Here is a 63916-nt window from a genome sequence, read left to right on the forward strand (position 1 = left end):
ACATGCACGACATGTTTTTTTTATTTTAAAACAAAATTCGCATGTTTTAACAGTGTCACAAAAAATTACCATAAATAGCAAACTTATAAATGTATTTTCAAAATTGAAGAGTTCAAACTTTCTGATTGGTTGTCTATAATCAATGAATTTGCATAAAAAAACGACAGTATTTCTGCAAGTTTGCCAATGGGTGATAAGTAAAGGACAAGAACATCCCTGGGTATCTGATGACGAACCTCATTATCCTAAAACTCAATTTGGGGATTTGACATACTAAAGTTAAAAATATCTGTCTCATGGTCATAAACATGTATTTAATTTTTAAAATGAGTCTTGTATGCACTACGGTATATCTTGTCTATTTATAGTCCTTATGTAATCTAAACAAGTGCAAAAGGTTCACAAAACTTCAAATTCACCAGGTTTGAAGCCATATAAAAACCATCAGCACAGCAGAATAATGTGAATTTGTGGAATAAAATACATACATGTATGTAAACACGTTAAACTAATGTACACACAAGCCAGAAGATGGAGGGATACAACTGAATAGATTCTGAAAGCATACATGTATTTAAGGTGACATGAGTGGATAGGCAAAAAGGGTACCCAAAAGGTACATTATGTACATACATGTATATATACTTTGTATGGAGCCAAATTGTATATTCAAAATACGATGGTTTTATGTACATATATTTACATTTGCAAATGTTTTCTTTTATATAACACTATTAAAAGCAATGCGTATCTATATCCGTATAAACATGGGTTCCTCGCGTCAGAAACGTTCGATGTAATTTCTCAGTGACATCATAAAGGGTCGACGCACAATCAATAGATCAAACTCGTGCTGTTGAGTTTGAAAAAATAAAACATTTCACGCGTTGAAGGTTATAATCAGGCTACTATATAATATGAATAAGTCACAAATGTAAATATAAGTAATAAGGTATCATTTTAAAACATCTTTCGGGATATAAATACGGGTTGGTACGCGATCAAATTTACCATAAAGCCCTTCGGGCTTTATGGAATTTGATCTCGTGACCAACCCATATTTATATCCCGATAGATGTTTAAAAATGATACCTTATTTCTTAAATATATACTTTGTATAAAATTAATTCTTTGCATTATATTCATAATAGACTGGTTTTAAGTTATAACAATACTATGCCTTATGAAGGCATAAAATTATAGGGGTGAAAAAAATCTAAAATGCATTTAATTGCTTAAACATGATGAAATATCACTTTTTTTGTTAAAATGATTTGGAAGCACTGCTGTATTGTTGGAAATGAGGTGTAAATTACATCTCATACATCAATGCAGAAATATGTACATCTAACGTGTAAAAAAAAAAAATAGAAGCAGTAAGTACATTGTACTTATAAATAAAACCTAACACCAACTGGCTATCTACAACAATTAATAATCAAAACAGAGCACAACATAACTACTCTAGATTCCGATATAAGCTATATATGTAAAACTCTTATATATATGTATTTAAAGAAAAGTACATAAATAAAATGTAAATAAAAAATCATAAAAAATATACACATGCCTTTCTAATAAATCTATCTTATAAATCAGGTACTGGTAACTAATATTACAGAACTTATTTTTGATCTACATCAATAAAGAGTGGTTAGCTATAACAGTATCGCCTTCCTCCTCTAAGTCCACTTCCTTACAAAGTGTCAAAGCCTGCATCTTTTGTTCCAACATTTCTGTTTGTATCTGAAAATAATGATATAAATATTATATATCACTCGATCAACACAACAAAACAATCATTACCAGACAAATATGTGATATAATCGTATATATAGAATACCTGTTGTATACATGTATTAATTTTTTCAATGTAAAATACTTCTTTCATTAAGTTGATAAATAAATTATTAATTTATCTGATCATTAAAAAGTAGAAAAACAACCATAACTTTTCTCTTCTTTTTTTCTTTAAATTTTAGTGTATTTTATTCTTGCTTGGTAGAACTGCAATCTAGAGCATTAAATATCCCTTTCAAAATGTATTTCTACTCACTACAAACAGAGCATGCATGGGATATAGAGAGCAGGTATAGTATCATTATTTTCATGATTTAACTGATGGTGTTACAGTATAGTGTGTTATGGATAGCTATTTTTGCTACAAATTGGGGTAGACTATTCCTGACATTCATTATACATGTAATGTGGAATAATTAATAATACAGTAAAACAAGCTTATAGTAAATTAAGTGCAAGGGATTGGCAATTTCTGATCGTAATAAGTGTTATTTGCTATATCTGATGTGCTTTAAGTACCGCTTCAGAAATTGCAAAAATGAAAATCACTTTGTGAATTCATTATAAGCGTTTTCGCTATAACCATGTTTTACTGTATTGTACTAGTCGTGTAATAATTTCTTTCAATTAAACAAACTGCTACACAAATGTTAGTAATGTCTGCAAATGCAGTGTTACCCATAAAGAATCTGTATTAATCAGCTGAGCTATGCTACTATTAACTACATGTACTACTAAGAGGACAGTCATTTTTTAGTAAATAAAAAGCTGTGTTTCACCAACTGCCACATATAATCAGTGCATATAACTCACCTAACATTTGATATAATGTAGCTGACCTGCAATATACACTCAGAAAGCAAAAATATCCATATACAATTGGTATACTATGTAAAATTGTTACAACCTAGCATATGTACCAGTACTTCAAAATTCTATATCACAACATTTATCACTATTTGTTTATTTTCTTTTTTAAAAACCATATCAGTCCCAATGACATCAGTGACAATCCAAATATCAACCCCTTATTTTTCCAGAATCTCAAGATTCCCCCCTCTGTATTTTCAACTCTTATCTTTTCAACTCTTATGTTTTCAACATTTTCAACACTTGTCTTTTCATCACTCTCACTACAGGGCTTCACCTGATCGTCCAATAGAATTATACGTCCCTCAACCTCAGGGGAAAGATGACATTGTTCCTCTTCCTCGTTATAGACGCTCTTTTGACGACTCAGGCGACGCTCCAGTTTGGATATGGTGGCTGCTTGGTCCAGTTTGCGGGCCATGCTCCGTTTTCTGAGGTTAGAAATAAACTTCTGCACCAGCCCTCTCTTCCTGATGTCCAGTTAGTAGTCCAAACAAAATGCATGCAAAAACACAGAAACACAAAAGTAGGAATACAAACATTTGAACAAAAACAAACAACAAATTCATGCAAAAACAAAAACAAAAGGGCCATGGCAAAAGTCAGGGCAATTTAAGTCAACAATAACATCATAAAACTAGGCTAAATTCTTTCATTATAAATCCTCTTGACTAAACTCAAATATCTTTTTTTTTCATGCTTATATGCATTCCACTGTTTCTCAGTCAATATTATAGAGCTTTGAAACTGCAAGGCTGGTTATGTCTAACAACTTTTAACAAACAGATAATTTGCTCTTCTTCTGTTTGATCCCATGGTTTATTTAACTTAAATTTTTCCTTAAAAAGCTTCAATTCACAATTGGGCTAAAAGAAGTGAGTGTCACTGACTATTTGTTACATTTTATAGATATTTAAATGATAATTTTTTTTCTACCAGTTGATTTGACAATTACTCCTGATCAAAAACAATTTTTTTAACACATTCATAGTGGCGGATGTTGTCAACTAAGCTTAATATTTTGCATCTGTTTTCTATAAGAAAAAAAAAAAAAACAACCAAAACTTGCATTTTTGGGAGGGGGGGGGGGGGGGATAATTTGGCACTGTCTTAAATAAAGTTTGAAAAAATGTGTTTTCCACTAGTCAACACAAAATTCTCCTTAGAATAAATTCAACAAAAACATATAGTTCATCCACAAATCCATTAAGAATTCACTGAATACAAATGATTTTATCCTCATTCCCCCAGTTAGTGAATACATGAACATGTATTTAATACCGAGCATATACCAACCTAACTAGCCCCACTAGACTTTGTCTATGACCAGACTTGCATTCCTTGACACCTTTCATGATCTGAATGGATTCAAAATGGTTTCTCACTCCTGTACTTAGTGAACAACACTGCTCCGAGGTTACCTTGTGTAAGAAAACAATAAAATATAGAGAAACATTGACATATATGTAAATATGGTCAACTTTCATTAACAGTCAAGACTATTTCATTACAAGATGTACTTATCCGAGTACCTGTTAATCTTATTTTGAAACATTTTCATATATTGTAGCTTGTAGTAAATGTGTAACTTTATAACTCAAGATTCAGAAAAAAAAATATCCATTATATAAATGAGTTTTACTGGATATAAAAAGGCTTTTTTAAAAGTATATCAAATACCAAATAAAATTTTAAATGTAAAGTACATGTATCATTTATCTTGGATACCTGTTATTACAGTTTCACTAGCCATGGGTAACAATTTGCTCTCCTTCTCTTTTGAAAAGAGGAGGGTCACCCTTAACCAGTGAAAGAGGAGGCAAGCAGATTACCCTTGGCTGGTGAAAAGGGGACTCTCACACTTGGCTAGTGAAAGAGGAGCTATATCGAGAAACAATAAGTGAAAAGAGGAGAGAAGCGAATTGTCTTCCTTGGTAAGTGAAAGAGGAGAGGAACAAATTGTCATCCTTGACTAGTGGAGGAGGAAAGAAGTGGATTGTCTCCCTTGGTAAGTGAAAAAAAGAAAGGAGCAGGTTGTCATCCTTGGCTAGTGAAAAGAAGAGAGGAGCAGGTTGTCATCCTTTGCTAGTGTAAAAAGGAATGGAGTAGGTTGTCATCCTTGGCTGGTGTAAAGAGGAGAGGAGCAGGTTGTCATCCTTGGCTAGTGAAAGATGAGAAGAATGGATTGTCTCCCTTGAGTAATAAAAAGAGGAGAGAGCAAGCTGTCATCCTTGGCTGGTGTAAAGAAGAGAGGAGCAGGTTGTCATCCTTGTCTGGTGTAAAGAGGAGAGGAGCAGTTGTCATCCTTGGCTGGTGTAAAGAGGAGAGGAGCAGGTTGTCATCCTTGGCTGGTGTAAAGAGGAATGGAGCAGGTTGTCATCCTTGGCTGGTGTAAAGAGGAAAGGAGCAGGTTGTCATCCTTGGCTAGTGAAAGATGAGAAGAATGGATCGTCTCCCTTGAGTAATAAAAAGAGGAGAGAGCAAGTTGTCATCCTTGGCTGATGTAAAGAAGAGAGGAGCAGGTTGTCATCCTTGACTGGTGCAAAGAGGAATGGAGCAGGTTGTCATCCTTGGCTGGTGTAAAGAGGAGAGGAGCAGTTGTCATCCTTGGCTGGTGTAAAGAGGAGAGGAGCAGGTTGTCATCCTTGGCTGGTGTAAAGAGGAGAGGAGCAGGTTGTCATCCTTGGCTGTGTAAAGAGGAGAGGAGCAGGTTGTCATCCTTGGCTGTGTAAAGAGGAGAGGAGCAGGTTGTCATCCTTGGCTGTGTAAAGAGGAGAGAAGCAGGTTGTCATCCTTGGCTGGTGTAAAGAGGAGAGGTACAGCTGTCTTCCTTGGCTGGTGTAAAGAGGAGAGGAGCAGGTTGTCATCCTTGGCTGGTGTAAAGAGGAAAGGAGCAGGTTGTCATCCTTGTCTGGTGTAAAGAGGAGAGGAGCAGCTGTCATCCTTGGCTGGTGTAAAGAGGAGAGGTACAGCTGTCTTCCTTGGCTGGTGTAAAGAGGAGAGGAGCAGGTTGTCATCCTTGTCTGGAGTAAAGAGGAGAAGAGCAGGTTGTCATCCTTGTCTGGTGTAGAGAGGAGGAGAGAATATCATTACCCTTGGCTGTGTAAAGAGGAGAGAAGATCATCATCCTTGGCTAGTGAAAAGAGGATAGAATTGAAAAGAGATCATCACCCTTGGCTAGTGAGAATAGACAAGAGGCCCATGGGCCACATCGCTCACCTGAGCACATTGGCTAGGAAAAAAAGCAAAAATCAGTTACAGTATTGAAAAGTTTACAGGGAGGGGGGGGGGGGGGTGTTGAATTTTAAACTACCTGATGATGCTTTCATATCAATATAACAAATGGCTTTGTTGTTCTTGAGCAGCAGATTTTTTTCCCATATATTCATTTGTAAAAATTTGATCCCCCATTGTGGCCCCACCCTACCCCCGGGGGCCCTCATTTGAACAAATTTCATTCTACACTACCCAAAGATGCCTCCATATCAATTTGACTAATCATGGCTTTTCTGTTCTTGAGACTTTTTCCTATATATTCCTCTGTAAACTTTGATCCCCCATTGTGGCCCCACCCTACCCCCGGGGGTCATGATTTGAACAAACTTGAATCTACACTACCTGAGGATGCTTCCATATAAATATGACCAATCATGCCTTTGCTTTTCTTAAGAAGAAGATTTTTAAAGATTTTTTCCTATATATATCTATGTAAAACTTTGATCCCCCATTGTGGCCCCACCCTACCCCCGGGGGTCATGATTTGAACAAACTTGAATCTACACTACCTGAGGATGCTTCCATATAAATATGACCAATCTTGGCTTTACTGTTCTTAAGAAGAAGATTTTTAGAGATATTTTCCTATATATTTCTATGTAAAACTTTGATCCCCCATTGTGGCCCCACCCTACCCCCGGGGGTCATGATTTGAACAAACTTGAATCTACACTACCTGAGGATGCTTCCATATAAATATGACCAATCTTGGCTTTACTGTTCTTAAGAAGAAGATTTTTAGAGATATTTTCCTATATATTTCTATGTAAAACTTTGATCCCCCATTGTGGCCCCACCCTACCCCCGGGGGTCATGATTTGAACAAACTTGAATCTACACTACCTGAGGATGCTTCCATATAAATATGACCAATCTTGGCTTTACTGTTCTTAAGAAGAAGATTTTTAAAGATATTTTCCTATATATTTCTATGTAAAACTTGGATCCCCCATTGTGGCCCCACTCTATCCCCAGGGGTCATGATTTGAACAAACTTGAATCTACACTACCTGAGGATGCTTCCACATAAGTTTCATCTTTCCTGGCCCAGTGGTTCTTGAGAAGAAGATTTTTAAATGATGCCATTATTTTTTCACTAATTCCTAATTATCTCCCCTTGAAAGAGGGCGTGGCCCTTCATTTGAACAAACTTGAATCCCCTTTACCCAAGGATGCTTTGTGGCAAGTTTGGTTGAATTTGGCCCAGTGGTTCTTGAGAAGAAGATGAAAATGTGAAAAGTTTACGACGATGCCAACGACGACGACAGACAACGGACAAATTTTGATCAGAAAAGCTCATTTGAGCCTTTGGCTCAGGTGAGCTAAAAAGCAGATTGTTACCCTTGGCTAGCAAAAAGAGATGAGCAGACTGTCACCCTTGGACAGTGAAGATGTAGCAATTAAGGAAGACATTTACCAGTATTAATCCAGTATATGCATATTTAAATTTCTTAGAAAATTCGATAAAATGCTTTCCTTACCAACACTGGGCAATTCTTGAAGACATCATATCCATCCTTGCCCTCTGAAAGGTACTCCTTAGTGCAGAGTTTGTATTTCTGTTGAAAAATTCACAAAGTTAATTCAAAAAACTTTCAGTTTTTGCAGTTTTTTACCTCATATGACAAGATATTTTCTGACAAAACACTAGTTAACTTTATATCACTATGCATTTTCAGAGATAAAAAACCTCAAACTTTTCTTCGGCACATGTTCAAGTTCATAGTAGTGCTTGTAATATTTTGCATTTAGAATAACGCCATTACGCATTTAAATTATATAAATAATCTAATGCAGAAGCTATTAATAGTATCTTTTATGTGAATTTAAACCTAGTAAGCTTTTGATTGGTCGGTAAATCCATCGGTTGAAATTTTTTTTTATCTAGATATTAAATTCCTCCAACATTTCAATGCTACTTAATGTATTACCAAAAATTCACACATTTTTAGCATTGCAAACTTTTCAAAACAACCAACAGCTTACTTACAACTTTGCATATATTAAAAATGGTGTCATCATTTCTAAAAGAGAAAGTTCAGCCACTTCAGTGCACACTCAAAGTGTAATGTAAGAAAATAAATGTACTAAATTTCTGATGTTCTGTGTAATTGAATGTGTGATGTAAGATTATAATAAAATTGTGTGGTTATTACACTAGTTTCCTCAAACTCTTACCATAAAATGTTGGAAGACACCCACAAAACTTAATTAGATTAACAAAACAATATCCCAGTGGATTACAATGCTTTTTGTATTCACCTTTTCCATACTGGAATATAATCAATTTGAATATATTCAAAGTTTATGAATATCTGCATATAAAACTGGTAAATTAGCCTTGCAATTCTTGAAAATTCTTGAAAAGTTAAAGTTAAGAATAAATACTTATACATACAGTTGAAGTTCATTATCTCTAACACTGATATCTCGAATACCAGGTATATGTTGAAGTGAGTTGGCAGTCCCAACCATTTATTTTTTTTTATGTTTTAACCATGGTTATTGTATCTCAAATCATCTGATATCTCGAAGTTAAATCTTGAAGTTAAATTTTGGTCCGTCGGATTCGAGATAACAAGATTTGACTGTACAATGTAAGTTTTCTCTTTTTAAGAAATAAGGCTTTCCTCTGGAAGAATGCACAGTATGAGTAGTCTTACTTTTTTTAGATCGATAAATTGCCCTTGTACTTTGACCAGCTCTGGATCTACTCTCTGTCCTTTAGGCTTGCTGGGATTAAATCCAAAGGTAATGCCTGCCACTTGAGGGAACCGACCTTCCAATTTGGGGTATGCTGACACACCATTTTCTAATGCTTCTATTAACTGTTTTCCTGTTTAAATGTAAAATCATGTTGATTTAGGTTAAAACAAGACACAAATTTAGAAACTTAGAAATACACTAGAAATAAGTGCAATAGACATACATGTATATAACCAATTCTTGCATGGTCACATTTCAGAGTTAAATTTATGAAAAAGCCATTCTTTGAAAAATGAGCTATTGCAACAGCACTTTGCAAATTGTGATTGGCTTAAAAACTAGAGAGGAATTTAATAACTAACTCTATGTTCCCAGCAATACAGGTGGCAAATGTCAAAAGATTCATTTTGTATACAATCCAGAATAAATATTACTCCAGTTGAATGAAATGCTGCTCAGCATAAAGTAATAACGATGATATTTCTGTCCCACAATACTTGATCCTAAACCCCGCTTGCTTCTTAATATATCCTCTTACCAGTGACTTCAATGACTACCAGCTCATCCACCAGGGGGAGTATGGTGAGTAAATCGCGGAGTTTGAAGCGGCCTTTAGGGTGGATCCTGTCTGATCGGAATGTCCCAGAATTTAGAATAGCACAGTCAGCTTGAGAAATCTCCAACATAATGTCTGTCACAAAGTTTCCTACAAAGAATAACACAAGCCAAGTCTTTCAAAATGAAAAATGTTAAAATGTTTCAGATACATACCCCATTACTGGTATATGCCTTTTATAGTACCACAATGCATCTGATTTGCTCAATCATGCTAAAGACTCCATTCAAACCGATGCCAGATTTGGGGAGAAACTTACAATTATTAATGGTATGTATCATCTTTAAACATAAGCAAAGATATCAATGTGTTGCTAGAGATATGGTATATGAATAAAACACAGTTAAATTATATAAAAACAAAGACTACCAGAATTTCTGATAAACATACCTAGATTTGTTTCCCTTGATCTTATAGCAGAGAATCTGCCATCAAGTTCCACATTCATATATCCCAATACTTCTTCCATTTTACTGTTAATGTCACCTAAATATAAGTACAATCAATATATTACATATACATTTTGTAATGAAAAACTTGATAAAGTTGATATTTTATATAATTTACAAAAAAAATATTATCCTAAATCACTGATGACTTCTTATTATTAGGTCTGACAAGAGATCAATTCCTTTTTCACTATCAATAAAATGTTATATCAACCTTGCATATGTTTGACAATTTCCAAGGTTTCTGGATCCTCTGTGATATTAGACGTGACGTCCACCTTCTCAATGTCCACATGAAGGCGAAGTCCATTCCTCTTAATGGTGATCTTACTAAGGTTACGGAAATCAGTTCCACTTTTCACAATGTTGATGTCATTAACCTAGGAGATGGAAATATATTTGACTAATTTTTCTTCAAATGAATTTTTTTTTTACATTTGATATTTTGTATTTCTTATAGAAAACGATGCCTTAAAAGGCAATTTATGTACATACACAATTTTCTTTCAAGTTTCAACATGACATGATTTTCACTGCACTTGAAGAAAAAAAGTAACTATTAAAAGGAAATTTGTCATTGTATTTCAAAATAATTTGATAAAAGGGGCTTTTTTAACATGAAATAATCTTTCCAATGATTTATGAAAAGCCAGTGTATGAGAACACTCACTATCTCTAGACCGTAGTCATGATCATGACCTGCAAGTATGATGTCAATATCTGGTACTTGTTCTGCAAGGTGCCGGTCATTTGGCCATCGCATGTGAGTCAAGGCGACAATTAAATCAACTCCCTGAAATTTACCATGCACAATCATAAAAAGTTGTAGTTAACTGAAATCTGTGAGAAGTTAATGCAGAATATTTACACAAAGAGCAACTATATTTAGAGTATTTACCTGTACCTGTATTTAGAGGTTAATTGAACCTTAACATAAAAATGTGTATAATTGAAATCTTAACAATTTCTTTTTTCCAACATTTCTGACACATTAAGTTTTATAAAGTCTACGAACACAAAAATGAATGAACTGTAGGCCTTTTATCTCTGACAATTTTTTTTTACTTGTGTTCCCCCTTTAATCATATATAAAGTGATTTAATTCTGGGTTCATAGCAGGTAACACTACTTAATTGTTTTACAGCTGTTTTTTTTAACTTTACAAACTGAAAAAAGGTGTTCTATAATTATGTTTCACTTAAAATGAAAAAAAAAAGAAATAAACAGTGTAAGAGAATGCTACCTTTTGCTTTAAATCCTTGCAGAGTTCTTTCCCTTTAGAAACAAAATCTATATATGTAACATCTTCTGGGTCCAATGTTGCTAGAGTATCAATCCACTCCTCTTCCACTAAGCCAATCACTCCTACCTAATAAAAATAAAACAAACACCTGAACCAGAATTGTACTTTTAATGCTTATTAATGCTTTTCACTTAAGAGAATCATCTTTGCTAACCAAGGGTTTCTGATCCACTCCACTCCTCACAAACCCTTGGGCTTACAAGGAGTGAATTAGATCAGAAAACCTTGGCTAGCAAAGATGTAATAGTTAATAGTATGTTCTTATTTACAAGTATACCTCTTTATAGCCTTGTACAGGTTAATAATGATAAACACCCTTACCTTATACCCATTCCATTCAATAACACATGACTCCTGTCCATCTGCCAATGATTTTTTGGTCAAGTTGTCTGTAACATTACTGAGTAACCATGGAAACTTGGTCTTCTCTGTCATCTCACACAAATGATCAACTCCAAAATCTAGCAGTTAAGATTACAGGTATACAATATTTGACCTTTGAAACAATTAAATATCAGAACACTCATACTCTTCGTTTCACTTAATTTTTACAGTTAATATAAACAAAAATCTAAGTTTTATCCAAGAAAAACATTTACCAAAGTCATGATTTCCAAACACTGCAGCATGTGTGCCTACTGCATTTAGGATTGGTATCATCTGTTCACCTTTTAAGAATATGCTCACTTAAAAAAAAAAAAAAAAGAGTGAAGTTTTAAAACATTTAGATTTTTAGTTTTGCATAGTGTATACAAATGCTATTTAAATTTGAAATATGAAAACCTTACTTTTTCTCATTCAAAAGTTTTGACCAAGGTTACAAGTTTCTGTGACAGACTTACAGAGATCAACAGACAGACTGAGGTTAAATGTCCCCTCACTTTATCCAAAGTGGGGGACAAAACTATCAACATGATTATGACATGTACATAACTTATGATAACTATTATACATGAAATTTCAAAAATGACTTACACAATGAAGGATTCAGTACATCCCCACTAAACAGGACCAGGGGGTTCAGTGACTGGTAGGATTTGACACAGCCAACAAATCTAGCAGCCCCACCCACAGGCTCATCTTTCTGAGGTTCAAGGTTATATACATCATTGAAGTGAAGGATTACTAGATCATTTTGTGGCATCCTTCTTTCATCTGTTAATTAACATAAAATCATTACATAATCTAGTACCCTACTCCTCTTTCAGTATAAATGTGAAAAGAAAAAAAATAATAATTGGGATACTCTAATAGGTAAAAGAAGAAATTTTTTTTAAAAGATAAAACATAGTACCGGTACATTTCCTGAGTTTCCTGTGTATGTGTGTTTTTTTTTTTATAATGGATAACATTTGCAAACAATCATGCATGCATGTACATATAAAAACCTTATCAAACTACCAAATGCAGTCATTGCAGTGACAGATGAATGCAAGCAACAAAAGAACAATTGATAAAAACTTGTTTACACAGAGTCTTATACATGTACACACAAGGTCTCAAAAGATGCATTTTTTATTACATGTGTACATTTAAACATGTTAAACTTGAGAGATTTACTGGCCTGACACATAATGCAAACAAACCTACTCAACACGGCTCAAGTATGAGTTATACAGTAATGCTACAGGTAAAATACAGGTAACACACACACACAAAAGTCAGAATTAAAAATTATATTTTTATAAATATAGAGCTGCATGAATTGTGCTTCCTTGCACTCTTCTTTATTTTATCATGATCATAATCCATTGTTGACTAGATTTATATTTTTGAAGTATGGGATCTTACAGTTCGTGATCAAAATTTAAATACTTACAAGAATGACTGCAATTAATTTCTATAATATTACTGTGGACTATGTATAAAAACATTACTCTTTTTTCAATTCTTTTGAGAGGAAAATCTCTGTACGTTTTTTAAAGGTGCTTGGACACAGATTTGAAGTTAATATTTTCTCAGATTTTCTGTATAATTTCATGACTTATATGTTGCTATAGCATTTCATACTGAAATATAATAAAAATCTTATTTCATCTCGAAGTTATTGAAACTTCAAATTTCTGGACGCGTTTGATTGACACATCCTTGCACTTTCACAATTTTTAATTTTATTCTTAATGCTTAAGAAAAGTGGCAGTTTTGTTGTGTATAAATGAAAAGTATTAAAACTATAATCCAGAAAATTCAGAGTAGAAATGTTTGAAAGCAAAACCCACTCACAGTATTGTCAGTCCGTGCTCAGTGGTGTGTGCAGACTTTAACAATTGAACTCACCCGGTGAATCGTAAACATTAACAATAACAGAGCTCATGCCCTGTTTACAGAAACAGTTTACGTTTCACGGGTGTATTCAATTTGTTAAACTCTGTACACAACACTGAGCACGGGCTGACGATATTAGTGAGGGGGTTTGCTTTCGCACATTTCTACTCTGAATTTTCTGGATTATAGATGTAATGTTTTTCATTAATACAGAACAAAATCGCTTCTTTTCTTAAATATTAAGAATAAAAATAAAATTTGTGAAAGTGCAAGGATGTGTTAATCAAACGCGTCCAGGAATTCATAGTTCCAAAAATTTCCAGATAAAATAAGTTTTTAATTATATTTTCGTGTGAAATGCTATTGCAATATATAAGTCGTGATATTATACAGAAATTTTGAGAAAATATTAACTTCAAATCTGTGTCTAAGCACCTTTAAAGGAGAAAAAAAAATCACAATCATTTTATCAAGTTACAGTTTTTATCAAATGTGGCTTTGAAACTTTAAATTGACATTTATTTCCATTTAAAAGATGTTAAATCCACCATAAGTGATATTACACATAGAAATAAGTCATTAAACATATTCAGTAAAAAGTTATTTTGAAGCCTTTGGCTGTATGTGTCATGACATAATATATGACATATAATCTTTATATATATATATATAAGTCTGACAAAATATATCAACATACATTGCATAACTTTTAATTAGCTTTTATACTCTATCTTAATTCTTAAACTGACGTAACTAATACAGGGCCTCACTGTATGTATGCAGGAATTATGTTGATTAGCAATATCAGCTAATTAAATTCTTATTAAAAAAAACACATTCACGTAATTTCATGCACACCTTTAAAAAATGTATCACCGTTGCCACACAGCAATGCTTAATCCCCCCCCCCCCCCCCCCGCCCGATTTTTAGTCATTGGAATTTGCAAATACACTCTTACAAAGTCGTGGCATTTAAAGCATTAACTTCTAGAAGTTGTCAAAGCTTCATTCTAATTAATTAATTTTCAAAGCAAATACTTACATAAGGATATGACGAAAAATATGAGCAATCAATATTTTTCATCTGCTTCGAATATTTTGATTCTTCCGGATTGGAACTCTTTTGTACTTCCTTTTCACGTCGGCCATCGGTTTGAGGTATGACAGACCGTTGTATCTCTGATATATCTAGCAATATCCCCAACATCATTTGTTATACAAGATAAATAAAACTATATATACACGAAAGAGATCGATACAAAAGTAAACATCAGAGTTTTTTCTTGAAATGAAGTAGTGAAACGTAATAAGTGACGAAAATATATGACTGTTTACACACAGAGATCTAAGACTATTTAAGTAGGAAATTTGGTTTTATAAAATTTGGATTATTGTTTTACGTCAGTTATGGGGAAAGTCCCATAGAATTCAATTCTAGAAATTATCACTTAAGTGTGGATGGGTATCATCGTGAAAATCGCAACTGTTATTTCCTTGGAACAATCTTGAAAACTTGCTGTTACCGAAGAGTGCTATTTCATTGCATTTATATTTTGAATAAATGTTGTAAACATACATTTAATCAGAGGTCAGAGTTTGCAAAACTTGAATAATTATGTCGGTCAACTTTCAAGGTTTTGCAGGGCATTTGCTAAAAAGAAAAAATGGAGTGTTGGATGTGTTTTTCATTGCTTATACTAGATTTAGCTACGTAGCTTGAATTACTTACATCGCTTTATTTACCTACCTGAAGTAGCTTTGTTTAGCTACTAAATCAGACTTATTTCTTAAATAAGAATTTTTCCCAGAAAGTGCAGAAAATTGCTCTTTGATGCAGTGATAATTTTCAACTTTGAACTCATCTGAAAACAATTCATGAAAAAATCACTCTTGGAGATGCGTCTTTTTTTGCGCAATTGCAATCAAAGTTCTAAAAGTTTTGGGGCTATATACAACAGTTAATTTGTGACCTAACAGTTACTTCTTGAGTGTAATAACAAAGAAAACCAGTTTTGGTTGACATGAGCACAATGTGAAGTAATCATACTTATCCATGCCTCATCGCGCACAAGGTGTGTACAGTTACTCAAACAGTGGGAATACATATTTTCCTTAAAAGTGATCAAACGCAGCAATGGTAAAACTATCTCTGCTTTAGATTGATTTTTAAATGATACCTAGAATAAATATTAGTAGACATTTTCTTGCGACTTTTTGTCTTTTTAAAATAAAAAGCAAAATTGTGAAAAGTTGCCTTGAAATAGCTAAATAAAGCTACCTGAGGTAGGTAAATAAAGCTACGGTAGGTAATTTTAGCTACGTAGCTAAATGTACTGATTGTACTGGACCTGTATATGAAACATGTCAATTGCTTTTGAACTCTAAAGTCCAATCATTTTATCAGAAATAAATCATATTTCATCAATTGTGACACAAATTTGGTATTTTACACTTTAAAAATGCTTCAGCTTGTAAATGTATAATTTATTGTGGACACATTTTATGTAGGCATGGCCCCAAAGAGGAACAACGTTATCCCGAATGGGCATTTTCATAAAGACTGGCAGCGCTATGTGAGGAATTGGTTCAACCAGCCTGCCAGGAAGAAGAGGAGGCATGATAACAGACTTAAAAAGGCACGCCGTATCGCTCCCCGACCTGTAGCAGGTGCTCTTAGACCAATTGTTAAATGCCCAACTTTTAAATACAACACTAAAATCAGGGCAGGCAAGGGATTCACACTGGATGAGTTGAAGGTAAATCTTGTTAACAAAATAAACTTGAATTCAAAAAAATAAGCTCAGTTGCTGATTGACTGTGTCATTTAAATGTACGTGCTAGAATAATGGGGTATGAAATATAATTGTGAAAAAAGATAGTTTTCAGTAGGCCCAAATTATCAAGAGTTATTTCCCGTTGGCCGCCATATTGGAGGTCAACATGCTCATATTCCTTCATTATTCAACCAACTTTAAATTTAGCATTGTTTTTCTGAAAAATATACATTTGTTAAAGCCTCCTTTATTTCATAATTTTTATTCTATAAAGTTTTTTCCCCAAATATTTCTGATACACCCTCTTAGATTTGGTAAGACAAAGAGGAAAAATTACCAGGTTGACCACCATTATGGTGGCCAAGGGAAATAACTCGTAGAGAAAATACGTCATATGAAAACTATCTATAAGGATTTTAGGCATAAAATATTTTATTTAGTAGCGATGATTTTTACATTCAGACATATCTATGAGTCTTCCTGAAACATCAAGACAAATTTAATTAGTCAAGTCAAGTCAAGTTACATCAGAGTTGTCAAAATTTTAAAACACTGTTAGACATTTGGTCTGACAGAGTGAAAGGGTCTGTCTGACAAGATGAAGTTTCGTCTGAAATGTACCTTATTTTTGTACAGAAAGGAACCCCAAATGCCCTTATTGTTGTCATCAGTATTCCTTCTCATGATTTTCTTTTCTTACGGAAAGAGAAGTATTTCATCTGAGACATAATAACATGATTTAATTATCTCATAAATGTGGTGGATAGTACTCAGACAATAAAGCTATGCTTTATTGCTTTATTCATGGATATGTTTTATCAATAACACTTCCAGTTTAGACACAACCCCTAGCTTCAAGATGTAAATTTATTGAAACTTTTTTTTTATTTGTGAACGTTCTTGCATTATCAAATGAATGCTGATGAGCAAAAATGTTTGTTAAAAACAAAAAAAAGACTTGTTTTACTTCAATGATATGTCTTCTTCTTTTTTACTGGATACTGTGATAACGAATGTTTAAACCCTCCCCCCTGCCCCTTTTCAACAGGGTTGGCCAGGAAATACCAGTGGTGGGAATTACCACTGGTTAATACCGGTATTTCCCGTCCCAGGAAATACTACAAATTTCTCTTAAGTGGGAAATACAAAGTTAAAGTTTTTTATTTCATTAATTCATTCAATCTTATGCAAAATTAAAATATGAAATAAACATAAAAACAGAAGATGAATAATATGGAATATGTCTCAAATTGCAATTGAACATATTCAGAATGTATCACTACTCCAGGTCCCATACCCATAAGCATTCTGAAACATTTCCCTGGCTGTATAAAACTGAAGTTTTCCAAATTAAGTTTCTTTTCAGTTTTGTAAAATTATTAAGTTTATTAATTATAAATCCAAGAACAAAAAAAAAAACAACTTGTTTTAATCCTTCTATAAACACTGTAGTCATTACAAAATATCATGTTGTTTTAACAAATTGATCTGGACAGTTTTGTGCTCCTGTTTTAAGAGATAATTACCTTGAGTAGAACTGAAAGGCTTATTCTTAGGTTTGATATTTATACCATACTCTACATTTAAGAATTTTCTTAGATAAAAACCCCAGTTGGGATCTTTGGGTTAATTTCATGGACCTTTATAGACTAGATCTGACTCAAGCATGAAACAAATGACACTCATGACTGGTATATAAATATGCTGTGTTATGATTATATAAAATGAATTACTTGGAAACCAGAATTTTTTAATCATGGAAAGTGATACCAGGTAGATATCTTAGCCAATAAGGTTGTACTTCATGTCAATATGAAAGAAATATGTAGCTATTTCATATTTCTCAGGAAATACCAGTAATTCCCGGTAAATACCAGTATTTCCCACCGTCCTGGGAAATACGACTATTTCCCAGTTTTTTGCCAACCCTGCCTTTCAATCATTCTCATTGGAAACGTTAGGCCTAGCAGTGAAGTTGGTGGTGCAAGATTCATTTGACCATACTGGCAAGTCTAGTCACTTTCAACAATGCTTTCCTACAATATACTATATAACTTACCATGGATCTACAAGTAGCCTAGCACTGTCAGTCGCTGTACGGAAAAAAATTTAAAACAGGATTTATAATCCCTCAGTCCTTACAACACTATACAACTTCCAGTCAAAAGTTATTAAAATGAATCTCCAACAGATTGTCACATATGTTTTATATGCAGCAGATATCATTCCAAGATTTCATGTTTTGTATCTACAGATAACTTTCTTTCTGCTTTCTGCATGTCAACATCAACAGTGCGATGTCATCAATTTACATGTCATCGATTTGGGTAGAAATCAATTAATGTAGATTCACAGGGGTTATCTCAAAGTTTTATTAAAAGCAAAAATCGTACGAGATAAATAGAACATCTATAATTGTGTGAATTGATATTTGCTTTATCCAACGAGTTGAAATGGTGTATATTCGCTCAGCAAGCCTCGCAAATATACACCATTTCAACTTGTTGTATAAAGCAGATATCAAATCACACAATATAGATATCCTCTGTTTATTTCTCTGCTTTAACAAAGTTGATCAACAACTATCACAATGCAGCAATCTTTGTGTTCATGTGACCTTCACTTAATAAACCCTTATCTTTTAGAAATTTTCAGTCAGTTTTGACCATGGTCGGGTCTCATTTGAATTTCTTGGTAATACTTTGCTTCCATCTACTTTTCTCCTCCTTTTTCAGGGAGGGGGTGGGGGGCAGAGACTATACTTGAACTCCAGAAGTGATGACTTATGATCTTTTTTCTCTAAATAATTTAAAACTTGCAGTCAATTCAAAGATTCTTTGATTAATTCTAACGAATGTTCAAGTACACCTGTAATAAACTGAAAAATAATAGTGTCATCTGTTGAATCTCGACTGAAATTAGTTGACAAGTTGATAACGGATTTAATTATTCTGTCCTTTCTAGGCTGCTGGAATTAACAAAAAAGTAGCTCTCACCATTGGAATTGCCGTGGATTACAGGCGCCGTAACAAGAGTCTGGAGTCCTTACAGCAAAATGCACAGAGATTGAAGGAGTACAAATCCAAATTGATCCTCTTCCCCAAGAAACAGAGCAATCCCAAGAAAGGAGATGCCACAGTAAGAAAATTTCATTTTATTGTATTTGTTGATTTTCTTTGTACAGAAGGTTCAAGTCATGTTGAGTGTATATTCTCACTCACTTAGTATGTAATATTGAAGTGATAATGTATAATACATTTTGTTTATTATGGCTGATTTATTTGCATTTTTTTAACACTCAAATGATTTTGAGGTTTGAAGAACGCAATCTCATGTTAAACTCTATACAGTTGAAATTCCTTATCTTGAACACCAATATATCTCAAATACAAGGGATATGTCAAAGTGTGTTGGAAATCCCAACCACTTTTTCTTGTGTTTTTTACCCTTGTTATCTCGAATCGTCTGATATCTTTAAAGTTTTTTCGAGTTCAAGATAAAAAGCTTTGACTGTACACATGTACTATTATATTTGTTGTTAATCATGCTAATTCATGGAAGGATGGAGAAAACAGCTATACAGGGGAATATTTAAGAGAACAGTTGATATTTAAAAATTGAGCTTAGACAACCCCTGTACCTGAACATTTTTGCTTAAAGTATCGGAAATATTTAAGGGATGTATTCCAAAATTTTCTGTTATTTGTTTATCACAAGTGATAGACTTACCTTACTTATGTAAATGTTCTATGATTTTTTTCTTTAGGAAGAGGAGATCAAGATGGCTACACAACTGTCTGGCCCAGTTATGCCAATCAGAAAGACCTATAAACCAGAAAAAGCCAGGAAGATTACAGATGAGGAGAAGAAATTCAGTGCTTTCACCGCTCTTCGTCAAGCCCGTGCTGCCAAGAGACTGCAGGGCTACCGTGAGAAGAAAGCTAAAGAAAAGGCTGAGGAAGAAGCTAATAAGCCCAAGAAATAAACTTCACAGTCTTTACAATAAATGTGTACAAAGAATTCTTGTTTGTTTATTTAGGACTTTTGTATAAAGAGTAAAGCTTAGAACACCACTTTCTCCCTCACTGAGGTTCTAGTATATTTTCAACACTCTCCTATACATGTATTTTATACATTTTATTTCTCAGGTTCTTATTTTGAGATTCTGGAGTTAACATGTATGTAGGGATTCTAAAATGTTTTCTCATAATTTGAGGGGCAACAAACTGAATAAGAACCCTGGCAATCGATGACCAAATGACTAAGGTCATCTTTAAAAAGTTGTTTGTTTGCCCTCTCCTGACTGACTTACTAAAAATGGCCCAACTCGAATCTTTTTTTTAACCTCTGGAAATTTTTTTTATTCATTCCGAAGTTTTCACACCTATTAATTACTATTTTAACTTCATATTCGCAGGTGTTTTTGAATTGAAAAAAAAATCTTCCCCCTACCATCCTACCTAAAGGAGAAGGGTGAACATGACGAGCGATAAGCCTATAGTGTGACAAACATGAAGATGAAAAATTAAATTTCAATTATATGAAAATTTTCCTTGATATTTCGTCTAACATTAAAATATACTTATGTAAAATCTCTACAATTTGCAAAAATCCCGCAAAGATTGAAATTATTTGCCTGTGAAATATTAGACACATACTAGAGCGGGGAAAAAGAGTCATTTTCGCATACTATAACACTATTTTTCGATATGAGTGGGTCTTGGCTCCACCTTTTTGAAAGTTAATTCTCAAAGTTTGCATAAAAATATACATTTTTTGGTTACCAAAAATATGGAGCAATGACCCATTATACCTCAAAAATATACTTTTATGACATAACATTCGCATCTTTTCGAGAAATACTTGAAGTTCATTAAGTCAAGGGTCATATCGTCAGGACTTGTGTAGTCTAGTGGTTAGCGTGCTAGTCTCGAAAGAAAATGATACTCAGGATTTTTATTGCTAGGGTTCGAACCCCACGAATACCACATTAATTTTTTTTAATAAAAGAATAAATTTTTCCGAGAAAATTTTCCACAGAAAAGTTTTGTTTATCACAATTTCATAAATTTCAATAATGAGAACTTTACTCTGAATATTAAATTCACAAACTGAACATGATTTTTATATTTCTGAAGGCATAGGCTTTCTGCACGCTATGTTCGCCCATCTCCTTTTTTATCCCGAGTTAGAGAGGGCAAGCAAGCGATTTTTTAAAGATTGCCTAATAATGGCTAATGAGGAGAAATGTGGCAGACTATAACACCTTGCTGACTTCACTACAGCTCCATATGGCCTAAAAAAATCTTTTATGATTTTGAGGTCCAAAGGCCAAGGTCATAAATTCATACATTCTTTCTGTGTGCAACACTTTCGGGCGATATCTTGAAAAGCATTTGAGCTTTTACTTAGAATTTTATAACACAACCGTCTATGGCCTAAAGGAGACCCCAATTGATTTTGAGATCCAAAGGTCAATGTCATAATTTTATTCATTCTGTCTGTGAAACACTTTCGTTTCTGATATTTAAAAAGCCTTTGAGCAACTAATCAGAGAATTCGATTAAGGTAGTCTGATCCTCAGGTTCTGAAAATTAGCTTTTCAGTACCGGTAATTGAAAATGCTCACAAAAATGTCTTGGATTTCACAGAATAACGTGTATTTACCCATAGATTTCTTCAAAGTTCATCAGTAAAGAAGATGGGTGAACAAGGTGCGCAGAATGCCTATAGCTTCAGATATTAAAAAAAATCGTATTCAATTTGTGAATTAAGTATTTAAAGTAAAGTTCTCATTATTGAAATTTATGAAATTATGATCAACAAGACTTTTCTGAGGAAAAAAGATCTCAGAAAAAATTATTCTTTTATTTAAGAAATGAAATGGTATTCGTGGGATTCGAACCCCTAACAATAAAAATCCGGAGTATGATATTGCTTTGAGACTAACACGCTAACTACTACGCTACACAGCTCCTGATGAATAGTGACATTTAAATCATGTTTGTGATATGACAACTTAATGGACTTCAAGTATTTCTTGGAAAGATGCGAACGTTTTGTCATAAAAGTGTACTTGTAAGGTATAGTGGGTCCTTGCTCCATGTTTTTGTAAACCAAAAAATGGAGCGAAGACCCATTCAGATCGAAAAATTTTGTTTAAGTATGACAAAATGATCCTTTTTGTCCTCTTCAGTGTGTGTATGCTATTTCGTAGCATATTTTAGTCTTTGTGAGATTGTAAATTGTAGAGATTTTACATAAAGTATACTTTAATGTTAGATGGAATATCAAAGAAAATTTTGATATAATTGAGATTTTATTTTTCACTTTGTGTTTGTCACACTGTAGGCACTTCGCCCGCCTTGTTCACCCATCTTCTTTAATCATATCAGGGAAAATTATCACATCTCAAATATATTTTCAGTACATGCGAATAAAAGCACCAGTTATGGATTTTCTAATTGAAAACTGATCAACAAATATATTTTTTGATTCAAAATTATAGGTATCCAGGCATTTGGAGAAAATGGCATGTTTTGCACACTTACACAGTATTTTAGTTCTTCTATTTACTTCAATTGTTATAAAATACATAGTGTAAAAAGTTTGTGTTATCATTGCAAGACATCCCAGATCACTTCTAATTTCATATCATGCTAATAAGCATTGGGATCTAATACTAGATTAGATGAAATTTGATTTCTCTGAAAATGATTTATTTTTGTACTTTTGTGGGGTTCAATGTCAACTTTTTATACGAACCTTAAATCATATTGAGATGCATAAAATGAAAATTGTTGCAAGAAAATATTTCAATTTCAAGCTTCATTTTGAGACTATTAAAATTAAATAATAGATTTAAGAGTTATCGTTCCTATCTGAGGATCTGATATCCTTAAGTGTAGGAATTTTGTTGTGCATATATTTTTTTCAGTCCTGTGCACCTTTTTGTGTGTTCAGATTGGCTCAGTTTCAGAATGTGTGTTTTCCTATGTCTGCCTAAATGCATTGATAAAATGAAAATCCAAAATCTCTGAAAATAGCAGTCTTTGAAAATGTTGTAATTCTATATTGATTTCAGAGATTTTTTATTTTTATTTTAATCAATGAATTCAGACAGTTCCATTCTTAATTGGATCATAATGTGTTTGTTCAGTTTTTGTCGTGTTCATTTTTGTTTAGGCCATAAACGTATAAGAATGGGTCTCCTAGATCATCTTTAAAAAAAAAAAATGTTTGCCCTCTCTTTTGGAATCCTTATACGACAACCAACTGCTTACTGCTCACTGCTTACTGCCAACTGTTCACTGCTTACTGCCAACTGCCACACATATCTGAATATATTTTCATATCTATATTGATATGTATTTGAATTTTCATAAAACCAGGCACGGATCCAGGATTTTTTTTTCCAGGAGGGGTCCACCCCAGTTAAAAAAAAATCCAACCCAGAAATATCTTTACAAGAAAAAAACGTAAACTCCTTTCCAAAACGTGAAAAAACATATTTCATGGTGGTGGTGGTGGTGGGGGTGGCTTCTTATGCTTCATATCCAAGACTTTTCATACCAACTTAACACGGATCCGCGTTTTCTAAGGGGGGGGGGGTTTCCAAGGTCACTTTTAGTTGATTTAGTATATGCATTAAATAGCACTACATATTCCGGGGGGTCCGGACCCCCCCCCCCCCCCAGTACCGCGCATGTAAAACATAACTTATTTGGGAAAAGAAAGAGATCATAAATCTTAAATTTGAGAAAATTTTTCACTATAGAAATTAATGGATAATGGAAATTGGTCTTCAAAACATCTTTCCCCGCGAAACAACAAATCCTTGTTTTCAGTTTTTATGAATTGAAAACGTTATTTCACAAAATAATTCCAAATGTTATGTTGTCTCAGGGGAGGGGGGGGGGGGGTGGTTAAAGATTAAAAAGAGGAAAATAGTCATTTTATTACCCATTTCAAATGAGATAACAAGTTAAAAAAATAATGTATTTTATCACTTTATCAATCTCATATGATGAATTTTACATAAGTAAAACATACGGTGAGATTTAAGTGTCATTTATCCATTTCCATGAGTATTTGAAAATCTGGTGATGTTTTCAGCCTGATTTCAATTGATACCCCCTTATGAATTTTCTACCCCCTTATGAAAGGAGTTGTAAATTAGAGCAATTAACTTTTTGTCACTGGTTTTCAAAATTAGTACTTAGTACTAATGAACTTTTCTTTGCATTCAAACAAGTTTTAATGTCCAAACTGCCATTTATATTGATTTAAGCAAAATTTGGCGGATTTAGGAATTTTCAAACTGCAAAGGCGAGGAAGGAGTAAATCGGAAGAAGGAGTATTTCCTCTTAAAAACAAAACAATAATTTCTGCATTTCCTTGCAGGCAAATAATTTGGTAGCTTTTATTGACGCGGAAATGGGGGGGGGGGGGGTGGTGGTCACATACGACAAAAGAAACTTTTAGAAGGGTCTTGAGTAATATTTGTTGGTATATGTATTTATACTAGAAATATTACTGAAAATTATAATAACATAACTTTTGCCTAGTGTAAAATATCTAGCAAAATCTTTCGGTGTTTCTTTTTACCCTAGGAAAAGTACCTCTATTTGGGAATTTTTATATGTGTCTTATGTAAATCGATTTAATGGCTAATGTTAGATCTGTAAAATGTAGTGGTGATGGGGGGGGGGGGGGGCGTACCCACTAAATTTCTAACAATACATATACTATACAGTAGTGCTCCCTCAATAAAGACGCCTGTGACTTTTTTGTTATTTTTTGTCAAGGGAATTATGTTTGGTTGTGCCCCCCCCCCTTCCCCCGGACTGAAATTGCTTTTCCTTGTCCGAGATCAACTGTTTTTATATAGAGTAAAAGGCCTTTATGATTTTTTATTAGTATTTCTGATATAAATGCATATACCAACAAAATATTACCCAAGATCCTACAAAAAGTTTGCCCCCCTTTTTTTCTGACGTATATTTAAGCCTTTAATATCCCCCTCCCCCCCCCCCCCCCGTCAAAAAATCTATTGAATTGTTTGTCTGCAAGGAAATGTGGGAATTAGATGTTTTGTATTTAAGAGGGAATACTCTTTCCTCCTATTTATTCCTTCCTTGCCTTCACTGCTTAAAAATTAAATTTTTTTGTAATTAAGGTTCATAAACCCTCTCACTCATATCAAATGTTTCTTTAACTCTTATGATTTTCCAAAAGAAATGTATTTTTAAGTAAAATACAAACAAATATAGCATAGCTTGCGGGGCAAAATTGGACAAAAAAGACACTTCAACTTGACAAGATTATAAAGGAATAGACATTTACATGTATATCATTAAGAGTTGTCTCTCTTATCAGAGTATCGATGAACCTTAATATTATTGTTATCTATCATAGGGTTTATTCAATTAAGCATGCCTATTAAATATATTAAAGATAACAAAACAGGCAATATCATCTATGAGCAGTGGCAGTTGGCAGTAAGCAGTTGGCTGTCGTATATGGAATTCCATAATTCTGAACTTTCAAAATTTATTGAAATATTGAAGGTATTAAAATAAATGGTTGTAGAAGGGATGAAAAATTAAGGAATGAATAAAAACAAATAATCGTTTTCTGGAGGTTATAAAAAAAGTTTTGAATATGGCCATTTTAGTCGGTCTGTTGGGAGAGGGCAAACATGACCCCCGCCACCTCCCGGTCTGACAATTTTTTTATTTAATTTTTGAATTAATGTACTAAAAAAATATTTTGCCACAGTGAAAGATATTCGCTATTCTCAATGACATCCAAACGATAAAGACGCAAGACTCAAGATTTCTGGTATGTATCGATTATAGTAACTTAGCATATTATAATTAATATCGGGCTCGATGTGCACTTTTGACCTTGAAGCGAAAGTAGCATGTTTCGCTGTTTGGTTACTGTGCATAGATGCATCAAAAACAACGAAATATTGAAGTTGTCTTTAAAATCCTGTGTCTTATTTGTAAAAGGAACTAATAACGCCTGCACACATTCGGCAAGAACGGCAAGTTTTGATCTTGTTGGACTAAAAGCATTTGTAAGGGAACCTGTGCACTGACAGAGTTGTCTTGGTGTCTGTAGTATATATATTCTATTTTGCATATTTTGTAGCTATATCTGTGTTCTGTGCCTACTCAAAAATGTTAGAAAGTTGATTTTTAGGCCAAAATTTAAATCAGCGAATCTGATTAGGTTTGGTCAGCTTGAGGATATAATCAGATAATAGCCTTTATGGGCATTTTTAGAGGGAAAAAATGAGAAAAAAGTGAGCTAAAAGTATTGTAAAACTATTGATAAACAAATTATTCTGTATTCCTAATGTTTAGAACAACATTGATCCAACAGAAGTACAAAGTTGGGATCAACCCCTCAAAACATCTTTGCAAACCAAAGGTTTCCGACCCACTCCTCTGCTCTCCAACCCAATTCTTGAAGAGGAGTGGATTGGAAACATTGGCTTTTTAAGATGTCTCACATACTGTATGGTTTTGGAAAAATTTAGTTGCCAAAAGTTTTTGCATTCCATGCATATTCATGCAGTTAACTTAGGAAATATAACTACACTGAGCACTGATCCCCTTTCAGATACATGTAGTAAATCCCAGATGTGCTATTATATCCCATTTGGGCAATTGATCCCATGTTTTTGGTCCATTTGTCTGTCCTCCCATCACTGCAAGCTTAAATACATCATTTTGTCAAGTTCAAAAAAGCAGTTATATGTGATTGTTATGCCCCCGCCATGAATATGGTTTGGGCATATAGTGTTTGCCATGCCCGTCCTCTGTCCTCCATCCTTTTGTCACATTTTGTGTTTAGCTCAGTTTCAAAGAAACTGACATGTTTTTATCAAACTTTATATGCTGATACATATTGGTGAGGGCTTTTCCATTTCATCAACATTTTTTACTCTGATCTTTCCTTTGATGTTGACTGAAACTTTTCAAAATTATGTGTTTAGTTCAGTATTCAAGATGTTTTTATCAAACCTTATATGCTGATACAAATTGGTAATTAAAGTTATTCAACTTTATCAACATTTTTTGACCTTGACATTTCCTATGACCTTGACCTCTCTTAAATTTTGTTTTTAGTTCATTTTAAAAGAAACAAATCAAGATATTTTTATCAAACTTTATATGCTGATGCATTTTAGTGAGTGCTATTGAATTGCATTTTTCAGCAAACTTCATACTCTAATAGAAATTTTCATGTTGTATTACTAATGAATCCTGGGTGGGGCATTCATGTCCTTTGGACATATTTCTAGTTTAAATTTGGGGGGGGGGGGGGGGTCCTAAAATTTGTGTATTTAAAAGATTCCATGATGTTTTTGAAACTTTGAATATATGTACTTTGTTGTTTTATTTTATAATGTATATTTTCTTATTTCAGACAAATCATCAACATGTTCACGTGGTGTACTTAAGTTACAAGTCTCCAAATCCATTTGCACAACCTGAAGGAACTGGGTCTGATCCATGTGACAGAGATTACAAGGATGGCGTTGACAGGGAATTCCGCTTGGTTTATGCTCTGGGCAATATTGATAAGGGATACATGTTTATTGCAGGCATTGCATTAGGCTTTCCTCTGCTATTTCTGTTCAAGATCAGCTATTTCTTTTACAAAGAACATAAGGAATTAGAGTATGCATCCAATGACCTGTGGGAGATATTTAATAATTGTGTGGAAATTTACAACCATCTTCCTGTATCATTTGAGTGGCTATATGTGACATGTCATATCACTTTATTTGGAGGACTCGTATATTTTCTTTTTGCAAAGAACACCATCGGTAGACTGTATTACAGTGCCAAACAGGATCGCTATATAGCAATCGTGTATAAGTATGGATTTAAGAGGAAGATAGAATTCAGTAGAAAAGACATTGAAAGAAAACCTGTTTTTTATGAAAAATACATAGATAAATTACGAGTAGACATTGGAAAGAAAAAAAAATACTATGTTTATGAAAATTGTTTTAGAGACACAAGTGACCGTAACAGGTTTTTCTCTGATATAGCTTCTGATGACTATATTGATGAATTAAATAAGTAAACATGTATTAGAATTTTTGAAAAATGTTGTGAAAATAAAATAGATGTAGTATAAAAGTTATTTGTGTCATATTTATCTGTATTGATAAGGTCAACTTTAAAATAAAGTTTGTTTGACCTCTCCTGACTCAGGATGGGTTGGTAGGTAGGTAGGAAATATTTCTTTCCAGAAAATTTCAACATCAATGCTGAATTTTCAAAATCTATTTTCCAGAATGATTAAAACAAGAGGCCCATGGGCCACAACGCTCACCTGAGTAACTTTGGCCCTGCTGTTCTTCACCAGACTTTCCCCCATGTAATACACCTATTGTGGTCCCATCCTATCCCAGGGGTCATGATTTTAACAATTTAGAATCTACACTACCCCAGGATACTTCTACATTAGTTTCAGCTTTTCTGGCCCAGTGGTTCTTGAGAAGAAGATTTTTTAAGATTTTTTCTATATATTTCAATGTAAAACTTGGATTCCCTATTGTGGCCCGGCCCTACCCCCGGGGGTCATGCTTTTAACAATTTATATCTACACTACCCCAGGATACTTCTACATTAGTTTCAGCTTTTCTGGCCCTGTGGTTCTTGAGAAAAAGATTTTTAAAGATTGTTTCTATATATTTCAATGTAAAACTTGGATTCCCTATTGTGGCCCCGCCCTACCCCCGGGGGTCATGATTTGAACAATTTAGAATCTACACTACCCCAAGATGCTTCCACATTAGTTTCAGCTTTTCTGGCCCAGTGGTTCTTGAGAAGAAGATTTTTAAAGATTTGTTCTATATATTTCAATGTAAAACTTGGATTCCCCATTGTGGCCCCGCCCTACCCCCTGGGGTCATAATTTTAACAATTTAGAATCTACACTACCCCAAGATGCTTCCACATTAGTTTCAGCTTTTCTTGCCCAATGGTTCTTGAGAAGATTTTCAAAGATTTTTTCTATATATTTCAATGTAAAACTTGGATTCCCTATTGTGGCACCGCCCTACCCCCGGGGGTCATGATTTTAAAAATTTAGAATCTACACTACCCCAGGATGCTTCCACATTAGTTTCAGCTTTTCTGGCCCTGTGGTTCTTGAGAAGAAGATTTTTAAAGATTTTTCCTATATATTTCTATGTAAAACATTGATTCCACATTGTGGCCCTGCCCTACCCCCGGGGGTCATGATTTGAACAATTTAGAATCTACGCTACCCCAGGATGCTTCCATATAAGTTTCAGCTTTACTGGCCCTGTGGTTCTTGAGAAGAAGATTTTTTAATGACCCCACCCTATTTTTGTCTTCCCTTGATTATCTCCCCTTGTGAGGGGACTTGGCCCTTCATTTTAACAATTTAAATTCCCCTTCACCCAAGGATGCTTTGTACCAAGTTTGGTCAAAATTGGCCCAGTGGTTCCTTAGAAGAAGTCAAAAATGTGAAAAGTTTACAGACGGACAGACGGACGGACGACGGACAAAATGTGATCAGAAAAGCTCACTTGAGCCTTCGGCTCAAGTGAGCTAAAAACTAATTGTTTCCTGGAGGTTAAAAGAAAAGTTTTGATTTGGGCCATTTTTAACCAGTCAGTCGCAAGAGGACAACCAAACAATTTTTTTTTCAAAGATGGTCTTATGGACCTTTTTTTAAATAACTATTCACTTTTTTGCAAATGAATGAATTGATTTTATTTTGCTTAACATGATTCAGATGAAAGTGTGTCTTTATCTGTTTGTAAACTTATAAAAATTTGAGATTTGGATGCATTATTTTTGGAAGGACTAGATCTCTAACCCCCAAATCCCCCAAAATTATAGTCATCAGTTGGCAAACAAGGTGTTAAGAAATGGGGACAGCAGAGATGTATTTTTGTCCACTTCTAAAGTGCCAAATGGGATACAAAAATTCTTGTCAGCTTTTGTGAATGCACATTTTGGAGCTTTCAGATTTACTAATAACTGGTTTTTAAATGCACTTTTTGCAAGCAGGATAAGGATATTTTTACTTGTTCTTTTTCATTTGGCAGATATTTTGTATTTTTTAATTCATAATTATCAGTGAGGGTGGTTTGAGACAAATTATACATTCATATTATACTGGGATTCAAAAAGGGGTTTGCATATTCATGATATGCTTCAAGATAGTCATGACTTGTTGGTAGGTTGTCCTTTGTCAGCTGCTACTATTTTAAGGAGGTAAAAAAGGTCAAAACTGATGTCATTTAGAAAACCTATCATCCAGTAACCCCCCCCCCCCTCTTTCCCCCAGTATGGTCTTCTCAGCATGCTCAGTATAGAGTTAAACTTCCCATCAGGTGATTAAATATGTAGAAAAAATTTCCATATCAATTTACTCTATGTAAAATAATTCCCGGGGGGGGGGGGGGGGGGTATTCTCTTCATAGAAAACATTCCTTTGGTTTGGAAATCTCAATACTTCATGGAAGAGTTTGTTTTAATATATTTTTCTCACTAATCCTGATTATTCTTCCTTAGTGATTTGTCATAGTTTAAGAGAAAGTATTCCTGTTTCACCCTAGTTTCCAATTTTGCCTGAGGAGACAGTGGCATAGCTAGGAACGAACAGTTCTAAGTGCATGATTGCTCAAAATGACAAGCAGACTGAGTTTGCCCTAAGGCCCACAGTGGGTCCAGGGCAAAGTTCTGGTTGGGGCCCAGGGGTCAAAACCCCCACAAGAGTCAACTGAAGAAATCAAAAGTTCAGATAGTGATATCTTTAATTGAATTATTTTGGTCTCTTTATAAGTATTGATGCACCCATTAATTCCTCAACAAAGTTAAAAGAATAATTCAAGATATCCTAATTGAATTTAAGTGATCAACAGGTGTTCAACTTGTGCTCAGCTGATATGCTTTTCTGTGAAGTTGATATACCTATGGATTCAGGTCCCTAGCAACGGATTCAAAAGGGGGGCAACTTCCCAAAAAATCTGACAAGCAAAAAAAAAACTGACCAAAAGTGGGGGGGGGGGGGTTAACTTCCAAAAATTATCTGACAAGCAAAAAAAAAAGGTATTTTACTGTCCGAATCCTGAAATTTGCCAGTGCTCGACCTTAAAACATTAAAAGGGGGGGGGGAGGCATTATTTAAAGGAAAATTTACTATAGCAAAATAGTAATACTCAGAAAAAAGTAGCCCCCCCCCCTCCGCGTTCTACGGGCCTGGGATTTATGAATTGACTGAATCAAAGGGTTACATTTGTTATATTATTTTCCTCGGAAAAGAAAGACACAACAAATTCATTATATATAGGAATTTGTATGTTTTAAAGAGTTTATAAACACATCTTTGGATTTTCCTTAAGTTATTTTTAATAACTCAAGTCAATATCGTAAAATATAATTTTGCACGTGCAATTTGTTATTATTTCAGTAATTGAATATAAAAACCTTCTAAATCAATTTATATAAATAAATACAACTGTAGTAATTTTTTATTTTTTTATTTGTCAGCACTAAAACTAATTTAACATGCAAAAAATTTTAAAACTTAACAAAGTACATGGAATGGTATACTAAATTGAACAAGCACTACATTTTAAAACGTGAACATTGAATGATGTAAATAAATGCACTAACACTAGATTTTAAAATTTGAACTTTGATGTGTTTTTTTTTTTTCCTTAAAAAGTACAATCATTCACGGTCATATTTCACAAACACGTCACTTAAAAAAACTTGTCCAGCATATTGTCTGTGCAGTCTTGGATCGCTTCATCACAAGCAAATTTTCAAGTTGTAGAATGATTTCTCCAGTCATGGGCTTAAACGTTAATATTTAGCGCTCCATATGTATACATGTATATTTCGCGCAAGGTACTATTTCTGATAGAAAGATAGGCGAAATGGAAATGTAAAAAACGAAGGTTTTTGTACGCAACTTAAACATTTTTGTTATATTTAATACATGTACTGGAACTTGATATCACCCAAACCCATTTCATTAATTTGGCCCTCCTTGATCTTAGGAAAAATTAATCCTAATGAGAATCAGACAAGTTCATTACTCCCTGTATACTCCCATACACATAGGGCCTTGTCTTCCGGATTGTTAATTGTAAAATAAATTAATAAAATTTTGAATCTTAAATACACTTAAAAGTTGTTAAAATAAAAGATTCTGACACCGACCTTTAGTCAAGAAAAACCACTTTTAAAAAAGACGTACCATAACTATATACACATACTCGAAAAGTGTCAGAATCTTTTATTTTAACAACTTTTTAAGTGTATTTAAAGTAGATTCAAAATTTCAAAATTTTGTTAACTTATTTTACACATTGCCCACACACTAAAATAATGATGAAAAAATCCAGCAGCTACCCAATATGTCTATGTTTCGATGTTGCATGCGGAAATGTGTATTTGATTGATATTCAAACGAAAACCACTTCTATTTCACGCATATCGGTTTTACGGAACTTCCTATCGGGTTTTCTCTAGAACTTATTTTTAAAATTAGGTCTTAGAAACGTTTAAGAGATATACGGGAATACACAACTGTATTTATTAACAATGAAAAGGATTTTCCCCTGTTTTATATTTTCTTATCGAGACGATCATTCATAATATGAAATCATCTTTATTTTTTACCGTTTGCTCAACATCTTTATATTTGTGAGGACATATCAATCAGTATACAACATGGCTGATACCGATAGTAACTCACAATACGACGAATTTATCATAGATTCGTCTAAATTGCAACTGGTTCTTGAAATCCAAAATAAGATTGAGCAAATGTTCAGTGTCAGTGTTTATGTCGACGAATCCACAGATGTCAAATGTGAAAAGAGCTGGTTGAAACTCGAGGGACAAAATTGTGACAGGAAAAATGCCAGGGTAATGATAACTCATGAAAAAATCCCAATCACTAGTTTGTAAAGCACAGTAAGAAATGAAGGACATAAACAATTTCTGGACACTTATAAATTTTGAATTACTTGGAGGTAAATTGAAAATTTACAATATGATAACTCTCTTGTTGTAAATTTTGCATTTACGTAAATGTACTTCTGGTAAATTTAAAATTAATAACATGATTACTTGATAGCCAAATGCCCAGATACACACCTGTGTTTAAACCATGTTTACCACCAAGAACAGCTTACATTTTTTCACATTTATTTCATACCTGTTTCTCAGAAGTGAGCTTAGCTCACAAGCTAAGCCTACATGTAATCCAGGTCTAGAGTAGTTTTAAATGTTGATTTAATGTTCTTCTAACACTGGAGGACTGGATAGATTTGACAAAGAGGCTGGATCTTACTGGAAAAAGAAGAAGGATGACCCAACATTACTTGTGACAGATTAGATTTATTTTTATGTTGATCTTCCACTTCTTTAAAAATGATGATCTACTTATAATGGACAAGCTGAAGTGTGTTACATCATTGCTTATTGCCATTCCCAGGTGAAGATGAAAAATGATTTTCGTTGCCTCAGATTTGAACTGCACACTGTTTTGCATGTAATTGCAAGGTGATGTGTGGTGGGGGAGGGGAGTCCAAACCCCACTAGGACTTTTAATTTCATTACACTTAAATTAGTAAAGTTATCAAAGAATGCTTTTGAATCCCTTCTCAGGAAACACAGACACCCATCACACCCTTCCCACCCCTCCCTTAAGTTGATAAGATTAAGTCATACATATAAATGTAAAATGAAAGTGAGTAAATAGGCATGACTGCTTTTTTAGCTCACCTGAGCTGAAAGCTCAAGTGAGCTTTTCTGATCACATTTTGTCCGTAGTCCGTCTGTCCGTCCGTCCGTCTGTAAACTTTTCACATTTTCGACTTCTTCTCCAGAACCACTGGGCCATTTTCAACCAAACTTGCCACAAAGCATCCTTGGGTGAAGGGGGTTCAAGTTTGTTCAAATGAAGGGCCATGCCCTCTTCCAAGGGGAGATAATTAAGAATAAGTGAAAATTTGTTGTCTTTTTTTAAAAATCTTCTTCTCAAGAACCATTGGGCCAGAGAAGTTGAAACTTATGGGAAACCTTCATTACATAGTGTAAATTCAAGTTTGTTCAAATCATGACCCCCAGGGGTCGGGTGGGGCCACAATGGGGGATCAAAGTTTTACATAGGAATATATAGGAAAATTCTTTAAAAATCTTCTTCTCAAGAACAACAAAGCCACAATTAGTCATATTGATACGAAATCATCCTCAGGTAGTGTAGATTTAAGTTTGTTCAAATCATGACCCCCGGGGGTAGGGTGGGGCCACAATAGGGGATCAAAGTTTTACATAGGAGTATATAGGAAAATTCTTTAAAAATCTTCTTCTCAAGAACAACAAAGCCACAATTAGTCATATTGATATGGAATCATCCTCAGGTAGTGTAGATTCAAGTTTGTCCAAATCATGATGCCCGGGGGTAGGGTGGGGCCACAATGGGGGATCAAAGTTTTACATAGGAATATATAGGAAAATTCTTTAAAAATTTTCTTCTCAAGAACAACAAAGCCACAATTAGTCATATTGATACGAAATCATCCTCAGGTAGTGTAGATTTAATTTTGTTCAAATCAAGACCCCCGGGGGTAGGGTGGGGCCACAATGCGGGATCAAAGTTTTACATAGGAATATATAGGAAAATTCTTTAAAAATTTTCTTCTCAAGAACAACAAAGCCACAATTAGTCATATTGATATGGAATCATCCTCAGGTAGTGTAGATTCAAGTTTGTTCAAATCATGACCCCCGGGGGTAGGTTGGGGCCACAATAGGGGATCAAAGTTTTACATAGGAATATATAGGAAAATTCTTTAAAAATTTTCTTCTCAAGAACAACAAAGCCACAATTAGTCATTTTGATATGGAATCATCCTCAGGTAATGTAGATTCAAGTTTGTTCAAATCATGACCCCCGGGGGTAGGGTGGGGCCACAATGGGGGATCAAAGTTTTAGATAGGAATACATAGGAAAATTCTTTAAAAATCTTCTTCTCAAGAACAGCAAAGCCACAATTAGTCATATTGATATGAAATCATCCTCAGGTAGTGTAGATTTAAGTTTGTTCAAATCATGACCCCCGGGGGTAGGGTGGGGCCACAATAGGGGATCAAAGTTTTACATAAGAATATATTGGAACATTCTTTAAAAATCTTCTTCTCAAGAACAACAAAGCCACAATTAGTCATTTTGATATGGAATCATCCTCAGGTAATGTAGATTCAAGTTTGTTCAAATCATGACCCCCGGGGGTAGGGTGGAGCCACAATGGGGGATCAAAGTTTTACATAGGAATACATAGGAAAATTCTTTAAAAATCTCCTTCTCAAGAACAACAAAGCCACAGTTAGTCATATTGATATGAAATCATCCTCAGGTGGTGTAGATTTAAGTTTGTTCAAATCATGACCCCCGGGGGTAGGGTGGGGCCACAATAGGGGATCAAAGTTTTACATAGGAATATATAGGAAAATTCTTTAAAAATTTTCTTCTCAAGAACAACAAAGCCACAATTAGTCTTTGTTCAAATCATGACCCCCGGGGGTAGGGTGGAGCCACAATGGGGGATCAAAGTTTTACATAGGAATATATAGGAAAATTCTTTAAAAATTTTCTTCTCAAGAACAACAAAGCCACAATTAGTCATATTGATACGAAATCATCCTCAGGTAGTGTAGATTTAAGTTTGTTCAAATCATGACCCCCGGGGGTAGGGTGGGGCCACAATAGGGGATCAAAGTTTTACATAGGAGTATATAGGAAAATTCTTTAAAAATCTTCTTCTCAAGAACAACAAAGCCACAATTAGTCATATTGATATGGAATCATCCTCAGGTAGTGTAGATTCAAGTTTGTCCAAATCATGATGCCCGGGGGTAGGGTGGGGCCACAATGGGGGATCAAAGTTTTACATAGGAATATATAGGAAAATTCTTTAAAAATTTTCTTCTCAAGAACAACAAAGCCACAATTAGTCATATTGATACGAAATCATCCTCAGGTAGTGTAGATTTAATTTTGTTCAAATCAAGACCCCCGGGGGTAGGGTGGGGCCACAATGCGGGATCAAAGTTTTACATAGGAATATATAGGAAAATTCTTTAAAAATTTTCTTCTCAAGAACAACAAAGCCACAATTAGTCATATTGATATGGAATCATCCTCAGGTAGTGTAGATTCAAGTTTGTTCAAATCATGACCCCCGGGGGTAGGTTGGGGCCACAATAGGGGATCAAAGTTTTACATAGGAATATATAGGAAAATTCTTTAAAAATTTTCTTCTCAAGAACAACAAAGCCACAATTAGTCATTTTGATATGGAATCATCCTCAGGTAATGTAGATTCAAGTTTGTTCAAATCATGACCCCCGGGGGTAGGGTGGGGCCACAATGGGGGATCAAAGTTTTAGATAGGAATACATAGGAAAATTCTTTAAAAATCTTCTTCTCAAGAACAGCAAAGCCACAATTAGTCATATTGATATGAAATCATCCTCAGGTAGTGTAGATTTAAGTTTGTTCAAATCATGACCCCCGGGGGTAGGGTGGGGCCACAATAGGGGATCAAAGTTTTACATAAGAATATATTGGAACATTCTTTAAAAATCTTCTTCTCAAGAACAACAAAGCCACAATTAGTCATTTTGATATGGAATCATCCTCAGGTAATGTAGATTCAAGTTTGTTCAAATCATGACCCCCGGGGGTAGGGTGGAGCCACAATGGGGGATCAAAGTTTTACATAGGAATACATAGGAAAATTCTTTAAAAATCTCCTTCTCAAGAACAACAAAGCCACAGTTAGTCATATTGATATGAAATCATCCTCAGGTGGTGTAGATTTAAGTTTGTTCAAATCATGACCCCCGGGGGTAGGGTGGGGCCACAATAGGGGATCAAAGTTTTACATAGGAATATATAGGAAAATTCTTTAAAAATTTTCTTCTCAAGAACAACAAAGCCACAATTAGTCTTTGTTCAAATCATGACCCCCGGGGGTAGGGTGGAGCCACAATGGGGGATCAAAGTTTTACATAGGAATATATAGGAAAATTCTTTAAAAATTTTCTTCTCAAGAACAACAAAGCCACAATTAGTCATATTGATATGGAATCATCCTTAGGTAGTGTAGATTCAAATTTGTCGAAATCAAGATCCCCGGGGGTAGGGTGGGTCCACAATGGGGGATCAAAGTTTTACATAGGAATAAATAGGAAAAATCTTTTAAAATCTTTTCAAGAACAGGAAAGCCGTGATTAGTCATTTTGATATTGAAGCATCCCCAAGTATTGTAGATTCAAGTTTGTTCAAGGCATCCTCCAGTAGTAGTGGTGGGGCCATAATCGGGGATCAAAGTTTAACAAAAGAATATATATAAGAAATATCTTAAAAAATCTTCTTCTCAAGAACAACAAAGCCATAATTAGTCATATTGATATGGAAGCATCCTTAGGTAGTGTATATTCAAGTTTGTTCAAATCTTGAACCCCCCCCCCCTTCCTACCCCCCAGGGTAGGATGGCAAACATCTTTAAAATTCCGTTTCAAGAACAGCAAAACCATGATTAGTTATATGAATATAGAAGCATCCTCAGAAAGTTTAGATTCAATTTCATTCAAAACATGGCAACTGGGGATAGGTTATGCCTAGAACAGTTGATCAAAGCTTTATGTATGAATATATAGAAGAAGAAATCTGCTGACAAAGAACAGCAGGGCCATATTGACTCAGGTGAGCGTTGTGGCCCATGGACCTCTTGTTTTTATTTCATTGGAAAAAAATGAATTAGAAGATATTTATTTTTTGAATGGTATGTGTCCATCCCAAAAAATAAGAAACATTCCTGAATCTACCCTTTCATTGTGTGTTTTTCTATATTAGAAAACTTAATTATGCAGTAAGAAGAGTACCGGTAGATCTTTGTCATATTGAATGAAGATGATGGTAATGGTGAGCACATTGCACTTACTCAAATATGAGGATGTTCCTAGTAAGACATTTCTGTGATGGAATGAAAGTTTTTCTGCAAAGACTCAAGTTAGATTTAAAACCAGTTTACTTGACTCCGGTTTAATCAATAAACCTAGCTTACCTAATACATAGGTGTGAATATGGGCAATAGAGTAGACAACAGTAAAGGGCCACATATGTCATTGATTTTTAGCTCACAGCTAAAAGCTCAAGAAAGCTTTTCTGATCAAATTTTTCCGTTGTCTGTCAGCGCTAGCATCATAAACTTTTTAGCTCACCTGAGCTGAAAGCTCAAGTGAGCTTTTCTGATCACCCGTTGTCAGTCTGTCTGTCCGTCCGTCTGTCCGTCCGTCTGTAAACTTTTCATATTTTCGACTTCTTCTCAAGAACCACTGGGCCAATTTTAACCAAACTTGGTACAAAGCAACCTTGGGTGAAGGGGAGTTTAAATTGTTAAAATGAAGGGCCAAGTCCCCTACAAAGGGGAGATAATGAAGAAAATACAAAAATTGGGTGGGGTCATTAAAAAATCTTCTTCTCAAGAACCACAGGGCCAGAAAAGCTGAAACTTATCTGGAAGCATCCTAAAGTAGTGTAGATTCTAAATTGTTCAAATCATGACCCCCGGGGGTAGGGCGGGGCCACAATAGGGAATCCAAGTTTTACATTCAAATGTATAGGAAAAATCTTTAAAAATCTTCTTCTCAAGAACCACTGGACCTGAAAAGCTGAAACTTATGTGGAAGCATGCTGGGGTAGTGTAGATTCTAATTGTTCAAATCATGACCCCCAGGGGTAGGGCGGGGCCACAATAGGGAATCCAAGTTTTACATTGAAATATATAGGAAAAATCTTTAAAAATCTTCTCCTCAAGAACCACTGGGCCAGAAAAGCTGAAACTTATCTGGAAGCATCCTGGGGTAGTGTAGATTCTAAATTGTTCAAATCATGACCCCCGGGGGTAGGGCGGGGCCACAATAGGGAATCCAAGTTTTACATTGAAATATGTAGTAAAAATCTTTAAAAATCTTCTTCTCAAGAACCACTGGGCCAGAAAAGCTGAAACTTACTTGGAAGCATGCTGGGGAAGTGTAGATTCTAAATTGTTCAAATCATGACCCCCGGGGGTAGGGCGGGGCCACAATAGGGAATCCAAGTTTTACATTCAAATGTATAGGAAAAATCTTTAAAAATCTTCTTCTCAAGAACCACTGGACCTGAAAAGCTGAAACTTATGTGGAAGCATGCTGGGGTAGTGTAGATTCTAAATTGTTCAAACCATGACCCCCGGGGGTAGGGCGGGGCCACAATAGGAAATCCAAGTTTTACATTGAAATATATAGGAAAAATCTTTAAAAATCTTGTTCTCAAGAACCACTGGACCTGAAAAGCTGAAACTTATGTGGAAGCATGCTGGGGTAGTGTAGATTCTAAATTGTTCAAATCATGCCCCCCGGGGTAGGGCAGGGCCACAATAGGAAATCCAAGTTTTACATTGAAATATATAGGAAAAATCTTTAAAAATCTTCTCCTCAAGAACCACTGGGCCAGAAAAGCTGAAACTTATCTGGAAGCATGCTGGGGAAGTGTAGATTCTAAATTGTTCAAATCATAACCCCCGGGGGTAGGGCGGGGCCACAATAGGGAATCCAAGTTTTACATTGAAATATATAGGAAAAATCTTTAAAAATCTTCTCCTCAAGAACCACTGGGCCAGAAAAGCTGAAACTTATCTGGAAGCATCCTGGGGTAGTGTAGATTCTAAATTGTTCAAATCATGACCCCCGGGGGTAGGGCGGGGCCGCAATAGGGAATCCAAGTTTTACATTGAAATATATAGGAAACATCTTTAAAAATCTTGTTCTCAAGAACCACTGGACCTGAAAAGCTGAAACTTATGTGGAAGCATGCTGGGGTAGTGTAGATTCTAAATTGTTCAAATCATGACCCCCGGGGGTAGGGCGGGGCCACAATAGGAAATCCAAGTTTTACATTGAAATATATAGGAAAAATCTTTAAAAATCTTCTCCTCAAGAACCACTGGGCCAGAAAAGCTACAATAAGTACTACGGGGGGGGGGGGGGGGGGGGGAGAAATCAGGTGAAAAACAGCAAGGCCAAAGTTACTCAGGTGAGCGCTGTGGCCCATGGGCCTCTTGTTTCAATTTCTTCTCCAGACCCACTAGGCCAATTTCAAACAAACTTGGCACAGAGTATCCTTGGATGAAGGGGATGGAGTTTGTTCAAATGAATGGCCATGTCATCTTTTAAGGGGGGATATGGAATTTGAATTTTTATCAATTATTCTCGAACGTGTGCTATTTTTTCTTTTTTATGCCACGCTGCTAAATGTGTGTGATAATATTTATATATAGACCATAATTGAGCACAATTTTAAAATTCAAAGCAATGTACAATAATTTACGAGTGTCATCAGTATTTATAAATACTTTGACGTATACACAGGTTGCACAATCGGACAGTCCAGTCTGACGTTGCAGGTTGCACTAGATTTATAACATCAGGAATAGTGATATCGTATTTTCATCAATTAACAGTAGTTTTTCCTCTTCTTGTAGTGTCTCTCAAATTGTACACACCTTTTAAAAATCATATATACCAATTTCAAATCAATGTCAGAGCTTAAATCTTCAAATTAAAATATATTCCAGTAAGTCCCAGTTGTTTGAATGATTAATTTGTCTCTGATGTTGTTTCAACTATACGAAAACATAATTTTATGATTGGACATTGTTCCATCCGGATGGCTGACATTGCTTTTTCTGTTGATTTTTGAAACATATTTCTTGCAGTTTTTCCTTAATATTTTCCCTATCTGTCCAAAAGTATCTAGTATTTATTTAGAATAAAATTACAAAAGCCAACCCTGTCCATTGTTAGACACTACTGTTTTAGCTCTTCCTCAGAAACAGAATTGCGAGTTTTAGTATGGGCACTAAACGGACATTAACAAAAGGCAGAAAATATAACCCATCAGTGACATGAAAAATGTCTATATGAAGTAATTTTATATTAAAATGACAAGAAAAATGTCTGTATTATGTAATTTTATTTTAAAAGCTCAGAAGATTTTTTGGTTTCTCTGTTCTAATTTCTTTTGTTTTGTTTTCCCTAGGAATACATTTTGGCAGTCTGTCACCCAGAGTCTAAGCAAAAACTTCAGATTAAGGAAGCCAACAGTGATTTGTTTGATAAAGAAGTTCTTGAAGATATAGAAATGCAGACTTGTGCATTAATAACACTCCAGGATAACACTATTGAGATCTGTGGCACAGAGCTTGCAGTGATTTTAGCAATGACTACTTTAGAAAGTAAAGGTGCAGTAGGTATAGAAGATATGGAAGCTGATGGAGAGACAGATGGAAAAACAGACGTGTCTCAAAAACCACCAGCAAAAAACAGGTGGTCTCGCAAAATGGATTCACAATTAGAGAAACTCTTGTGTGACCCCAAAAACCGTTCAGAAAGCATGTCTATTAATGACTTTTCCAAAACTTCACCATCTATTAAGATGACTATTTTGAAATGTATGCAAGAAATGGATGATATAAGTGACAGTGATTTATTTCCCAGCTGTAGAGATGATGCAGGAACAGTGCCTTCCTATAGATTGCCAATTTACATTGATGATGAAAGTGAGGAAGAAAAAGTAGAAAAGGATTCTTTGGATGGAAAGAGTGTGAAACAGTTGACAGAAAAATTGACAACAGCTCAGATATCTCCCACCTCATCTCCTCGACCAGCAGCTAAACAAAAAGTGAGTGGATTTCCTGAAGAAGAATATTTCAGATCCTTTGGGAAAAGTGTAGGATACTCTGAGGCAGATGTGGAAGTTGGATTACAATTATGTGATGAAAAAACAACACCAGCAGATTTTCTAGGCATATTGAATCAGGTGCAGGAAAATAAAAAAGTGGGAAAAGACACAACTGAAAAAGCAAAAGCAGATGTTCCTCAAAAGAATAACTTCCCACCTCCTCCTGATGTGCCCTCTCCATCTTCCACCCCAGTTAATGGAAGAAGAAGTCTCCCTCAGGAATACAAGAAAAAGCTAGTGAAAGACTTTTCAGAAGAAACAGCTGACCTTAGTGTTGAAGAGCTGAAGAGGAGAAATGAAGAGAGACAGAAAGTGTTGAAGTCAGCCTTTGAGCAGGGACTCAGTAATGTGTCTGATCCAAAATCACCACAGAAAAAGAAAAGGAAAAAGAAAAAACGAAAGAAAGGCAGTGGTCCCGTGAAGTTTATAGGTGAAGGATCAAAGGAAAATCCAGCCATTGTTAGTGGCTCTGACGATGACGAAGAGCAGACTAAGGTAATGACTATTTGGAATGAGAATCCTGATGAAGATTCAGATAGTGATGACTGTATGATTGTAGATGAAACATTCCCAACAACTGCCCCTTCTAAAAATACTAACTCAAATCAACCAAAGGCTGAGGTCCAAAAACAGCCACAGAAACCTTCAGGAATTGACCAACCATCCAATTCTGCTTCTAGTTCAGATGCTTTTCAGAGTACAGACTCTAATCAGTCCACAGGGGAGCCATGGACAGTGGTTCAAAATCAAAAAGCAGGGCAGCAACGGTCAAGATTTGACCAACCACCCCCTCCCCTTTTCCCCACTAATCCAGGTGATTTTCAGTTCAATAGAGGGACATCAAATAACAGAGGTCCTTCCCGATGGGATGTACCTCCTCCAAACTTGGGACAAAATAATTTTTATCATGTGAATCAAATTCCACCTCCTGGTGTTGTTACTGCCCCAGTGCTGGGTGCTGGAGGACACCCTATTAACCAGCAGAAAAATTTACGCTATATCGTGATTGATGGCAGCAATGTGGCTATGTGGTGAGAAAATATCTTGACCAATAAGAATATTAAAAATTGTATTTGAAAGTAAAGATGAATGAAATTTATTTGAATGTTGAAGGATGACTTTCAGTAATGTGGTACATATATGATATTTTGCAGTCATGGATGTCATAAAGTATTTTCCTGTCGGGGCATTAAGATTGTAATAGACTACTTCCTTCAGCGGGGACATACCCAGGTCACAGCTTTTGTTCCAGAGTGGAGGCGATATCGTGAAACAAGTGACATCAAACAACAACAACTACTAAATGAAATGCAGGAAGAGGGACATGTAGTTTTCACTCCATCAAGGAGAATTAACAATAGGCTAATAGCGTCTTATGATGATAGGTAATAAAGAGCAGAAAATCCTTAAATACTAGGATATATCATAACTAATACTTGAAAATTACCTATATTTAGCAACAATCACATTTTGAAGAATAAATAGCATTTCAATTATTATTGCATGAATTTGTGTTGAAATATGTTGAGTGTCTTTTGAAAGTAAGATTTCATTATAAGGAAAAACACAAAAGAGAGCAAATTTACTGAAAGGATATTTTGACTTTAGAGGAGTCAGAATTATTTCACTTTTCTTTCAACAGATTTATTCTGGAGTTGGCAGAGAGAGAGGATGGTATAATTGTATCCAATGATCAGTACAGAGACCTCATGCAGGAGAAGTACAGCTGGAGGAAAATTATTGAAGACAGGTAAGGGCTTAGCTTGAAGACAGGTAATGGTTGTCATGTTGAGTTCCTTGAAGACAGGTAATGGTTATGTTGTTCAATTCAATGAAGACTGGTAATGGTGTCTTAATTGTTGAATTCCATGAAGCCAGGTAAGGGATGTCTTGTTGAGTTGCTTGAAGCCAAGTGAAGGTTGTTGAAAATGCATCAAATGGTGGCAACAGGGGGAAAAGAGTTAAAGCCAAGTAAGGGTTGTCTTGTTGAGTTCCTTGAAGCCAAGTAAGGGTTGTCTTGTTGAGTTGCTTGAAGCCAAGTGAACTGAAGGTTGTCTTGTTGAGTTGCTTGAAGCCAAGTAAGGGTTGTCTTGTTGAGTTGCTTGAAGCCAAGTAAGGGTTGTCTTGTTGAGTTGCTTGAAGCCAAGTAAGGGTTGTCTTGTTGAGTTGCTTGAAGCCAAGTGAAGGTTGTCTTTTTGAGTTCCTTGAAGCCAAGTAAGGGTTGTCTTGTTGAGTTGCTTGAAGCCAAGTGAAGGTTGTCTTTTTGAGTTCCTTGAAGCCAAGTAAGGGTTGTCTTGTTGAGTTCCTTTAAGTCAGGTAAGGGTTGTCTTGTTGAGTTCCTTTAAGTCACGTAAGGATTGTCTTGTTGAGTTCCTTTAAGTCAGGTAAGGGTTGTCTTGTTGAGTTCCTTGAAGGCAGGCAAGGGTTGTCTTGTTGAGTTCATTGAAGGCAGGCAAGGGTTGTGTTGTTGAGTTCATTGAAGGCAGGCAAGGGTTGTCTTTCTTAAACTCGCTCAGGAAGTCTAGGAGGAGCTATTGTTAATACCATCTTCTTTAGTAATATCAATGTATAGGTCCAGTTCTAACTTTCTAAGACCTGCTATCACCAAACTTTGCTTATGATTCATTAAGTATACATAGTTATGATTTGGATGTACATATTTCTGACATAATTATTTCAAAATTTTATTTAAAAATGAGGTCCATTTTCAAATTAAAGTAAGTCCAACTTGAACTGCAAGCTTTTGTGACTGCATCCTGCATGATCCAGCCAAAGTTAGTTTAAGTTTTTGGTCAATCAATTTTCAGATCATAGTATATCTGCAGTATGCATCTGAGGATGCATAACCTGGTCAAAGAGAAATCAATGAAAGGTTTTCAGCCAGGTTTAATTTTTCTTCAGAAAGTGAAAAAACCAGTTCAAAGTTTTTGGAGTATAAGCATATTTAAGTTGGTCTTGGCCTTCATTACAAGTGTATCATTGTAGTACAGGATAAAGTTTTCTTAAAATTCAATCATTAGCAAAACCATTTTGGATTGAAAAACATGCTAATAACAACCAATTTTGTCCCTTTAGTCAATATGACTTAAAAAAGACTCTCCTGTTGATTTTGAGGTCAATAGGTCAGAAATTTATACATTGCATACATAGTTTTCAGGTGATAACTAAGTTTTCTGTAAGCATTTGGAATGAAACTTAAGGTCATGAATTTTTTTAACCTTAAAAAGACACTTTTGACTTTAAGACCAAAAGCTTAAAGCTCAAGGTTGATCTTTGTTTCTTTCTCAATCTGCATATTATTTTTTTTTTTCATTTTGTCCACCCTCTTCTTTTTTCCTTAAGTGGGGGGCACAAAGTCTGTGAATTAGCTTGTTTAATATTAGATTATCTCTGAAAAATCTAAGAACAATCATTAATTCTGTGTAGAATTATTATGCAAACATACTCATAAGGGAAGATTCAAATACTATAAACGGGTTGCTGGCATGATGAGAGGTCATGATAAATGACCCAAAAAAAATTATGCCATGATTTCCTTGCATAAACCAGACAATTCAGGTCAGCATTGTTGGTCTCTTGTAAGATTCATACTTTGTTTTTCATGTTTACATGTACAATAATTGTTTATTGCAGACTTCTCCTATTCTCATTTGTTGGGGATAACTTCATGCCACCCTTTGATCCCCTTGGAAGGAATGGGCCAAACTTAGATGAATTTTTAAGTAAACCACAGGGCAGGAAAAGGTATATAAACCATTCAGAGCCTTTTTAAACCCCATGAAAATATGTGATTTTACAGTATATTACAAAAGGGTACAGAATGCTGCATAGATGTACAGTCAAATCTTATCTAAAACTCGATGGGACCGAGAAAAAACTTTGAGATATCCGAAGATTCGAGATATCGAGGGTAAAATGCGTTTAGAATAAGTGGTTTGGACCTCCAGATCACTTCGACACATTCATGGTATTCGAGATATCAGTGTTCAAGATACCGAAGTTCAACTGCATTTTTTAATTTTGATGAAAAAAGTTGCAGTGGTTAATACAAGTAGAATAATGCAAGGAATTCATTCATAGTTAATTTAAACCCTGAGCCAAGAGTTAAAAAGTCAGTACCTGTATCACAGGGTTTAGCAGTGTAGAATTTCAATCTGTGCTATACTTTTAAATATAAGAGTAGTAGATAGAAGTTATGATGCACAAGGGTTGTTCTGTTACGTGAATATTCATTGTAAATAATAATTTTTTACCACCATATGCTTGATGTGTGTTTTATGAACACTGAAACGATATTTTTAATTTTTATAGACATACTGTTCCATATTATCAAGAAAGAAACCCACAAATTAATGCATGGAATGCTGGGAAGAGGCAGCGTGAAAACTTCAACCCAAGACCTGTGGGTCAACCATATCCAGGGGCCCCTCCAACACGTGCCTGGGTCAGACCACAGCATGCACAGCAAAGACAAAATAATCAAATGCAGCAAGGTGGTCAAGGAAGAGGTGGAGGGGGAAGGGGAGGGGCCGTTAATCCTCAGAGTCCTCAAAAACCTGCAGGACCCCTGAGGAATAAAGCCAAAACTAAAGGGATAGAAGATCAACTCAAAGCTATTTTTCCAGAAAATGGAGGAAAAATCAGTGAAATTCTGCAGAATCATCCTTATGAAACGGATGTGGAGAAACTGACAAATTATTTAATGAATGCAGTTTTTTCTTCATGAACAGTTCTTGCAATGTGCACCTTCATTTAACACAGGATTGAAGCTTGGCACTGTTTTCCAGTTCTGACTAGTCTTTTGATCGTCTGATGTAATCAGGTTGTCTCTGTATTAAGAACCAATGTTTGGTTGGAAGCCACTTGGTATAAAATAGTGCTTTGTGAAAGTGCTGTTCTCCCATTTTCATTTGCAGAATAAAACTTTTTCCATGTAAAGTAACATGTTTAGTAGATAACCAATGTGATAGGAACTATTGAAGAATCAAGAAAATTACTTTGTTTTATTTGCAAGAACAAGTTTAAGTTTTGAAAAAAAAAAAACCAAAACAACAGCATTAATCATGAAGGATTTAATCAAAAATATTAATGGAAATATTTTGATGTTTGCACATGTAAATAAGGCAGCATATTGATGAAATGAATCCATATAAATGTAAAGAACACCAGGTAAAAGGAGGCCTCATTATTTACATTATATATAGATGCACTGTTTACTTTTTTGTGCAATAATTGCCATTATTAAACTTGCTCTTTGAGAGATGTCAATTTATTTAAGAAATTTGTTTCATGTTTAGTTTATGAAGGTATTATCTGATACATTTCCACCAGGCACACATATTTCCTCATGAACTTTGAAATACACCATACATTACCAATGCATTTACATGTACATTCCAAATATTTAATTATTTCATTTGAACACAAAGATGGCGACAGACTGTCTAGGGTTTATTTCCTCATTTTAGATTAGAGCTGTCTCACTGCAGCGTTATTCCTTGTAGGAATGTGTAAGAATTTCTTTCAAAGGAATCTTAAAAAGAAATCAAATCTTGATTACCTTGCATGAAGTGATTTCACCTTCGGATGGACATTGTCAGCCATCTTAACCAGACTAGATCATTATTATTGAACTGTGCAGCTTATCTAGAATGACTGGGTTTTTACTGAATTCATATTCAATCTGACTAAAAGTCATACATGTTACTTTGTAATTTGTATATAGGGAAGGGTTCAACTTTTTCCCTATAACCCAAGTACTTGGTCCCTTTTCTTGTAAGTATTTAGGGGCTGGGACACAGATTTGAAGCTCATATTTTCTAAAATTTTGTAAATAATGTTGCTAGAGCATTTCACACTGAAATATATTAAAAGCGTGTTTAGAAACTTCTAATAAAACTACAAATTTCGGGACATGTTTCATTGACACATATCCTTGCACTTTCACAAAGTAAACTTTATCCATATTACATAAGAAAAGTAGAAATTTTGTTTTGTATGAATGAAAAATATGAAAACTACTATCCAGAAAATTCAGAGTAGAAATGGGAGAAAGCAAAACCAACTCACCAGTACATGTATTGTCAGTCTGTGCTCAGTGATGTGTACAGACTAAACAAATTGAACATACCCGGTAAAACATAAACACTAACAATAACCAAGTCTGTGCCCTGTTTACAGACACAGGTGTTTGACGTGATGTTATTGTCATTGAATTCTTAGATTATTCATGTAAGTTGAAATCATTAAACTAAAGTTATTTTTGAAAAAAATAGACATTTAAAATTGTAAAGTTTGCATACTGTGTCCAGGCCCCTTTAAAGAAACATACTATTTTGTTACATATGAAAAATTCATGATTGATATGGACCAAGACTTTTTACAAAGGCATACTTGCTAGTAATTCTGTTGGTGTGGAAAAACTAACATTAATCACTGTGATATTTAAAATCCACATGTAGTATAAATTGAAGTTTGTTCATAGGCCCTGCCTCAAGATCTGGGTGCCCTAAAGTACTAGAAATCACCTGGTCCATCCAACACAATAACTTAACTTTTCACCCCCGAGACTTTATTTTGACCTCAAAGATGGTAAGATTCCTTCAGCATAATTTTTGGGTCAGATGTCTTTCTGGGTCAGATGTCAAAGGTCAGGTTCAAAGTACAATCACCATTGTACATTTATATGTACAATGTAATGCTAACACTACTCTTTTTTTATACTAAAAACTTTTTTCTTTAGAAAGAGAAATACTTAAGGGGTCATTTGATTAGATGTCAAGGTCAAAGTTTGACATTGATATTCGTCATGGTCATTGTGATGCAATAAATTGAAGGTTCTTGTAACTTTCACACTTCACATTTACTGTATAGGTGCAAAATGCCTTTGAAACAAGATAATTGATACAAGTACCATGCATGGCCCCGTATGATTTTTTCAGTGTCTGTACTATTTACAGGAAAAGTATACACCTATAAGTTTAATGCAAATGTCTTCATTTCCATTCTGTTAATCTGTGACTCCATTTCTAAGCAAAGAAAGCACAGATCACAATAAAACCCACTAGCTCTGATCATTCCTTATTCCATTATGTTTCACATCAAGATCTGTGGGGGTTTTTTTTGTTGTAATACACATAAAGTACTAGCATTCACATTCCAAATTTGCACAAAATCCATCGTACATTGCAAAATAGTTGTAAAAGGAAGGAAGTCTATGTATTTATATCAAGAGGATGTAAATCTTTCTTCACAGACTGGATACTGTTTTCACATCAACAAAACTAATGTTTCAGTTTCTTAAATCTTTATTGAAACATGAAAACAACTGTTGGTCAACCGAGAGACACATCACATTTTTAATTTAAATTCATTCTGACAACATCAGGATATAAGCTATTCATAATCAACCATTAACAAAATGTAAGCATGTGCCTTGATTTGCACAAGTGTAATATATACATTTGCAATTAAATTTAAAAGTATAACTTTTTTCCTTTAAGTGACAAAATTGATGCAAAGTTTTTTGAATGGTATAAAAGGTAGCACATTGTACATACAAATTCAAATACAAATATCTGTGCTTCCTAAAATAATGTCCATATGGTGTTCTTCAGCAACTGGCATTCATGCAAATGAAGAATAATTTTTAAACTACATTATTTATTTTTTAATGTAAGAAGTGAAAACATAGATATGTGCCTCGTAAATAAGGCATCAATGCACTAGCTTCAGCAATTACATTTGCTAAACACTCACAATTACACCAAGCAAATAAAAAAAAATGTCCATTCCCAGATTTCATTCATCTCTTAACAATTACATGCATAGGGAAATGTTTTCAACCTGAATTTAGAAAATAGCAAGTGTAAAAGAAAAATTCTAATAAAAATAAATGTTTACATTGCTACATAGAATTAAAAAGACACTTAAGAACACATACTTTGGAAATGAAAATGCCATAAACAAAAAAACATTTTTCTTCAAGTATTATATATAAAAATTTTCCAAGCAAAAATTACCCGGTAACTGAAGATTAAATTTTATGAGGGAGAATGGTTTACAGGTTACTGAAATATTTGTATGTATGAAAAAATAGAAAGACTAGACAATGTGTAACAATAGCAGATATATAACATAAATCTTGTATGATTTAATATAAATCAATTAACTTTGTAAGATATGCAAGGCTGTAAAAAGTGCACAGTCTGTAAGTGAATACAGCTGAGGCGCTGACATGTATTGTTGTTCACCAGTAGTAACTTCAGTAGTAGAAGAGAGTAACCATAAATGTACACAAAGGCTTTTCTCTAACCATGAAGTGCAGACACCAGATTCTTGATCAAGTGTCTGAAAAACAAAAAACCAGATGTGAATTTTACAGCAATTGTGCAAAAAATCTAATGAGTCTAAAGTTCAGATGAAATATGAAAGACAACTGTACAAATATAGGATTTAGGGTGACATCCACATAAATCAATGCACCTTTTTTGGTTACCCTAACAGCAAAGTGAGAAATAAATAACAACACTCTTAAGGATCAGTTCTGCACCAATTTAGAATACAATGCTTACAGGCACAATTTTTTTTTCAGAAAGACTTTCAACGTTGAGTTTTGAGGGTTACGGGTTTATACACAGGGGCCTTTGAGCGAGGTAGAGGTGGATTTCCAATGATGATATCCGCTGCTTTTTCAGCAATCATAATTGTAGGTCCATTTAAGTTGCCACTAACAACACTAGGCATTATGGAGGCATCAACAACCCTCAATCCCTCTACACCATACACTCGTGTACTGGGATCTACGACAGCCATGGGATCCGTCTCTGATCCCATCTTACATGTACATGAAGGATGATAGGCACTGTCTGCCATATTTCGATTATATTCATCAATCTGTTTGTCAGTCTGGACACTGTCCCCTGGAGCTAATTCTGGACCTCTGAAGGAATCAAACGCCTTCTGTTGGAAGATCTCTCTTGTTAGCTTTATGCTGTCTCTCATTTCCCGTATATCCAACTCTGTTGTAAGGTAATTTGCAACCAAACGGGGATGCTCTTTGGGATCAGCAGATTTCAACTTAAGGTATCCTCTACTCGTTGGGCGCATTGGTCCTACATGAGCTTGGTAAGCATGTCTATCTCCTGGTTTCCTTCCATGGTCATTGACGGTAGAGGGAAGGAAATGGTACTGAATGTTGGGATGTTCGACTCCTGGCTCACTCCGGATAAATCCTCCAGCTTCCAGATGAGCTGTTGCTCCATCCCCTGTCTGCCTGAGAAACCATTCAAGACCAATCTTAATCATCACATGAGGAAACTTCCATTGGGCCTTGTAAAGTGTGATAGGCTTTTTACACTCTTGTTGAACATAGACTTCCAGATGATCCTGGAGGTTTTCACCAACCCCTGGTAGATGCTGAACAACTGGAATATCCAATTTTCGTAGATCATCTGCATTTCCAATTCCAGACAGCATTAGTAGCTGAGGAGAATTGATTGCCCCACCACTGAGTATGATTTCTTCTCCATAGACTGTCTGGATATCAGAATGCCTTTCATATTCTATTCCTACTGCCCGCTTGCCATTAAATATGATGCGTCTTGAAAGAGCACTGTTCAGTGTAGTCAGGTTGGCTCTTTCTTTTAAAATAGGATGTAGATATGCTGCAGCAGAACTGCATCTCTTGCCTTTACCAATTGACATGTCCATCCATCCAAATCCCTCTTGTTGGAAGCCATTCATATCATCTGTGTATGGGTATCCTGCTTGAATTCCAGCTTCTATAAAAGCATTGAAGAGAGGGTTGTTCGTCTTTCCTCGGGATACCTGGAGTGGACCATCACCCCCTCTATAATCATTTGCTCCTAATTCATGGCACTGAGCTTTACGGAAGTATGGTAGGCAGTCAGCATAGGACCAGCCCTTTGCTCCTTCTTTTTCCCACCTATCATAGTCCAGAGCATGACCTCGGATGTAGACCATTGCATTGAGGGCTGAGGAGCCTCCCCAGACTCGCCCTCTGGGCCAATACATGACACGGTTGTTCATGCCTTTTTCTGGCTCGGTATGGTAATACCAGTTGTACTTGTCATCACATAAATTATACATTAAAGCAGCAGGCATGTAAATCTTCCAGGAATCCCAAGCCCACAGGTCACGAGGTCCTGCCTCCAGAAGGAGGACACTTTTAGCTCGGTCAGCAGTCAAGCGATTTGCTAAAGTGCACCCAGCAGAGCCAGCCCCAACAATAATGTAGTCATATTTGTTCTCCTTAGAGGATATATGATCCATTCGCTGACTAGATGTGCTAAAATATCTACGAGGCTGATGTAAATGAGAAGCTCTCGATGATGATGATGGAAAGCTTGAAGCAAATAATTTCCTACCTGCTCTCTGAGCTTGCTGTTTTGTGTTTTCAGTATAATTTTCATTTTGAAGAATAATATCAGAAATCCCTTCTATGCTAGGAATGATACTGTCTGCATACAGCTTCAACTGTTCCTCTGAACCCACGCCTGATAAAACTCCGATTTTCTGCTTGACGAAAGCAGACTGTCCCATCTGTAGATCTCCAACAGAATCTCCCACAACAATAGTTCTAGATGGACTAACATGTAGTTCATCACAAATCAACAAAGTGTTATGTCCTGATGGACGAGGCTGAGAAATTGGATCATCCCCACATATTAGCATATCCACATATTTAGTTAAACCCAAGTTCATCAAGTCTGAAATCACAAATTCTCTTGGTTCACCAGTATTAATGGCAATTTTCATTCCATTTTGCTTCAGTTCTCGGAACAATCCCTCAATATTGGAACACAGTGGTGATGGTTCAGCTTTCAGAATGACGTCTGCTTCTCTCCATATCTGGTTGACAATCATGATGGCTTCCTGGTAGAATATCCCCTCCCTCCTCAGAGCCTCTACCAGGGCCCCTCTGACCTCTGATGGAGTGCCCTCTGATAGGACCCCATGCATCACTCGAGTAGCCTCTTTATTTAATCCAAGTAACCTACTGACTTTTTCTGACATGTCCAATCCAGTCATTTGCTTCAATCTAGAAAAAAATTAGAAATATTTCTATTAAAAATTTATACAGTTTTAATAATTTCCAAGGCCAAAAAACGACCAGATTACAATTATCAAAAAAATAAAAATTATAACCGAGATGCAAAACTCCTGAGAAAAATGAATAAAATTACTTCAGTATCAGGAGGTAACTCTCTTAAAATTTGACTTCATTAACAATGTAACTTACTACTAAACAATTATTTTACCTAGAACAGAGAAATTCCACAAATTTGGGATATTTCCTATGTATACAGATGAGAGTTCCATGAAAATCAAATATCACCAAGTCTGCCGGGGCTTTCTTTGTGTTGGGTATAGGGGTATCCTGCTCAGTGGGTTCCACCAAAAACCTCTCATACTGGGAATAGGCGTAGCAACTCTTCAGGTCCTCTGAAGGTAAAATCAGGGGTAAAATATCCTCAATGTCATTGACTACATGGTCAGCATGAGGCAGCAAATCTCCTGTCTGCCCCACCCCACTTAGGACTCCCACACTCCACCCCAGCTTTGCTGACTTTCCTAGAAGCATGTCTGTTTTAGTATCTCCCACCATTACTGCATCAGATGGATCAATTCCCAGTTTCTCACAGATCTTCAATGCATTGTATGGAGCAGGTTTTGGTTCCGTATCGGGATCATCTCCACAAATGACATGCTCAAAGTACTTTGTTAAGCCTAGTTCCTGTAGCAAGGCATCTGTACCTTTGCGGTTGTCAGATGTAATGAGAGCTATTTTGACTTTGTTTTTCTGTAGGATTTTGAAGAGAGTCTCTAGATCTCCAAGCTTTTTCATTTCCTCTGGGTTTGTGACATTGCCCTCGGACCACACCGAGTCTAGAATTTCTCGTACTTGTGATTCTTCCATTCCCTCTCCAACCAACATCTTTGTCATTTCATCCTGAAGTATAAACAATCTTGTATATTTTCTGTAGTATTACCAATTTTTGTTTTGGAAGATAATATATAAATGATTTATTTACAAAAATAACCTTATCTATGACAACAAGATGTGTTGGTGAAACACTATGTCTCAGACATCAACAGATTTCCTCCATTTTACATTTGACCTTGAAAGGGGGGAGGAATAAGGGTCAAGAGATTGAGATACACTGTAACTGTCATACCTTGATCTCGCCAGATGTGGCTTCTGCCAGAAGTCCTGGCATCACCCTTTGTTTCTTGGTGCAAAAACCAAGGACATCATAAATCTTGTCCTGGATCCCTTTACGACCAGTCGCTTCTTCAATACTGGAACAGAAATAACAATTTATTCATACAGGTTCACTACAGAGTACCATAGTTCAAACAGAAAAAGGAAATCATGTTATTCTTTAGCTTTCTCAAATGGGACTTTTCCATAGCGTTTTAGTGTGACATCTGATTTTTTTTTTTCTTTTTCTATACAAATACTCTTAATATTGTAATCTGTTAACCTTTTGCATCTAAGTTTTCTGAATTATGAAAAAAAGGCTAACATTCAGAGACACTTTAAATTTACAAAAAAAAAAAATATATATATATACCTTGTGACTAATTTTTTGGCCCAAGGTGTCCACATTGAGTGAAAACATATTAGAGTGCCATCTTTGTCAAAAATGACAAGAGATGCTTTCTTAACTTTGTCTGTACGGCGTTTGACATTATTGACTGTAACACTGCCTTGGAAACTGGCTGCTGACCAAGACACATTCCTGGATTTCAAAGGCTTTCCCTGTTTATCTGTTTCAGAAAATATAATAATTAAAAGTACAGTTTTGATCAATTATGACTAATCACAATCTTCTGGATGTTGTTAATTAAAGCTTACATGATTTTCTTGAGATGCTGCATCCTACTGCAGTTGTATGAAGAGATCTGGACTGCACAAACCGCTGGGCTTGATAAGATCTCGTCATTACACGACGCAACAAATGTGTTCCTGACATCATGAAGTATCTGTTATCAGTTACTTTCCATCAGAAAACCTATGAAAAAAAAAAAGAAATTAACAAAGATGTCAATCTGATGAATGAGAAACCAGTCATCATGTGGCAACTTCCACTCCTCGTAACATTGAATCCTGAGTCTTCTATTCATATGTACACATCTGAAGTCTTATATGCCCAAAACTGAAGGATTCTCATAATTGAACGATTTTAATGCACAGACCAGTTAAGGTAATAAATTGTTAATCATCAATAATTTTGATGATGAAACTATTCATTGACAAGCGTAACAGGAAAGGAGAAAATGTATGGCTGGATAGGGAACCGAACACAGGACCCCTGCATCACTAGTCAGGTGCTCTACCGACTGAGTTACCCAGGTCGATATCCACAGCCGAAACCATTACATTCCTCCCTCCTTAAATTGTTTTCGAAGACACAACCCAAGTTCTTATTTGCCCCTGGCAGGACTTTCACCTGCAATTCCAGTGGTGGTCACAGGCACCAAATCAGTAACAGGAAAGGAGAAAATGTGTGGCTGGACCTCAAATCAAACCTGGGACCCCTGCATCACTACTCAGGTGCTATACAAGCTGAGCTACCCAGGCTGATATCCATGGCTCAAACCATTACACAAGTGTAAAAGAAGATAATTAAGGTATCAATTTGGATAAAACAGAATTATTGTTGGTGTAATGGTCTGGACTGTGGATATCAGTCTTTGTTGCTCTGTTGGTACAGCACCTGACTAGTGATGCAGGAGTCACAGGATTAATTCCTGGTCCCAGCCTTACATTTTCTCCTTTCCTGTTACAACCATTTGGTGCCATTGACCACCCTAGGACTTTCAGGTGAAAGTCTGCCAGGGGCAATTAAGAATATGGGTGGTGTCTTCGATGGCAAAGACAATTTAAGGAGGGATCGAGGAATGTAATGGTTTGGGGCATGGAGATCAGAAGCATATAATATATTTTATAGGCTTCAGATGTGTACAAGACAATTTAAGGAGGGATCGAGGAATGTAATGGTTTGGGGCATGGAGATCAGTCGGTAAAACACCTGACAAATGATGCAGGTGCCCTGGGTTTGATTATTGGTCCAGCCATAAATTTTCTCCTTTCCTGTTACATATTGGTGAAGAGCAACATAATACAGACGGTCCCAGGTTCGACCCCCAAGATGGGTAACTGCCTATAAAATTTAAATAAGAATATTACGTTTACAATTGTATTACAATGTCCATTTTATAGGTCTAATTACAACATCACTTACATGTTTATAATGCTAATGCTTCACATCCACCATGTAGTCGTACAGTCAGTTTAATGTTAAATTCTTACTGAATGACCATGTCTGTCTGACCTTTCCTTTATCTATTCATGGTCATCACACAGGGTTACCGAGTTCTTGGTCTACACCAGCATCACGTTAGTCTATCCCCCCCCCCCTTTCCAATAACCGGTCTTTTCAATAATCGTCAGATCTAACATTTTGATCAATTAATCCACTATATTGTCCATCACTGAGACATCGTACATAATGTACTGATGTCATTATTTAAGGCCTACCTGTAAATTTCTGTCAAACGAGTGCACCGGTTGATTTGTTGATACTGTAAACCGACAAGGCCTTGGAAAAAACACGGTAGTTTTCCAACATCGTGTGCTTTTCACGCTTCATTGATAAGATTCTAAATACTAAGTAAAGGCGGGCCAATCAGAGCTCATTTTACATTACAAATCATGAATAAACATATCGGAAATGAGAAAATACACGCGTGTTGAAAACATGCGGTTCTTTTAAGGTTTTTTTTTAAAGGGGGGTCTTCATTATGATATTTAAGTTAATCATTACAGTTCTTGGGGAAAAATCAAATTAAATTCGTTTAAGGACAGATGATAGAATAGAATAGAATATTTATTCAACCAATTTGGGCCCACAGTGGAGCATAAAGATGAACAATTAATGTCCGAAATCATATAAGTCATAAATAACAATAAACAGAACAAAACAAACAATTGTATATTGAACAGAGAGTTAGTCGTCAACTTTAAGGATGCATAAAATGTATACAAATAGTATATTCAATTTCAATTCGTTTATTGACCAATTAAGGGCACTCACAGGGCAAAAAGAAAGTACATTGTTAAAATGTATATAATGATTATGATCGTACACACGAAATACAATATACATATACATAAGAGGGAAAGAATTGCTTGATTGATAGAAAAGACATACAAGTAGGGGAATACCCAAAATATTTTATATGAACATAAGACTTGTTTTATAGGTATATACATATGGAGATACAGTACATCATATATATATATGCATACATTAATAAACCATATACTTGAAAGTATCATACTTTTACATAATTAATAATAATAATAAAAAAAAGTTACATTCCTTATGATAATGTTTTTTGGAAAAATCTTCCAAGAGAGTTTAGTATATTTAGTTCTTCGCAATTTAGAATCCAGAATAATTTTTGTTTATCAGGCAATTCTGTAAAATGTTTTACTTTGGATGAGATAAAGTTAAATAGGTCTTGTCTTTCCTTTGTAAATTTGCTACAGTGAATAAGGAAATGTTCTTCATCTTCAATTTGATTAAGCGTACAATTTTTACATATTCTTTCTGATCTGGGTGTGTTATTATATCTGCCTAATTCTATGAAAAGTCTGTGCGCTGATACACGTAATCTACATATTGGTTTTCTGTATTCAGGTTTTAATAAAATTAGATATTTTTCCAATCTAAAATTGTTCTTCAGAAATAAATAAGTGACAAGTTTGCCCTCTTTTAGTGTTTCATTTGAGTGTTGCCAATCAAGTGAGTATTTTTTATTCATGGATTGTTTTAATGAATTCATAAAATTACTCTTAGTATAGGACATTATGTTTGGGATATCAAGAATTTTTAGTAATTTTTCTATTGAGGAGTACCAAGTTGTTTTTTGGGCGAAATGAAGTTCCTTACTACATATAAATGCATCTTTTAGTAAAGGGAAATCTGAATTTAAATTTTCTAATCTGTAGCAATATTTAAGTAACATGTTGATAATATCATAATGTAAAGGATATCTACCTAATTCTGAAAGAGAGGCATGGTTCGTACTTTTCCTTTTCAAACCTAGTATAGTTTTACAGAACTTGATGTGTAAATTTTCTCCTGTAAAGTTTTTATAGCATAGTTGCATCAATATTTGATTAGATTGCTTTATTTTTGAATTATTAACATTAAATATTCCCCATATTTCTGAGCCGTAAAGTAATATAGGCTTAATTGTGTGATCAAAGACATTGAGGCTAGTGGATATCCCATTATATGTATAATGACTGTAATATGCCTATATTGTACTATGTTGTTTTCTCATTTAAATGTTGGCATAATATAAAACAACAAAGTTAACTCAGAATCTTCATTTGACATTATCCATGTAAATAGGTCCACATTATTAAGCAGTATTAAATTTGGAAAAGTTTTAAAGATTTTGTTTAAAAACTCTCCTCTAGAATCATTATACAATGGACATATTCTAGCAAAAAATGTATTTCATCCTCAGTTGGACTTGAAGTACAGTAACGACAGACTCTTTCACTCCTAGGAAGAATTTCATTTTAACCACATTTATTAAATATCCTTTCATATCTACCCGTCTCTACCCTTAAGCAATGATTACTAATTCTGAATTTTGTGAGAATTACCCCGATTGTCCCGGTTTTTCATATTAGTATTTTTCAAAATTGAATGACCTTTTATACTTAATCATGGAGGAGATTGTGTAAACACATCAAATAGTTTCAACAAGCAAGGATTGATAAAGTGTTGTGATGCTTTAAGCATTTCATTTGAAATATTGTCTAATCAAGGTGTTTTTTTTTTCAACTTAAGTTTAGAAAATGCTTCTTGTAAGACTGCGAAACATTAACTGGCAAAATTGGAAATATGCAGCTTACGTCATTTCCATCTGTTACACTCAAAATATTTAATGATAGACAATGAAATGGGCGATTACAATTCGACACGGACGTCCGAGAAAACATTGGATTGAAATTCTAGTTTGAAATTTATTTTCAGTCCACCTCAGCTACAGTAGAACGCACGGTGTTACTGATTGACCTAGAAGACAAATAATTTCAATTTCTGAATAGTTTGAAATTTATATTAATCAGAATTTTCTGTCCAGTGTTTTTAAATAAATATAAAGGGACAAATATTTGATTTCTGAGAAGGTTTGGTATGTGTGTGTTGGAGGGGGGGGGGGGCTAAACGATCTTGGAAATAAATAAGAATTGAACAACCCCTCCCTGTTTTTGTTTGTCAAACATTTTTCAGTGAAGAAGAAACAAAAAAAGCTCCTGTCATCCTAGAAATAAATATATTCTGTCACGTGAAGACATGATGTGACTTCACGATTTTTGACAATCCCTCTAGAATCAAATGGCTGTCACCTGAAAAAATAATGTCTGCATTCTAATACTTTTACGTGTCCTAAAAATTATAGGCTAAAAACCTCAAAAATATAAATTTCATTTCAATGTATTTGGGAATTGAAATTAATTGTCTTTTGGATCACACTTTAGGTTTGAAAATAGCTGAGGTGGATTGAAAATGAATTTCAAACTAGAATTTCAATTCAGTGTTTTCTAGGACGTCCGTGTCGAATTGTCTAATCATTTTGACGGTAACAGATGGAAATGACGTAAGCTGCATATTTCCAATTTTGCCAGTTCTGCGGTCTTAATTCCGTGTTTGTAATTTTTTTTTGTCTAGCATGGAAAAACTGCAATTATTATGTTCCATTACCTTTAGCTTTTCTCCTAAAGTATCTATAATTTTTTTTGCATATTATCTGAAATAGAAGTAAGATCTGAAAAATATTGGAACCAATTATCACCCTCGATGCAGTTTTGATCACCTATTTTTTTCATTCCGAATCTGGTTCATTAGGGACCAGTACTCTTTAGGATTATTAGACTCTAATTCATCAAGCTGGTTTAAAATGCTTTGTTTAAATTTTCTTCTCTTTTTTCCCCTTAGTTTTGAATATTGTTTGTTTAATTTGAAAAAAGGAACCTCGCATGTTCGGATCTTTAGGGAAATGAGACAGAGTTAATGCTTTATTTTGAACCAGTTTTTTTCTTCATTTTTAATAGGTCTTCATCAAACATTTCTTGTTTTCCATTTTTAACTTCTTCTTTTTCTTTAGTGAAGCTATACAAACTTTATTATAAATCATATGAACATTGTTAGTGGCATTATTTATTCCAAAATTAATTGTCTAAAGAGATTTCTTCATCTAAGAACTGTCTCATTTCCTTTTGTATTACAGGGTGTGCAAAAGTCTCTTGAAAATTTAATGCGTTATTTGCATTCCAAACATATCTCACAGGAAAATCATCTAATCTAGAATCATTATTCATACATTCATTATCAAAAGATGCTAAAATCTTAAAAGAGAGTTTACAGTGGCAATAAAAAAAATTGCTTTAAAATCTGATACACCCATATAAAGAATATCATGAAATAAAGTTTGTGAGACAAGCACATAATCAACTACACTACATCCATAAGACTTTGCCTGAACTATCAACAAAGCACCTTCCATTCACAATACGTATTTGGTTACTTATGCAAAATTCTGATAAATCTTGCCTCTAAGATCAACAACATTATCTTGGCTAACTCTCTAGATCTGTTCAATCACAACATCAATATTATAGTTATTATTGTTATATAACTGGAATGTGGAGGATACTGTCTCCTGCTATATAGTCTGCATCTGATCCTGTTCTGGAATTAAAATCACCATGAATATCTCCTAAATTCTTATATTTCTCTAAAATGTTATTTTCCAGTCAGGCGCGGATCCAGGAATTGAAGTTAGAGGGGGCGCCAAACGTAGGTAGGGGGTCTGGGGGCCACCTTGAGGCCCCCAGTGGGTCCAGGGTGAAGCCCTGGTTTGGGCTTAAGGGGTGAAGCCCCCGAAAGCCCCTGGATTCTAGAGATTTTGTAGGGTAAAAATGAGGTCTACCAAGTAGACATTTTTACATTTTCTCTAAGAAAATATGATTTACGCTAACTTTGACAATTTTAGGGGGGGGGGGGGGTCGGGCGCCGGGTGCGCCCCCCCCCCCTTAAATCCGCCACTGCCAGTAATCCTAATAAGTCAGTATTACTTTTTGGTGCATAATATACAATGCATAGATATATATCTCTCTTAAAATTAAAGTAATCCCTACACAATTTTATCCACTGGTATTCTGAAGTGCCAGCATTAAGGATCTTAATTCCCTTTTTAATGCTTTTACGTAAAGAAAGGATGCCTGGATTGGTATATATTATGAGCCTATTTTATTGTAAACCATCAGTGATGCAAATAATAAATTTCTAAAATATTAAGAAATTTTAAACCTTCTATGCTGTTCAAAATTCTACCTTTCTGCAACCATCCTTATTAATCTTTACAAATTTTTGTCACTTCAAATCCCATTATTGTGAAACTTTGAATGAAATACTAAAAACTATGCGGTTAAACTTGTTCATTTTACTTATATACACAGGACTCAAGTTGTTATTTTCAAATTTTTTGATAAAAGTTTGTTTTTATCACCTGTCCTTAAACGAATTCTAAAATTGTTATAACGATTTCAAAATTTGTTAAAACGAATTCTTTAATGTAATAGCGAATTAAATTCTTGTAGACGAATTCGAAATTCGTTATTTCGTAAATATTTTCTGACTATAGGCCCTAAATGTCGAATTCTATTCAACGAATTTAATTCGTTATAAAAAAAAATGAAGAAATTGTTTAAACGAATTTAATCTGTTATATCAATTTAAAAAAAAATCGCTTTCACGAACTCAACAAATCTTTCATAACAAATCAAGTTTAATTCGTGCTAACGTATTCGAAAAAATGCTATATAGCAAATTAAATTCGTTTTTAAAAATTCGAAAATTCGTTATATCGATTTCACAAATATTTTTTGATAGGTCCTAAATGGGCTTCTGTATGCATGAAAAAACAAGTTATTATATTTTAAGACTTCAATAATAAAAAGATTTGTTTGTCCAAGAAATTTTAAAGAAAAATTTACATTCTGAGATACTGGTTTCAGAAAGGTAAAGGCAGACCTGCATTTGATTTTTTTTCAGGTTATCGAATATTTACGTTATTCTAATATATACAAAGTATCTCATACATATTATCAGATGGACTGTTTGTTCCACTTTTTTTCTGTATATGAATTTCTTCAAGAGTTTAACATCATGACATCAGATTCTTACAACTGCCTGATCATATGAGGTTTGCCGAATTAATTTTTTTTATGAGGAAGAAGGGGCGTTGGAAAGGGGGAAGGGTTCTTTTCATGTATACTAAATCTCACAAAATAGAAGACCCAACAAAATCTAGTTGTGAACAAAATAAACGAACAATTATATAAGCAGATACACTGAAGGTTAAAAATTAAGGAACGGTAACGTTATGGCTTATTATGTAACTACAAGGCCAAACATTATGAAAACCGGTTAGTGGAGTATCTCTGATGTGTACAAAAACTTGTACCCAAAATTACTCAATGAGCAATGTCTAACATCGTGTAAGACCTTGCAAAGAATCATCTTAATATTGTAGATGAACTAGAATTTTGTACACACTTACAATAATAATCTTGAAACAGAGTTTCGTGGTGAAAATATGGATCACGTTTAGTGCTGATTTTTCAACAACCGACTGATTTCCGATTTATGGATTTCGACAGAATTCACTACTGCAAAAGATTTATTCTTTTATCACATTGGTGATAACAAATAAGTTTGTTCACTTTCCATGTTTACTGAGCGAGAAAGGTGGATGGGGGTGTCATCTCAATACATATATTGCTTATATTTTTACTGACATGATTAAGAAAATACGAAGAATATAATAGAGAATATCATAGACATATTGTCAGTCTCTTCATCAGCCCTCTGCCATTAACATTAGTCTGTTGTTTCTCTAGCCAAGCGTTTTTAAAAACAATCTAGAGGACTATTGTAAAGCAGACCCTCAAAAGGAACACAGTATAGGTACCTAGATGCATGTATTTTTATTGGTTTTAAGAGCCAATCTGTCTGAAAACTGTGCAAAAACAAAATTTTTGTGTTTTTTTTTTCAATTACATGTACATATTAGGTGGTCTTCCTATACACCAAATTTCATCAAGATATGGAAGCCTTCGATTTGGACAGTATTGCATGATGTTATGGCAGACCGGCCCCTAAACGAGCTTTAAGTAAGGGTCAAAGAATATTCAGCATCTGAAAAAGAGTGTACACACTACACCATTTACTCCTCAAACAAGTCATTGAAATAAATGATGACAAATAATATAAATATTTTATTTATACAATATGATTAATGTTAAAATGGAGTTTAAATGTCTTATTATTAATCATAATTTTACACCAATATTTTTCTTCACCAAAGGAGAACATTTCTAATTACTTACACATGTAAGTATCTCAAAAACTTAAAGATGAATTGGTGTCATTAAAATGAGTTATACATTTTATAAAATTTACAATAAAAAGAAGAGGAAGTTTAAAAGAAAAGAAATTTTAAAAACCCAATGCAATACAACTGAACATAGGAAAACTGATACACATTAAATGTCAACAATGTTAAATGACTGTACTGCTTTATTTCCAAATTGGAAAAAAAATCTTTAAAATGAGCAGAAATTGTACCAATAAAAGATGACCATCATCTTTGTTTTAAAATAATTCCAACATTTTTACTGTTGCTCTTAAATTATAAAAAAAAAATTCTGTGTTCAGTAAATTTCTTTATAAGACAATCTAACATTTTCAAAAATTACATACTGTAAATGTACATACAGTGTATGTAATTGCAGCATTTTTTAAAGACACTTTATAAAAAAAAATTATATTGTCAGACCATGTAAGATTGATAAATCATAAAACTGATT

At 34.7% G+C, this 63916-nt stretch overlaps 6 protein-coding genes across 7 annotated transcripts in view; 3 read left to right on the forward strand and 3 right to left on the reverse strand.

The window, feature by feature from the left end:
- Positions 1 to 1492: 1492 nt before the first annotated feature.
- LOC133204574 (mannosylglucosyl-3-phosphoglycerate phosphatase-like) lies at positions 1493 to 14355 on the reverse strand. Its single transcript, XM_061340327.1, has 14 exons — positions 14328 to 14355; positions 11996 to 12175; positions 11620 to 11706; positions 11342 to 11481; positions 10961 to 11086; positions 10388 to 10510; positions 9932 to 10097; positions 9659 to 9754; positions 9191 to 9358; positions 8610 to 8782; positions 7428 to 7505; positions 3967 to 4091; positions 2614 to 3140; positions 1493 to 1746 (listed from the first exon to the last, which is right to left on the reverse strand). Exons 2-13 carry the CDS (start codon positions 12162 to 12164, stop codon positions 2756 to 2758), a joined length of 1836 nt encoding a protein of 611 aa, XP_061196311.1. The 5' UTR covers positions 12165 to 12175; positions 14328 to 14355; the 3' UTR covers positions 1493 to 1746; positions 2614 to 2755.
- Positions 14356 to 15777: 1422 nt separating this feature from the next.
- LOC133171650 (large ribosomal subunit protein eL13-like) lies at positions 15778 to 20079 on the forward strand. The gene is made up of 3 exons (XM_061306438.1): positions 15778 to 16041; positions 19024 to 19197; positions 19826 to 20079. Exons 1-3 carry the CDS (start codon positions 15796 to 15798, stop codon positions 20042 to 20044), a joined length of 639 nt encoding a protein of 212 aa, XP_061162422.1. The 5' UTR covers positions 15778 to 15795; the 3' UTR covers positions 20045 to 20079.
- A 5894-nt stretch (positions 20080 to 25973) lies between these two features.
- Positions 25974 to 28202, forward strand: LOC133206359 (uncharacterized). Of its 2 annotated transcripts, none has more exons than XM_061342309.1 (2): positions 25974 to 26143; positions 27502 to 28202. In XM_061342309.1, the coding sequence occupies exons 1-2, from the start codon at positions 25985 to 25987 to the stop codon at positions 28165 to 28167; spliced, it is 825 nt and encodes a 274-aa protein (XP_061198293.1). In that variant the 5' UTR covers positions 25974 to 25984; the 3' UTR covers positions 28168 to 28202. The 2 variants fall into 2 exon arrangements, with proteins under 2 accessions (XP_061198293.1, XP_061198295.1); XM_061342311.1 differs by having other exon boundaries at positions 25975 to 26110.
- A 4573-nt stretch (positions 28203 to 32775) lies between these two features.
- Positions 32776 to 46873, forward strand: LOC133205637 (NEDD4-binding protein 1-like). The gene is made up of 6 exons (XM_061341476.1): positions 32776 to 33005; positions 41230 to 42962; positions 43086 to 43316; positions 43574 to 43681; positions 45565 to 45675; positions 46243 to 46873. The coding sequence occupies exons 1-6, from the start codon at positions 32808 to 32810 to the stop codon at positions 46655 to 46657; spliced, it is 2796 nt and encodes a 931-aa protein (XP_061197460.1). The 5' UTR covers positions 32776 to 32807; the 3' UTR covers positions 46658 to 46873.
- Positions 46874 to 50511: 3638 nt separating this feature from the next.
- On the reverse strand, positions 50512 to 56604 carry LOC133172142 (uncharacterized). The gene is made up of 6 exons (XM_061306965.1): positions 56501 to 56604; positions 54815 to 54971; positions 54531 to 54726; positions 54132 to 54255; positions 53214 to 53905; positions 50512 to 52993 (listed from the first exon to the last, which is right to left on the reverse strand). Exons 2-6 carry the CDS (start codon positions 54933 to 54935, stop codon positions 50533 to 50535), a joined length of 3594 nt encoding a protein of 1197 aa, XP_061162949.1. The 5' UTR covers positions 54936 to 54971; positions 56501 to 56604; the 3' UTR covers positions 50512 to 50532.
- A 7160-nt stretch (positions 56605 to 63764) lies between these two features.
- Positions 63765 to 63916, reverse strand: part of LOC133205429 (centromere protein L-like) — a 9593-nt gene continuing 9441 nt past the window's right edge. The window contains exon 12 of the mRNA XM_061341247.1: positions 63765 to 63916. This exon is cut by the window's right edge and continues 1318 nt beyond it. The gene's annotated coding sequence lies outside the window, so the exon portion shown is untranslated.

This window comes from Saccostrea echinata, unplaced genomic scaffold, assembly GCF_033153115.1.
Source record: "Saccostrea echinata isolate AGI-Se365-2 ecotype Australia unplaced genomic scaffold, CSIRO_AGI_Sech_v1 ptg000054l, whole genome shotgun sequence".
In the NCBI taxonomy this organism is placed as follows: domain Eukaryota; kingdom Metazoa; phylum Mollusca; class Bivalvia; order Ostreida; family Ostreidae; genus Saccostrea; species Saccostrea echinata.

Coding starts and splice junctions, on each gene's coding strand:
- LOC133172142 (XM_061306965.1), bottom strand. CDS start 54,935: ATGATGTCAGGAACACATTTGTTGCGTCGTGTAATGACGAGATCTTAT. Junction 54,727..54,814: donor CAGCATCTCAAGAAAATCAT/GTAAGCTTTAAT, acceptor TTTCTGAAACAG/ATAAACAGGGAAAGCCTTTG. Junction 54,256..54,530: donor GCCAAAAAATTAGTCACAAG/GTATATATATAT, acceptor TTTCTGTTCCAG/TATTGAAGAAGCGACTGGTC.
- LOC133204574 (XM_061340327.1), bottom strand. CDS start 12,164: ATGCCACAAAATGATCTAGTAATCCTTCACTTCAATGATGTATATAAC. Junction 9,755..9,931: donor AATTGTCAAACATATGCAAG/GTTGATATAACA, acceptor ACTTATATTTAG/GTGACATTAACAGTAAAATG. Junction 7,506..8,609: donor AATTTATCGATCTAAAAAAA/GTAAGACTACTC, acceptor ATTTTTCAACAG/AAATACAAACTCTGCACTAA.
- LOC133171650 (XM_061306438.1), top strand. CDS start 15,796: ATGGCCCCAAAGAGGAACAACGTTATCCCGAATGGGCATTTTCATAAA. Junction 16,042..19,023: donor TCACACTGGATGAGTTGAAG/GTAAATCTTGTT, acceptor TGTCCTTTCTAG/GCTGCTGGAATTAACAAAAA. Junction 19,198..19,825: donor CCAAGAAAGGAGATGCCACA/GTAAGAAAATTT, acceptor TTTTTTCTTTAG/GAAGAGGAGATCAAGATGGC.
- LOC133206359 (XM_061342309.1), top strand. CDS start 25,985: ATGTTTCGCTGTTTGGTTACTGTGCATAGATGCATCAAAAACAACGAA. Junction 26,144..27,501: donor TTGTTGGACTAAAAGCATTT/GTAAGGGAACCT, acceptor TTCTTATTTCAG/ACAAATCATCAACATGTTCA.
- LOC133205637 (XM_061341476.1), top strand. CDS start 32,808: ATGGCTGATACCGATAGTAACTCACAATACGACGAATTTATCATAGAT. Junction 33,006..41,229: donor GTGACAGGAAAAATGCCAGG/GTAATGATAACT, acceptor TGTTTTCCCTAG/GAATACATTTTGGCAGTCTG. Junction 42,963..43,085: donor GGCAGCAATGTGGCTATGTG/GTGAGAAAATAT, acceptor GATATTTTGCAG/TCATGGATGTCATAAAGTAT.